The 71,344-nt window shown below is 45.2% G+C and overlaps 2 long non-coding RNA genes across 3 annotated transcripts; one reads left to right on the top strand and one right to left on the bottom strand.

The window, feature by feature from the left end:
* Positions 1–32,309: 32,309 nt before the first annotated feature.
* Positions 32,310–36,730, bottom strand: LOC109547401 (uncharacterized). Its single transcript, XR_002173177.3, has 3 exons — positions 36,336–36,730; positions 35,411–35,554; positions 32,310–34,985 (listed from the first exon to the last, which is right to left on the bottom strand). It is a non-coding gene; the product is annotated as an uncharacterized lncRNA (long non-coding RNA).
* A 191-nt stretch (positions 36,731–36,921) lies between these two features.
* LOC141279736 (uncharacterized) lies at positions 36,922–54,892 on the top strand. 2 transcript variants are annotated; one of them, XR_012334470.1, is made up of 3 exons: positions 36,922–37,130; positions 48,639–48,766; positions 49,637–54,892. It is a non-coding gene; the product is annotated as an uncharacterized lncRNA (long non-coding RNA). The 2 variants fall into 2 exon arrangements; XR_012334468.1 differs by having other exon boundaries at positions 36,927–37,130; positions 48,639–48,712.
* The last annotated feature ends 16,452 nt before the right edge of the window (positions 54,893–71,344 follow it).

The following is a 71,344-nucleotide window of genomic DNA, read 5'->3' as shown; positions in this document are numbered from 1 at the left end:
GCTCATTTCCGCCTCAGCTTTTGCTGAGTCGTTCCCTCTTCCTAAAACTCTCCTTCTCCAGATCTTTGCATTAAGGTCTCTGTTCATGTCACCTTCTTTCCTGATCAGCTTATCTAAAAGCACCCCCTCCCTATACCTGGGTTTTGTTTTTCTTCCTAGCACATTCACCTGCTGCCATTACATTATATATACCACACAACATGACAGTACATGCATGTTCCCTGAGGCCCGGAGGGCAAGAACTCCATGTGCCTTGTTCACCACTGTATCGCCGTTGGATGGCACATAGCAGGAGCTCAACACGTATTTGCTGAGTGAATAAATAGATTAGATTAGATCTGAAGATGGTTAATGAGAGAGACTATCAAGGGAGATCCGAGCCATTAGGAAATTAAAAGAACAGAAATAGACAACTTGCTAGAAGTTATGGGTCCATGAAGAAGCCCTTCATTAATACCGATTCAGCTAAGCCTCTATTTTGCAGCATCAAATGGTACCTGACACATCAAAGACCCTCAGTCTAAAGTGAATGAAAGAATACCTTGTACGCTTTTCTAGTTACTGTGCATTGAGAAATGAATAAAATGATGTCCTCAATGAAGAATTTCCTTTCTTTAGTGATTTCACTAATTCATACCAATTTTACCACTGTTTTGTAAATACTAGTGGGGCTTTGCTGGATTTAATCATCTGTACCACAGATTTTTCAAAAGTTATTTTCTTAATGGTTGACTTGGGGGTTACAATTATCATCTTAACTTATAACAATCTAGTTTGAATTAATAACAACTTAATATTAAAAGTATATAAAAATTTACTCCTATATAGCTCCATTCTCTTCCACGTCCTTTGCTGTTATCATGCAAATCACATCTTTATACATGGTATGCCTGTAGACACAAATTTATAGTTATTGTTTTATGCAGTTGTCTTTTATGTCAAATAGGAAAAAATAGTTAAAAACAAAAAACACAATTATACTGTCTTTTATATTTATTATGTAGTTATGTTTTAGTTCTTTGAACATATTTAAAATAGCTGACTTAAAGCCTTTGTCCAGTAAGTCCAGCATCTGGGCTTCCTCAGGGACAGTCTCTATTGACTATTTTTTCCCCCTAAGTATGGCCATATTTTCTTGTTTCTTTGCATGTTTCATAATTTTTATGTTGAAAATTGGACATTAAAAAATATAATGTGATAACTAGAAATCATTCTCTCCCCTCTCAGCATTTATTGTTGTTGCTGATTTGTTTAGTGACTTTTCTGAAATAATTCTGTAGTTTAATTCTGTATACTTTGTCTTGTGTGGCTACTAAAGTTTCTGGTCATTTAACTTCATGGTCAGTTAATGATTGAACAGAAACATGATTAAATCCTTGGGACCGGTATGTCTCACAGTCTTTGCTGAGGAGCTCTGTGTGAGTCTCTGGGGCACACCTTCAACATTCAAACAGGAAGATTCCAACTCTGTCTTAGCCTTCACTTCCTGCTTGTGCAGAGCCTCAAGGTCAGCCTGGGCCTTCTTGGGTCTTTTCTGAGCATGTGCACAGCCTGGGGCATGCTTGTAACATTCTAGGTTCCCAGGAACATGCCAGAGCTTTTCAAACATGTCATTCCCCAGATTTTTCTTTTAAGCTATTTGGTTAGTCTACTGTTTGACCCAAATGTTATTTGCCACCTGAGACAGCTATAATGTTTTCAACTAATGCCTCTGGGGAAAGGCTTTTCATAATGAATAAGCTCCAAGTCAATTTAAATAAAGACAGCTTTGTGAGTGGGGTCTTCCAAGAACCTCCAGATAGATCAAATAATAACAGTTCTCCGGGAATAGGGCTTTGAAGGCATTCCAGCCCCATTCTGCACCCTCCAGTCGTTGCCACTGTGCTTGTGGGCTGTTGATTATCAAGCTACTGTTGGGCTGGGGAGGGGAAACAGAGCAAGTTAAAATGTTACAAAGTTTGCTGCTCTTTCTGAGATTCAGCCTTTTTCTTGAATAAACTCTTCTCAGATTGCCACAAGTCTTTGATTAATTTCCAGAGTTCTGAAAAAAGTTGATTCTGACAATTTTTTGCCAGTGTTCTCATTGCTTTTATAGAAAAGATTATTACAGGGGTCTTTTCTCTGCCATTTTTGCTGACATCTCCTACAGATTCTTCCAATGGAATCCATCCTTTTCTTGACATAAACTATTATTTTCTAAACATTGACGATCTAAAGCCCCAAATAGTTTAGATTTGTTCTAAGTTTTCAAGAAATGAGTTTTCTGAGACAAATATTTGTTCTTGTAAAACTACCAAGGAGACAAGGCAATTAAAGTATGTTCAAACAGATAAGCCACAGAAAAAAGGTAAATTGTTCATGGCTTTCTACTGATGAATCATTACTTATGTCTTTTTACTTGTTTGTTTCAGCATGGACCTGATTAACTTGAAAATACCTACTTAAGGCTCAGTTGCATGTGTCAGTTCCCCATCTCCTCCATGGGCCTAGGCAAGCCTGGAGCAGAAGGAGACTGAGATAGAATTTGTCCACAGAAGTCCCTCACTGTTGTTCATCTTTGTTGTATTAGTTTGCTCGGGCTGCCATAACAAACTGCCACAGACTAGGTGGCTTAAACAACAGAAATTTGTTTTCTCACAGCTCTGGAAGTTTGAAGTCCAAGATCAAGGTGCCAGCAGGTCTGGTTTCTCCTGAGGCCTCTCTCCTTGCCTTAGAGATGGCCACCTTCTTGCTGTGTCCTCACATGGCCTTTCATTTGTGCACACATGTTCCAGTTGTGTCTTCCTCTTCCTATAAGGACACCATTCCTGTTTGATTAGGGCCCCATACTGATGACCTCATTTAACCTTAATTATCTCTCTAAAGGCCTTGTCTCCAAATACAGTCACATTGAGGATTAGGGCTTCAACATATGAATTTGGGAGGGACACAGTTTAGTCCACAACAAGGGTCCAACACTCCATAAACATTTTCACTGATTATGTGCATCTTCTTTTGTCCCTTGCCCTTTATACTTCTGTACCATCCTTTACCCCTCGGTAAGCACTTCACAAACTTGGCACTATGGCTTCTGGTCTATTGGGAGAGCAGCAGCATGTGAAGCTGCCAGACTAATTTTTTTTTTTTTTTTGCGGTACGCGGGCCTCTCACTGCTGTGGCCTCCCCCGTTGCGGAGCACAGGCTCCAGATGCGCAGGCTCAGTGGCCATGGTTCACGTGCCCACCGGAGCATGAACCTGGGTCCCCTGCATCGGCAGGCGGACTCTCAACCACTGCGCCACCAGGGAAGCCCCCAGACTAATCTTAATGCCAGAGTTCAGATCCCCACTCTGGTACCAACCAGCTGTGTGACCAAGTGAGTTAAGTCACCAATTTTCTCCAGCTTTTTCATTCTTGGGTGCTTTGGTCCAATTCTCTTTCCCTTCTCTCTATCGTCTATGCCCTGGATTTGCCACCAACCCCTACTACTGAAAAATTCTTGTTTCAGCATCTGTGTGGCATGTCTAGGGGTCAATATATCCTTGTAAATGAACTGGTTAAATAGCTCTGAGTGGTCTCCACCTCTGCCCAGGTGATATATGTATCTCTTTGGATGCTGTCCTTGCTATGGCTGCTCAGGCAAGATGGTATTAACATTGTTGAGTAATTTAGTCCAAGAAAGTAGGGGAGATGCAGCACAGGAGAGGGCTAATGGGGAGGCAGCTGAGATTAGACCAGAAGCTGGGAGTCCCCTCACCTGTATTTACTCAACCAACTTTCACTAAGAATCTGCCTGCTCCCAGTACTGTGCAAAGTGATGGGTCAGAGCTCACACCAGGGGCTTTTCTGACCATAGGATTGAACTTGATGTGAACTATAGTGTTGTAGAAAAAAAGATGGCCTGGGTTTAAATCTTGGATTTGTTGGCTATTTCTTTCTGACAATGGGCAAGCCACTTAGCTTCTCAGAGTATCAGTAATTCCATTTTCTAAAGAAGAGATGGGGGGCTTCCCTGGTGGCGCAGTGGTTGAGAGCCCACCTGCCAATGCAGGGCACACGGGTTCGTGCCCCGGTCCGGGATGATCCCACATGCCGCGGAGCGGCTGCGCCCGTAAGCCATGGCCACTGAGCCTGCACGTCCGGATCCTGTGCTCCGCAACGAGAGAGGCCACAACAGTGAGAGGCCCGCGTACCGGGAAAAAAAAAAGAAATGGGATCAGCTGTTCTACATGGTTACTTCTACTACTTTGGCTCTCACCTTCTAGAATTCTGTTTCACTGGGAGTGGAGTGTGGATCCTGCCTAAGGAAAAGTTTATTTTTGAGCTTGATTTTACCTCAAGGCTGCTCTACCTGGCAAGATGGGAGGAGAGAGTTATATAAATGTGGGAAAACTTTGCAGGAGAAAATTAATCCTATAGTTCACTCAGAAAACTTGCAAATAAACCTTTAAAGGAACAAAATCTTTGCATTCTTATACTGTCATTTGATGGTGTTATTCATGAATACCTCACAAATGGTAGGAAAGAACTCACTTTAGCAGTTTAAACAAAGAGGGGTCCATCGTGAATTATGTTCTAATGAGATTGACTAGGTATTCATAGTAAATGCAGTCTTAAGAGGCAAAACAATCATTTGCCCAGTGTCACAGATGCAATAGTCCATGTTTATATGTTTTGATGTTGGAACCAGTTTTGTTAATTTCTCTATTCCTAGCACCTAGCGGCACAAAGTAGACATTCAATGGACATAATAGTCCTTGTTCTCCAAATGGAATTCCCTTCATGTCACCTGCTTAAAAAAGAGAGACAAAACAACCAAATTTTAATACTGACATTGTTCCCTAAGTTGTTAGAGAACTAGGTTTCATTATTTTCAATAAATTCAGTGGAAGTTGTCCTCACCTTCAGAGTTAGCAATTTAAGCTTCTGACTTTCCCGGGCATGGTGGTGCCTCTGTGTTCAGTCCAGTTTGGCCTCAATGTCAGTCTTCATGGGCAGTTTACATGTAGAAGGGCAGTGGACATAGCAGAGGTGGAGGTGCAAGCTGCAGGCCAGGGTGGGATTCAAGTTCCAGCTCTGTCACGCATGACCTCGTAACTTCTGCAAGGTGCTAACCTCTCTAAGCTCAGTTTCCTCATCTGTAAAATAGGGAAGATACTATTATCTACCTCATAGAGTCATTGTGAAGATTAATTTGAAAATGCATTAAAGTACACAGTGACTGGCACAGAAAGTTAAAAGCACAGAAGATGTTGGCTTAAAGAACTGACAGTCATGGGCAGGAAGGAGAACTCTCTATTTCTTTTATGTTTTCAGGGTCCACACAGCACATTATAAATTATTGTTATAGTTTTATAATTCTTTTCAATATTATAACTATTCTAAATCTTATCATCAAACAACCTAAGTGTCCATTGATGAATGAATGGATAAAGAAGTAGTGGCACGTATATATACACAATGGAATATTATTCAGCCATAAAAAAATTAGGAAATCCTACCATCTGCAACAACATGGATAGACCTTGAGGGCATTATGCTAAGTGAAGTAAGTCAGACAGAGAAAGACAAATGCTATGTGATCTCAAACTCACAGAACCATGGAAAAAGAGATCAGACTCTTGTGGTTACCAGAGGCAGAGGGTGGAGGGAGGGGGAATTGGAAGAAGGTGGTGGCAAGGTGCAAACTCCAGTTACAGAATAACTAAGTACTAGGGATGTAATGTACAACATGATGACTATAGCTAACACTGCTGTATGATATATAGCAAAGTTAAGAGAGTAAATCCTAAGAGTTCTCATCACAAGGAGAAACTTTTTTTTCCTTTTTTCTTTTCTTCTTTCTTTTCTTTTTATTGTATCTACATGAGAAGATACTGTTAGCAGAATCTATTGTGGTAATCATTTCACAATATATGTGAATCTAACTGTCATGCCAGATGCCTTAAACTTATACAGTGATGTACGCCAATGATTTCTCAGTAAAACTGGGAAAAAAAACCTTATCATCATATTTTTGTACTTTAAGCCCCTCCATGGACTTTATCAGGAGACTGAAGCTCCTGAACCACGGAATAGGTACCCGCTCAACCTGAGAAGTCATTAATTTGTCTTTCAGATGTCCTTTTAGAAACCACCAATGCATCACTGGAGTGCTTACGAAGTTTGGAAAAAAACCAAGTATAAAAGGTGTATGGGGTTCGAGGAAGATCCCACATGCTGTGGAGCACCTAAGCCAGTGTGCCACAACTACTGAGCCTGCTCTCTAGAGCCCACGAGCCACAACTACTGAAGCCCGTGCACCTAGAGCCCATGCTCCGCAACAAGAGAAGCCACCGCAATGAGAAGCCCGTGCACCGCCACAACTAGAGAAAGCCCTCATGGAGCAACGAAGACCCAACACAGCCAAAAAAAAAAAAAAAAAAAGGTGTATGCAGTAAAGAGAGGCAGGAAAAAGAAAAAATACAATTAAAGCCTTAATTCTTTAAGAAGTCATCTCATACATCTGTGCTTATAAACCGTAACATATTCTTTGTGAAATAATGCTTAAAATCTTTGAGGATATACATATAATTTCTTCAAAGCCTTGCCAAGAAATGAAACATAAATAAGTTCTTGATACTAATATAAATATTTTAAAAGTCTTTCCAGTGAACCTAAACACTACACTTCCTTGTATTTTCCCAGTCTCCCTCCTTCAAGTGAGCACTCTTGTTTTCTTTAGATCCCAAAGGCACTTTGAATTTACATACTGGTGATCAGAGAGTAAAATTTTAAGAGTTTCCTCACTAAAGCATTTAGGAATATATTAAATCGTTGTGCCCAGACAGAAACTGTGTGGAAATAAGCTAGCTTGACCTCAAGTTACTGGAAACGTGGTGAGCAGAGAACAGCAAGTTCCCAAAAGAGATCTCCAGCAGGGTGACTGTTGTGTTCTTGAAGAAGGGAGAAAGATATGAGCTGTATGCTAGGGAAGGTTTTGGCCATAGTTATATTGAAAATAGAAAGGTAAATCTGTCTCATTAAGCCTCATTGTTTGTTGAATCAAATACGCATCTCATGATCTCACTTTCTCTTGAGAGTTTTGGAGCGGCAGCGGGGAGGTGGCAGGATATCCTCACTTGTTGACACACTGGAGACTGAAGTTACAGTAACCTGGGGTGGAGTGAAGCATCCCAGCTTCTCTGAGATGTTTGCAGAGGATTTTCCAGGGACCAGAGGGCTTCTCTGAAGTTTACACACATGTGCAACTTCCTATGTCCACTCCTACAGACCCAAGGTTTCCCCTCATTTTCTGGGATTCCAAATCTCATCCTCCTTGTAACAGTTATGTTCTCAGAAGCATGACTCACTTTTTTCTCCTGGGTCTGGCAGTTGGAACGGGGAAGCAGAACAGAACAAAGCTAGAGAGCTAAGCAAGTGAAGTGGCCCCTCTATTTTCTTTGTCTATGTTGGCATAAAAATCTTGACTTGGGACTTCCCTGGTGGTGCAGTGGTTAAGAATCCACCTGCCAATGCAGGGGACATGGGTCTGAGCCCTGGTCCGGGAAGATCCCACATGCCGCAGAGTAACTAAGCCCGTGCACAACAACTGTGCTCTAGAGTCCATGAGCCACAACTAATGAGCCCACACACCGCAACTACTGAAGCCCGCATGCCTAGAGCCCGTGCTCCACAACAAGAGAAGCCGCCACAATGAGAAGCCCACGCACCACAATGAAGAGTAGCCCCCGCTCACCGCAACTAGAGAAAGCCAGTGAGCAGCAAAGAAGACCCAAGGCAGCCAAAAGTAAAATAAATTAAAAATGACTATCTTTAAAAAAAAAAGCTTGACTTGTCTCTCTCAAATACATGATTTTTTTTTTTAAAACTTTCCCAAACCAAACAATAACCATTGGTTCACAGTGTATGGCCCAAACACCCATCAGTAATAGAATGAATTATCTGGGGCATGTTCCCCACAGTGGAGAGTGCATTACAGGGCTTGGAAGGAACAGCCCTCACTGGTGCATCAATATGGTGACTCTCAAACATGAGGGTGAGTGAAGGCAGACAGATACTAAAGGGGTCATTTTATGTGCTTCCTTTTACAGAAAACATAGAAACAGGCAAAATAATCAGTTTGGGATTGCCCTTTGGGAAAGAAGTCTAAGTGGGTCTTCCGGGCAGTTGGTGATAATCTGGTTTTCTTTGTTCTGAGCGCCAGTTACACAGCCGTGTTCTTTGTAAAAAGTCGTCCACCTGTACACTGATAATATGCACACTTTCTGTACGTTTCATTTAATTAAGAAGCAAGCTCTTTTTTAAAAATGGGATATATGGAAAGTGTATCTCAATTCACTGGCCAGATTCTTTTCTGCATTCAGTCCCCCCACTTATGCTTTTGCCCTTTCTGCATTTACAATTTATATGGAGGGAAAACCCTTTAAGACTTTTCAAAATTTTCCATGATGGCTTCTCTGGCAAACACAATCAGGTGGTTGTGGTTCTTGGAATCCTAATGATTTACAGCTCTTTTTTTCTTTAATAAATTTATTTATTTATTTATTTATGGCTATGTTGGTTCTTTTTTGCTGCACGAGGGCTTTCTCTAGTTGTGGCAAGAGGGGGTTACTCTTCCTTGCGGTGTGCGGGCTTCTCATTGTGGTGGCTTCTCTTGTTGCGGAGCACAGGCTCTAGGCACGCGGGCTTCAGTAACTGTGGCATGTGGGCTCAGTAGTTGTGGCTCATGGGCTCTAGAGTGCAGGTTCAGTAGTTGCGGCACACCGGCTTAGTTGCTCCGTGGTATATGGGATCTTCCTGGGCCAGCGCTCAAACCCGTGTGTCTTACATTGGCAGGCAGATTCTTAATCACTGTGCCACAAGGGAAGTCCTGGTATCTTTTGTTATAATATTTGATTTTTGTCCTCAGCTCTTGAAATAGCTTCAGAGTAAAAACATGAAACGAATATCTTGTGTTATTCATAACAAACTACTTTCAACCACTTCTGAGTTTATGTTAATGGGATGAATTTCGGAAAGCCCCTAGATAAACACAAGACGGGGAGCTGGCTGTTAAGGGAACCAACCACACTATTAGAGGGTTGGAATTTTCAGTTCCTCCCCTCCCACTTCCAGGGAGGGGAAAGGGACTGGAGGTTAATTAATTGCCAATGGCTAATAATTTAATCATTTGTGCCTTGGAATGAAGCCTCCATAAAAACCCAAGAGGCATGGTTTGGAAAAATTCCTGTTTGTGGACGCCTGGAGGTGCTGGGAGGATGGTGCACCTGGAGAGGGCATGGAAGCTCCGTGCCCCCTTCCCACACACCTTGTCCTATACATCTCTTCCATCTGGTTGTTCCGGAGTTGTATCCTTTTATAATACATTGTTAATATAGTAAGTAAATTGTTTTCCTGAGTTTCGTGAGCAGCTCTAGCAAATGATTGAACCCAAAGAGGGGGCAATGGGAACCTCCAATCTATAGCCAGTGGTCAGAAGCACAGTGTGAGGTAATAGAAAAAATATATATTGGTTTCTGTCCTGGGTTCCTGGCACAGAGCTCTTAAAACCTTTTTAATTTCCTCAGTGAGAAAAGCATTAGGAACATCTTTTGATCTAATATTTGGTCTTTGACCCCAGTTCCTGACACGGAGCTCCTAAATCCCTTGGAATTTCCTGGGTGATGGGAGCATCTTTTTTCTAATGAAGTCACTCTTGGTGGGCTCCTGGATGGGGGATGGTGACCAGAAAGACCAAGCCATGTGTTAGAAGCTTTGGAATTTTCAGGTCCACCCCTTCATTCTCCAGAGAAGGGAGAGAAACTGGAAATAGAGTTATCAGTCATGCTTATGTGATGACGCTTCCATAAACATCCCAAATGTATGGGGGCTCAGAGAGCTTCTGGGGTGAACACACGGAGATGCTGGGGAGGGGGACACCCAGAGGAGGCACGGAAGCTCCACACCCTTTCCCACATCCCTTGCTCTACGCATCTCTTCCGTCTGGATATTCATCTGTGCCCTTTATAATATCCTTTCCTAATAAATGGGTCAACAGTAAGTGAACTGTTTCCCTGAGTTCTCTGAGCCACTCTAGCAAATTAAGTGAACCCCAGTAGGGGGTCATGGGAACCTCTGGTTTATAGCCTATTGTTCACAAGCACAGGTAACAATCCGGACTTGCGATTGGTATTTGAAGTGGGGGACTGAGTCCTTAACCTGTGGGATCTGACGCTATCTCCAGGGAGAGAGTGTCAGAACTGAGTAAATTGTAGGACACCCAGCTGGTGTCTGAGAATTTCTTGGTGTGGGAAAAAACCTACACACCAAGGGAAGGGAAGTGACCAGAAGGGAAGTGTTCTGAGTGTCAGAAGTGAAGTATTGACAGCAGAATGTGGAGAGGAGAAACACAGGAGGTTTTTCTCCTTTATGAAGCACAAGGTTTTTCTCCTTTCTTTGCGGGGACCAGGCTGAGAAGGGTGAGAGCATAACTCCTACAAGGAGGCTAGGACTTACAGCCCCCAAAGGTGATTTTTCTAAAAGAACAAACTGTCATAGTCAGACCTTCCTTTAAGAATGGATGAAGTCATCTGACGAGGGTGTGTGGCATGTGGGAGTGAGAGGAGGGGCAGGGTGGGGAGAGCCCCGGCTGTCTGGCACAGCACATGGTGCTCTCCTTTGGCCGGACCCTTAGCTTTGACAGTTTCTCTCCCTTGATCCTGACCCAGAGGTCTTCTTATTTCTCCAAAATTCCTTGGATCCAAAGTAGAGCTAGAAAGCTCCTTCCAGCAGGACCAGGGCTCCTACGTCAAAAGCTGAGACCCTCTAAGCCTTTTAGTTCTGTGCAACTGCCCAAGCTAGCGCCTCACTTAGATTTGGTCCTTCCCAAAGACGGTCAGTTCACTGAACACTGAAAGCATTTCAGTTTGTCCATGTCTGTACCCTTGGATGTGAAACAGATTTCATGCAAAATCAAATAATTTCTTAGGATGCTTGCCTACCATCCAATACAGACTGCCAAAAACTGGTGCTGTCTTATTCAGCCAGGGCCAAAGGGCTGTTCACATTAAACGCTAGACAATTGGGGGCTTCTGCTAAAGGGTCCACCTTAGCCATACCTGATACACAGGATTCTCTTTCTCTTGCCCCTCCCCAAGGCTCTCCTCCAGCCACAGGAAATGGCCCAGGACAGGCTGTTGACTCAGGGTCATGTATAGTCTGTCCAGCAAACTCTGACATGACCTAGTTCAAGATGATGGGCTCACCCAGGAGTTTCAACTAAAAATATCGAGAGGCTAATTTAGCACCAGGAGTGGAACCCAGAAGGGGCACATTCAGAAGCAGATGAAGCTTGGACCACGCAGGGCCCATGGTCTTAGAATCCAAAGTTAAGGTGGTAGGAGGGGGAGGTAAAACCCAAAGCATGAAGCCAGGAGCAAAAATAAGACTGAACAGAGGGAAAGAACATGGTAAAAGGTAGAAGAGCAGAAGAAGAGTAGCTGAGAACATTCCCTGCATATTCTGTTTCTTTTCCAAGGTTACTGTGCACTTCTTATAATAAACATGTCTTCTTTTGATTTGACCTGGATAAATATTTATTTCTTGCACTCCAAACTGGAAGAGTCAGAGCAGATGCCTGACTCCCTCCTCCACCCTTCCTTCTTTCCAGTGATTGGCATGGTGTTGGGGGTGAGGTGGGGAGGAAGATCTCACATTATTCTTGTAATGGATTCTCAGTGCTAATAGGGTTTGCTAACTCATCAGTGACCGTACAAACCTTCCAGGCCTCACGCTGATTCATCTCTAAATTACGGGACTGAATAATAATTCACTCCCCTCATCTCCAGTTCCCTTAGGAGTTTGTACACAGGGTTCTCCTTCCGGATGAGAAACAACTGAGGGGAATAGAGGTTGTTGCATCCCATGATTGATTTTTTTTTTTTTTTTTTTCCCGGTACGCGGGCCCCTCACTGTTGTGGCCTCTCCCGTTGCGGAGCACAGGCTCCGGACCCGTAGGCTCAGCGGCCATGGCTCACGGGTCTAGCCGCTCCGCGGCATGTGGGATCTTCCCACGCCGGGGCACAAACCCGTGTCACCTGCATCGGCAGGCGGACGCTCAAAAACTGCACCACCAGGGAAGCCCACATGATTTTTTTTAAATTTTATTTATATTTTTATACAGCAGGTTCTTATTAGTCATCAATTTTATACACATCAGTGTGTACATGTCAATTCCAATCACCCAATTCGTCACCCCCCCACCCCCCCCACCGCTTTCCCCCCTTGGTGTCCATACGTTTGTTCTCTACATCTGTGTCTCTATTTCTGCCCTGCAAACCGGTTCATCTATACCATTTTTCTAGATTCCACATATATATGTTAATATACAATATTTGTTTTTCTCTCTCTGACTTACTTCACTCTGTATGACAGTCTCTAGATCAATCCACGTCTCAACAAATGACCCAATTCTGTTCCTTTTTATCGCTGAGTAATATTCCATTGTATATATGTACCACAACTTCTTTATCCATTCATCTGTCGATGGGCATTTTGGTTGCTTCCATGACGTGGCTGTTGTAAATAGTGCTGCAATGGACATTGGGGTGCATGTGTCTTTTTGAATTATGGTTTTCTCTGGGTATATGCCCAGTAGTGGGATTGCTGGGTCATATGGGAGTTCTATTTTTAGTTTTTTAAGGAACCTCCATACTGTTCTCCATAGTGGCTGTATCAATATACATTCCCACCAACAGTGCAAGAGGGTTCCCTTTTCTCCACACCCTCCCCAGGATTTGTTGTTTGTAGATTTTCTGATGACCTCCATTCTAATTGGTGTGAGGTGATACCTCATCGTAGTTTTGATTTGCATTGCTCTAATAATTAGTGATGTTGAGCAGCTTTTCATGTGCTTCTTGGCCATCTGTATGTCTTCTTTGGAGAAATGTCTGTTTAGGTCTTCTGCTCATTTTTGGATTGGGATTTTTTCTTTTTTTTTTTTATTGAGCTGCATGAGCTGTTTATATATTTTAGAGATTAATTCTTTGTCTGTTGATTCATTTGCAAATATTTTCTCCCATTCTGAGGGTTGTCTTTTCATCTTGTTCATAGTTTCCTTTGCTTTGCAAAAGCTTTTAAGTTTCATTAGGTCCCATTTCTTTATTTTTGCTTTTATTTCCATTACTCTAGGAGGTGGATCAAAAAAGATCTTGCTGTGATTTATGTCAAAGAGTGTTCTTCCTATGTTTTCCTCTAAGAGTTTTATAGTGTCTGGTCTTACATTTAGGTCTCGAATCCATTTTGAGTTTATTTTTGTGTATGGTGTTAGAGAGTGTTCTAAATTCATTCTTTTACATGTGGCTGTCCAGTTTTCCCAGCACCACTTATTGAAGAGACTGTCTTTTCTCTATTGTATATTGTTGCCTCCTTTGTCATAGATTAGTTGACCGTAGATGAGTGGGGTTATCTCTGGGAGTTCTATCCTATTCCACTGATCTATATTTCTGGTTTTGTGCCAGTACCATATTGTCTTGATCACTGTAGCTTTGTAGTAAAGTCTGAAGTCAGGGAGTCTGATTCCTCCAGCTCCATTTTTTTCCCTCAAGACTGCATTGGCTATTTGGGGTCTTTTGTGTCTCCATACAAATTTTAAGATGTTTTGTTCTAGTTCTGTAAAAAATGCCATTGGTAGTTTGGTAGGGATTGCATTGAATCTCTAGATTGCTTTGGGTAGTAGAGTCATTTTCACAATATTGATTCTTACAATCCAAAAGCATGGTATAGCTCTCCATCTGTTTGTATCATCTTTAATTTCTTTCATCAGTGTCTTATAGTTTTCTGCATATAGGTCTTTTGTCTCCCTAGGTAGATTTATTCCTAGGTATTTTATTCTTTTTGTTGCAATGGTAAATGAGAGTGTTTCCTTAATTTCTCTTTCAGATTTTTCATCATTAGTGCATAGGAATGCAAGAGATTTCTGTGCATTACTTTTGTATCCTGCAACTGTACCAAATTCATTGATTAGCTCTAGTAGTTTTCAGGTGGCATCTTTAGGATTCTCTGTGTATAGTATCATGTCATCTGCAAACAGTGACAGTTTTACTTCTTCTTTTCCCATTTGTATTCCTTTTATTTCTTTTTTTTCTCTGATTGTCATGGCTAGGACTTCAGCCACTATGTTGAATAATAGTGGTGAGCGTGGACATCCCTGTCTTGTTCCTGATCTTAGAGGAAATACTTTCAGTTTTTCACCATTGAGAACAATGTTGGCTGTGGGTTTGTCTTATATGGCATTTATTATGTTGAGGTAGGTTCCCTCTATGCCCACTTTCTGGAGGGTTTTTGTCATAAATGGGTGTTGAATTTTGTCAAAAGCTTTCTCTGCACCTATTGAGATGATCATATGATTTTTATTCTTCAATTTATTAATATGGTGTATCACATTGATTGATTTGCGTATATTGAAGAATCCTTGCATTCCTGGGATAAATCCCACTTGATCATGGTGTATGATTCTTTTAATGTGTTGTTGGATTCTGTTTGCTAGTATTTTGTTGAGGATTTTTGCATCTATATTCATGAGGGATATTGGTCTTTAATATTACTTTTTCGTAGTATCTTTGTCTGGTTTTGGTATCAGGGTGATGGAGGCCTCAGAGAATGAGTTTGGGAGTGTTTCTTCCTCTGCAATTTTTTGGAAGAGTTTGAGAAGGATGGGTGTTAGCTCGTCTCTAAATGTTTGATAGAATTCACCTGTGAAGCCATCTGGCCCTGGACATTTCTTTCTTGGAAGATTTTTAATCACAGTTTCAATATCATTACTTGTGATTGGTCTGTTCATATTTTCTATTTCTTCCTGGTTCAGTCTTGGATGGTTATACTTTTCTAAGAATTTGTCCATTTCTTCCAGGTTGTCCATTTTATTGGCATAGAGTTACTTGTAGTAGTCTCTTAGGATGCTTTGTATTTCTTTGGTGTCTGTTGTAACTTCTCCTTTTTCATTTCTAATTTTATTGTTTTGAGTCCTCTCCCTCTTTTTCTTGATGAGTCTGGCTAATGGTTTATCAATTTTGCTTATCTTCTCAAAGAACCAGCTTTTAGTTTTATTGATTTTTGCTATTGTTTTCTTTGTTTCTATTTCATTCATTTCTGCACTGATCTTTATGATTTCTTTCCTTCTACTAACTTTGGGTTTTGTTTGTTCTTCTCACTCTAGTTCCTTTTGGTGTAATCTTAGATTGTTTATTTGAGGTTTTTCTTGTTTCTTGAGGTAGGATTGTATTGCTATAAACTTCACTCTTAGAACTGCTTTTACTGCATCCCATAGGTTTTGGATCGTCCTGTTTTCATTGCCATTTGTCTCTAGGTATTTTTTGATTTCCTCTTTGATTTCTTCAGTGATCCCTTGGTTATTTAGTAATGTATTGTTTAGCCTCCATGTGTTTGTATTTTTAAGTTTTTTCCCTGTAATTGATTTCTAATCTCATAGCATTGTGGTCGGAAAAGATGCTTGATATGATTTCAATTTTCTTAAATTTACCAAGGCTTGATTTGTGACCCAAGATGTGATCTATCCTGGAGAATGTTCTGTGTGCACTTGAGAAGAGAGTGTAATCTGCTGTTTTTGAATGGAATATCCTGTAAATATCAATTAAATATATCTGTTCTATTGTGTCATTTAAAGCTTGTGTTTCTTATTAATTTTCTCTTTGGATGATCTGTCTATTGGTGTAAGTGAGGTGTTAAAGTCCCCCTCTATTATTGTGTTACTGTTGATTTCCTTTTTTATAGCTGTTATCAGTTGCCTTATGTATTGAGGTGCTCCTGTGTTGGGTGCATATATATTTATAATTGTTATAGCTTCTTCCTGGATTGATCCCTTGATCATTATGTAGTTGCCTTCCTTGTATCTTGTAACATTATTTTAAAGTCTATTTTATCTGATATGAGTATTGCTACTCCAGCTTTCTTTTGATTTCCATTTACATGGTATATCTTTTTCCATCCCCTCACTTTCAGTCTGCATGTGTCCCTAGGTCTGAAGTGGGTCTCTTGTAGACAGCGTATTTATGGGTCTTGTTTTTGTATCCATTCAGCAATCTTGTGTCTTTTTGTTGGAGCATTTAACCCATTCATGTTTAAGATAATTATCGATATGTATGTTCCTATTACCATTTTCTTAACTGTTATGGGGTTGTTTTCGTAGGTCCTTTTCTTCTCTTGTGTTTCCCACTTAGAGAAGTTCCTTTAGCATTTGTTGTAGAGTTGGTTTGGTGGTGTTGAAATCTCTTAGCTTTTGCTTGTCTGTAAAGCTTTTGATTTCTCCATTGAATGTGAATGAGATCCTAGCCGGGTAGAGTAATCTTTGTTGTAGGTTCTTCCCTTTCATCACTTTAAATATATCATGCCACTTCCTTTTGGCTTGTAGAGTTTCTGCTGAGAAATCAGCTGTTAAACTTATGGGAGTTCCCTTGTATGTTGTTTGTCATTTTTCCCTTGTTTTGTTAATAATTATTCAATTATTATTGAATAATTTTTCTTTGTTTTTAATTTTTGTCAGTTTGATTGGCATGTTTCTCCTTGGGTTTATCCTGTCTGGGACTCTCTGCACTTCCTGGACTTGGGTGGCTATTTCCTTTCCCATGTTAAGGAAGTTTTCGACTATAATCTCTTCAAATATTTTCTCAGGTCCTTTCTCTCTTCTCCTTCTGGGACACCTATAATGCGAATGTTGTTGCGTTTAATGTTGTCGCAGAGTTCTCTTAAGTCGTCTTCATTTCTTTTCATTCTTTTTTCTTTATTCTGTTCCATGGCAGTGAATTCCACCATCTGTCTTCCAGGTCACTTATCCGCCCTTCTGCATCAGTTAATCTGCTGTTGATTCCTTCTAGTGTATTTTTCATTTCAGTCATTGTATCATTCATCTCTGTTTGTTTGTTCTTTAATTCTTCTAAGTCTTTGTTAATCATTTCTTGCACCTTCTCCATCTTTGCTGCCATTTTCCTTCGAGGTCCTGGATCATCTTCACTATCATTATTCTGAATGCTTTTTCTGGAAGTTTGCCTATCTCCACTTCATTTAGTTGTTTTTCTGGGGTTTCATCTTGTTCCTTCACCTGGTACATAACACTCTGCCTTTTCATCTTGTCTATCTTCCTGTGAATATGTTTTTTTTCCCACAAGCTGCAAGATTGTAGTTCTTCTTGCTTCTTCTCTCTGCCCTCTGGTGGATGAGGCTATCTAAGAGGCTTGTGCAAGTTTCCTGATGGGAGGGACTGGTGGTGGGTAGAGCCGGCTGTTGCTCTGGTGGGCAGAGCTCAGTAAAACTTTAACCCACTTGTCTGCTGATGCGTGTGGCTCAGTTCCCTCCCTGTTGGTTGTTTGGCCTGAGACAACCCAACACTGGAGCCTACCCAGCTCTTTGGTGGGGCTAATGGCGGACTCCAGGAGGGCTCATGCCAAGGAGTACTTCCCAGAACTTCTGCTGCCAGTGTCCTTGTCCCCACGGTGAACCACAGCCACCCCTGCCTCTTCAGGAGACCCTCCAACACTAGCAGGTAGGTCTGGTTTAGTCTCCTATGGGGTCACTGCTCCTTCCCCTGGGTCCCGATGCACACACTGCTTTGTGTGTGCCCTCCAAGAGTGGAGTCTCTGTTTCCCCCAGTCTTGTCGAAGTCCTGCAATCAAATTCCACTAGTCTTCATGTCTGATTCTCTAGGAATTCCTCCCCCATTGCCAGACCCGCAGGTTGGGAAGCCTGACATGGGCTCAGAACCTTCACTCCAGTGGGTGGACTTCTGTGGTATAAGTGTTCTCCAGTTTGTAAGTCACCCACCCAGCAGTTATGGGATTTTATTTTATTGTGATTGTACCCCTCCTAGTATCTCATTGTGGTTTCTCCTTTGTCTTTGTATGTGGGGTATCTTTTTTGGTGAGTTCCAGTGTCTTCCTGTCGATGATTGTTCAGCAGTTAGTTGTGACTCTGGTGCTCTCGCAAGAGGGAGTGAGCGCACGTCCTTCTAGTCCACCATCTTGAACCCCAGCCGATTTTTTTCTCCTTGGGATTTTTAAGAAAGAAGAGGAGGAAATTCCTCAAGAAGGCATCTTGGATTTCTAGACTATAGGAGAAGGAAACTAGAAAAGGCTCATCACCCCACGACACAGACTAGTCTTTGATTTTGTATATCAGGCTGTTGGACATTATTAAAAAAATTTTAAAAGGCTCAGGTAGCAGCTGTGAACTTTAGGGCAGTTTCAGCTCACCTGGTGCCTACAGATCAGACTGATATCCATCAGGGACAGTCCCAGCTGAATGGGTATAAATTCCGCCCTGAGCAGGGAGAGCAGAGTGCCACACCTGCTGAGGGCAGGGCTGCCAGGACCTGTGCTACCGGGACATGTCCCAGTGGGCTTGGCATCCTTCTATCTTCAAGGCAGGGTTTTACTGTGCAGTTGAATGCTTTCTGGTTTTTTTTTTTTCCACTTAGAAGTTCACTGAAAATTGATTTCTTTAGTTGCCCTTAAGAAGAGTCCTCTAATTGTAAACTCACATTGTGAGATGAATTTAAAACAAGCCAGGCTGCTCTGATTAGCTCTGCTTCTTTCATTGCTTTCCTCCTTGAAAAGCATTTGAAGTAACTGACCGAGGAAATCATGTTTTCTTAAAACGCTGCAGCTCATTTCTTTTAATCTTATGGAAAATCAGACTGTTATGGCCTTACTGCTTAGTGCTTTCAACCCTCAGAAGCAACTGCAGGACTAAACGGTGTGTTCCCTCCCCAGAGTGAATTGGACAGGACAGCTCTGGGAGGCAGCTCAATGGGAACAGTCCAGAAATTCCTAACTCACAAGCCAGGGCAGGTGCCTGCAGGCAATCTGACTCATCTCCCTCAGACACACTTCTGAGGGGCTCAGGAGCCGGTCACGTCGGGGGGCAGCACAATGGCTGGGACTTAGGAAGACTTAAAAAGAGAAAAAGGGGACTTCCCTGGTGGCTCAGTGGTTAAGAATCCACCTGCCAATGCAGGGGACACGGGTTCGAGCCCTGTTCCGGGAAGATCCCACGTGCCGCGGAGCAACTAAGCCTGTGCGCCACAACTACTGAAGCCCACATGCCTAGGGCCCGTGCTCCGCAACAAGAGAAGCCACCGAAATGAGAAGCCCGAGCACCGCAATGAAGAGTAGCCCCCGATCGCTGCAACTAGAGAAAGCCCACGCACAGCAACAAAGACAAAATGCAGCCAAAAATAAGTTAATTAATAAACTAATTTTAAAAGGAAAAAGAGAAAAAGGACTCCTGTACTCTCTGCCAAGTATGAAACAAAGGCCCATTTCTGCAGCTTCTCTTTGGTCATCCTGCCTCTGTTCTGGAATAATTTGCTCCATGAATAGGGTGGGCAGGAGTCCCAAGCTGCAGCTCCCATCCCATTCCCCCCTCCCCCCACCACCACCTCTCATAGCTCTTCTTTCATCCCAGTGGTAATTCCCATCAGAGGAATGTTCCTAGTTTACCTCAGAACAAAACCCCCTTCAGGAAAAAGTGTCCAAATAAATCCTCACAAATGAAAGCTCTGACCGGCACTGAGGCGTTCAGCACTCCTTCCCTGGTGGGAACAGGGGGCCTTGGCTCGACGGTCCCCTGGATGAATTAGGGCTGTTGCTAAACAACCATCCCTAACCCCAGCCGAGGGCCCTCAAGAGGAGAAAGATCAAGGCTGCTCATTTCCCCGTCTCTGCTCATTACCAGTCCCGGCCTTGCCTGAGCAGACGGCTTACGTAACGATGTCCTCGGGCTTGCTCTGGCCCTAATGGTGTCTTGGTGACAGAGCGGCCAAGATCAGCGGTGGCCTCAAAGCATGCTGGGGGCACCTGCTGCAGGCCTCGTGAGCTGCCCAGGGCAGCAGAGCAGTACCAGGGGCCCACCGCACACAGCACAGCTTTAGATACGGTACTGCCTTTAAGCCACCGATCCCCGGGAAGAGGGTGTTAGCTCTGCTTTACAGATGATGGACCCCAAGAGGTGAACCGACTGAGCTAAGATCACACAGAGAACGAGCTGCTCAGTCAGGGGTGCAGGGCCCATTCCTCAGCGTCCATTGCAGCTGCTGGACTTTGGCAGCACTGTGGGGCAGGAAGTGTGGCAGCCACTACACAGGTACCGGTGTTCATTAACAGACGAAATATTTGCAGATTGAAAACTCCTGTTGAGTTACTCACCAGCCGATCATGATTTGATTTCTTTCTGGCCGCAGGAGTTTACTGTTTATCCACATAGATACGCTCATCTAGTGTTCATGGGACCGCTTCACACAGAGGTCTTCATGGTGGGTGAGGAGACAATTACCCTCTCACCTCCCCTCAACACACCCTCCACAGTCCACCATGCAACAATAACCCATGTGCACTGTAGTTCAAATTTACGCCCCTCTTCTTTTTATTTTTTTTTGCGGTACGCGGGCCTCTTACCGTCGCGGCCTCCCCCGCCGCGGAGCACAGGCTCCGGACGCGCAGGCCCAGCGGCCACGGCTCACGGGCCCAGCCGCTCCGCGGCACGCGAGACCCTCCCAGACCAGGGCACGAACCCGCGTCCCCCACATCGGCAGGTGGACTCCCAACCACTGCGCCACCAGGGAAGCCCTTACGCCCCTCTTTGTCTGCCTGAAAGCACTTATCATCATCTGAGACTCTTCTCAGTGAAGCTTTCACGATTCTTCCAGGCAGTCTGTTCCTCCCCGCCCTGCTCTCAGAGCCCTCTGGGTGCTGTGGTGGGCACTGCAATACACCACCCTGATCCTCCTAGTCCCTGGACTTGTTGCCCCGGCTGCTGGAAGGGCTATCGGCAGACAGCCATCAGCAGTCCAGCTCCCCAGGGCTTGCCCCAGCTGCCCAAGTCATGCCCCGTTCTGGCGGCACACAGCCAGTGGTGGATCAGTGCAGAGCGTGAAGTGATCTCAGCCTAACTCTGAAGGGCCTTTCTAGAGCTCCCTGTGGGTCACTGACACTGTCATCAGGCCTACATTGCAGCTGGACCTCTCCCTCTGCTCATCCTTCTTCCTCCTCTGCCCTTTCACAGATGTTGATTCCAAGGGCACCCTTCGTGCTCAGCTCCATCTCAGAGTCTGCTTCCCTGGGGTTGGGGTGGGGGACAACTGCCACATTCTCCCTTAGACTTTCTCTGTACATGACTATCTTGCTCTTTCTTTAAAAATATTTTTTATGTTCTCATTCATATTATATTGTGCTGGAAGACAAACAATAAACAAAATAGGTAGTATATTAGACTATGATGAATGCTACAAATAAAGGAGCAAAGTTAGGAGATGATACAGAAATTAAAATTTTAAATAGGGTAGGAGAGTATATTAATTAGCTCAGGCTGCCATAACAGAACACCAGAGACTGGGTGGCTTAACAACAGAAATGCATTTTCTCACAGTTCTGGAGCCAGAAGTCTGAGGTCGGGGTACCAGCACAGTCAGGTTTTGGTGAGGACTCTCTTCCTGGCTTACAGATGGCTGCCTTCTTTCTGTGCCCTCACACGGTGGCAAGAGAGCTCTGATGTCTCCACCTCTATAAGGGCACCAGTTCTGTCAAATCAGGGCTCTACTCTTATGATCTCACTTAACCTTAATCACCTCCTTAAAGGCCTTATCTGCAATGTAGTCACATAAGCATTTAGGGCTTCAGCATACGATTTTTGAGGGGGCACCATTCAGTCCATAGCAGTGATTTAGGGAAGACCTCCCTGAAAAGATAGCATTTAAGGGCATGTCTGAAGTATGTAGCAGAATGAAGCAGGGGATGATGTGGGAAAGGATAATTCAAGGAAGAAGAAAGTGTAAGAGCAAAGGTCCTGAAGCAGGAGCATCCTGGGCAACTGTAATGGATGAGAGGCAATAGGGAGGTCAGATTATATTCAGCTGTTAGGCCATTAGAAAGAAGCTGGTTTTTATTGTAAGTGAGATGGAAAGACATGGTAGCAAATACATAACAAGATGTGACTAAGTTTTAATGAGATCCCCCTGATTACTATTCTGAGAATGTACTGAAGGGGAAAAGTTGAGAAGTAGGAAAACTAGATAGAAAGCCGGTAAAATAATCCAGAGATTACAGTGACTTGCCCTTTAGATCTGAGCTTCTCAAAGGCAGGAGCTGAACCTTATTTATTTCCACCAACAGTGCCTAACCCAGGCCCTGGCATACAGTAGGTGCTTAGGAGATGTTTGTGGAATGAATGAATGTCACATAAAAGCCATTGTGAGTTGAGAGGAATTGAGAGACTGGGTGCCTATGGATGGGACATCTCCGTCGGTGTCTTCTATCTCACTGCCTTCCTTGAAGAGTATGCACTTCTGTTATCCCCTCAAGCAAATCTATTGTTCAAACTGGGACTTGACTGGACTCCTTCTTCTTCCCCCAAACTCTATCTATAATCTTTCTGGACTGAAATCTGGGCTTTGGGATGTGGTCTGTCAGGGGCTATTGAAGGAAGGGAAGAAGCCAGGACCAGAAGCAGTGTCAGCAGCCCAGACAATGTATGTCTAGAGGCTGGTTATTCCAGAAAAACCCTGTGCTCGGTAGCACCCTCCATTTGTAGATACTTTGCTCCTAGTTGATTTCTATTTATTTTAATCTTTGTAATTTTTAAAAACACCCTGTTTCAGGTGTGATGAATGTGTTGCTCACACCTGGCCAGGTAAGTCCCCGGGTGCCCCGTGGTGGCAGCCACAGTGCTGGTCCAGATGGAAGAATGTCCGGTAGGGTTGGGGCAGAGTTAGCAATCAACGCGAGACACTTGGGAAGAACAGCGATTCCTTTCTGGGATCTTTCCTTCAAGGCAGCTCAGATGCAGGCGTTCCCAGCTCCCTTACCCCTGACAGAGTAAGGAGGAATGAGCAGTCCTCCAAGGGGAAAAGCTCTTGTAAGCTCGACAGGAAGCACCCCAGTGCGCGCTTTGAAGCTCCATGGGTCTCCAGTCATAACCCTTCATGACCTCAGGAATATTACATCCAGGCTTCAGTACTGTTGCCCCAGGTCTACTTCTGAAGCAGCCTGGGCCCAGCCTCAACCAGCTGTAGAGGCTCCTTGCTGGGCCTCCTTGTGGGTTAGAAGGAACTGGCCCAAAGGAAAAATCAACAGAAAGTCACGGGGATCGGCCTCCTCCGATGATCAGCCAGGCACATTACTTACGACATCTCCCTCTCATGTGACACCTGAGGCCTTCCTGAGGGAAGACACGCCTCTGACTTGCTGCAGGGCAGCTGTGTTTGTGTGCGCAGCAACATATCAACAGGAGTTGCCTGTGTGATGCACAGCAGACTCATAAAGTAATCAAAATGCATCTTTATTTGTAGTCTCTCAGAGTTCTTTATGATCTGTTTACTATTGGTAACCCTTCCCTGTCCCTGAAGGAGTACTCCAGCAGGCCCCAAGAATGTGTTGCTTATTTTTAGGTAAGGGACAATCTGAGAGTCATTTTAGGCAGTAAGTATCGACGTGATTCAGCAACGAGCATGTCAGTCCAGGAGAGCAATCAAAACTCTGAATGTGATAAGATGCCAAACCCTGTCTCCTTCCCCAGCGGGCCCCTGTGGGCTGGCCGCCAGCTGTGGGGAACTGAGTGCTGGTCTGCGGACTTCTCCTCTCTCTCACGGCCCTAAGAATTAGGAATATATTTTATTTTAAACATATTTACTCCAGAAAATATGTTTATTTCTTTGGCACTCACTGAAAATATGGTGCATGGACATGAAAAAGAGTAAAATGTTGCACTGACCATATGAAAGCAGTAATTCACATCAATATGCAATTCATTGCCAACAATTTGAGAACTTTGGAGGCTTACTGGGAAAAAGAAGACTTTATTTTTGTTTTAACGGAATAAAATACTTTAGGCTTGTGGGAAGTTTGAAAATTTTCTCGTTGTTTAGTGGCAACTTTGAATAGATTTTTTTTTTTTAATTATTGTGCTGGAACTTAGGTTTGGAAGATTAGTAGGTATATATGGTAACACCTCATTTATCTGGGACCATCAGGGGATGAGGCATTTCAGAGAAATCAAATATTGAAGTATTTAAGTCCTATCCTTTGAGAAACTCAAGGCCTGTGTTAAACATTTTTTTTTTTTTTTTTTTTTTTTTTTTTTTTTTTTGCGGTACGCGGGCCTCTCACTCTTGTGGCCTCTCCCATTGCGGAGCACAGGCTCCGGACGCGCAGGCTCAGCGGCCATGGCTCACGGGCCCAGCCGCTCCGCGGCATGTGGGATCTTCCCGGACCGGGGCACGAACCCGCGTCCCCTGCATCGGCAGGCGGACTCTCAACCACTGCGCCACCAGGGAAGCCCGTGATAAACATTATTGGTGGAAGATTCTCCCCAATCCCTTGTGTACTCATTGCTTTCTCAAATAAGAGTGCAACGGAAATTGGGTCCCGTTTGCCCTGCTGACTTAAGAGCATCATTATGAAAACCAACTATGGAGGCATTCTGAATTTGCCCTCTTAGGCTACCAGAGTGTGTTGGCATTTGCCCCTGCCTTCAGTGGGCTAGTGGCTGTGATCCAGTAATGCCCCTGTGTCATTGTCTGGACAAGAGCCTGAGGATGTTTTGTAAACTCTAAAGTGTGGCACCCTGTCTAGCGTTGGCAGTAGGGGTCTCCACCCCGAGAGAGCCAGGTTTGCTTAGACTTGCTTTCATTATTCCTGCTTGCTTGTAATATGATGTCAAAAGTGATTGCAATTCAAACTGCAATCTTCATCTTGATATATGTTCTCGGACAAGTTATCAACTCCTATATGCCTTAGTTTTCCCACTAAAAAAATGGTAGTAAGAATACCTAGGGTTAAGGATTGACGCATGTCATAAGCCATAAGGTGCTATGTCATGTGGGACTTCCCTGGTGGTCCAGTGGTTAAAACTCTGTGTTTTCACTGCAGGGCCGAGGGTTTGATCCCTGGTCAGGGAACTAAGATCCCGCATGTCACACGGCCGTCATGTCAGCTCATTTAACTAAAAAACACCTGCTCAGGCTCAACTCCAGCCCTAGACAAATCTTTAATCAGAAGTACGTTCTGGATCATGTGGAGAGGAGCTGTTTACAGGAAGGGATAACTCTGGTAGACACAGCAGCAGGGTTCGAAGGGGAAGGGGTCTCCCCAAAACTGCCTCCTGTGGAGCTTCATGTGGTAGGTGAGAATTGCGGCTCAACGGCATAGGCAAATTTCTTTTCTCTTCATCAGGTCACAAAGAGGGGAATGAGCACCCAGGGTATTTCTCTGAAGTGACCCTGGTTTACCATTTCCATTCTCCTTGACATTTTTCGGGGGTTAAATGCCTCTGGTCAGGGATGTGTTATTATTTCCGCATTACTATCCCTTTAAGAGCTCCCGGCACCTCTGAAAAACAGCCCATGGGCTGCTTCAGCACTAAGTGGATCTGAGCTGTAATAGGGTGACCTCTGACCCTAATCCTAACACACACACCCCGGATTTATGGGCTCCCACTGGTACACAGAAGGAGGGGTGGAGAGACCAGTCAGGGTCACCAGATGGCCTAGGGAGCTGTCAGATTGGGGCTTGTTACATTAACTGGGACCCAGCTCAAAGCCCAAACCTCATCAGATTCCCCCATTTTGCACAACCCTGCAATAGTAGCCACATCCTCATTGCATAAGTTCAGGTTTAACCACAGACCAACCAATCAACCTGTGCCTTGCTATGCAAGAAGGCAAGGAGAGGCCCAACCCACTGAAGAATGCTTTCTTTTAATAAGCAGGGGGCTTCCCTAGTGACGCATTGGTTGAGAGTCTGCCTGCCGATGCAGGGGACACGGGTTTGTGCCCCTGTCCGGGAAGATCCCACATGCCGCGGAGCGGCTGGGCCCATGGGCCATGGCCGCTGAGCCTGCGCGTCCGGAGTCTGTGCTCCGCAACGGGAGAGGCCACAACAGTGAGAGGCCCGCGTACCGCAAAAAAAAAAAAAAAAAAAAGCAGGGAGGATTTTTTGTCAGGGGGTGGTGTCAGGGGCTCCTGGGATTCCAGATTAGGACCCTGAAAGATTTTGTCAGGTCACTGTTCTCATATGTGATTAAAATGATCAAGGGATTAAAATGCTGTTGTAATGCTATTATAAAATGATACTTTAGTTTGGACACATCTTTAGAAAAACTCAGGCTCCTTCTCCATAAAAGTTGACAAAACAATTTATGGAGGAAACTCACAGGCATCCAGAGAATTGAATCAATACACGTAAACCATGGAAGAAATTCTAAACGCTGAGTTGAGGGAAGGGTAGATGTTAGAAGGAAATCTTTTGTCTTGAAGTTCTAGTAAAAGTAAACACAATAAATTAAATAGCCTGCAAGTTTCATGAAGCTGAACCATAAAACAATAAACACAAAATTCTGCGGTTTGGGCTACATAAAGATAAGCAATTGGGAATCTGTTTTTTTAATAACACGCTCTTTCCTGTTATAAAGAGTTTACCAAGGAATTGATGCAAATGTATTTCTGCCCACTATTCTTATATTCCCCTTTTCACTAAAATTACCTACTTCACAGAATATGAGAATTGAATGAGATACTGTGGGTCACTAAGTTTGATGCACAAGAAAAACTAAATAAAGAGTTAAATTGGAATCCGAATAGGACTTTTCTGCTCCCCTCCTTCTTCCTTCTCCTTTTGTTGGTTCTTATTGAGAACTGTGTGCCCTGGGCAGATGCTGAGGTGGCCCTGCTCTCCAGGGACTTTTTTTATTCATTTACCCAACCTATATTTATTGAGCTCCTACTATGTGCCAGGCTCTCTTCAAGGCTCTGGAGACTCATAAATCTATGGTATCATTTCAATTACTGTTAAATGCTATGAAGAAAGACAAAGGCGGGTAATGAGATAGAGAACAGCAGGTGGGAGTCAGGGACGATTTTATGTGGAAAAATTAGGGAAACATCTCTGGAGAAGGTGGCATTTGAGCAGAGGCCTGAATGAGGTAAGGAGTAAACCCAGGGGAGGATCTGGGCAAAGTATGTGGCAGAGACAGAAGAAACAGCACGTGCAAAGGCCCAGAGGTGGGAAACAACTAGACATGATCTTAGGAAAACAAAGGCCAGGGTGTCTGGAGCTGAGTTTTTCAGCATCCTCCCCACAGTATGTTTCCCACCTAAAATGATAAGGGTATGTAGTATATATTTTATAGAGTGATTACAAAGTTGAAATGAGATAGCATGTATAAATCCCCCAGCTTAGTGCCTAGTACATTTTAAATTCTAATAAATGTAAGCTATCATCATTATCACTTGGGCTGCTCAGTGTTCCTGCTTAACCAATGCACAAACCTAGGACTTCACGGGAGAGAACTCGGTGGCCGTGGAGTAGGAACCCTAAGTAGCTGTGGGTAGCTGCTCTGCCCCCTCAGGCCTTAGGTCCCAGTCACTTTTGTGGTCTGGTTACTCATGCGCCATGAGGTAATCTCCCCATTTTTTTTTTTTTTTTGTTCTTGGATATGTGAGCCATATAATTCCTTCTTCAGAAGTTGTGAAGATGAGACTCCAGCCAATAACCCGACATGAAAAGAGGCCATTTTTTCATCCTCAGGCTTGGTGATGATTCTTGCCGTGAGCCAGTCATTATGGAAATGACTCAGCCTTTCTCTCCTGTGTTAATAAGACCTTACCGTCTTTGGTCTTGACTCAAACTGGCGGGGAACGATGTGGGGATCACTGAAGCTGTGCCCATGTGTCACTGTGTCACTGTGTCACTGTTTACTTGACTACCCAGATACCATGCAAACAGGGGCCATTCCAGCTCTTTGTCTTCTTTCCAAGTTAGCTACAGTCCTCGCCCAACTCACACAATGGGCGCCCGTTACACCCGTCCTCACCTGCCAGGAAGCTGAGGCCACAGTTCTCTTTTCTCTCTAAGGGCTAATTGGGCAGTGAAAGATGGTTAGTGGGCTGAACTCAAAATAAGGCATCTGAGCTCTCTTTGCATCCCTAACATCAACAATGCCTAGTGTCTTCTTGTGGGGGGCCCACTGTGAGAACTGATCCAGGCCCAGATCTCAAATGAAACCTTCTATTAGGGTTATGAGGCGGCCCTCTGGTCTTTTTTTCAGTTGAAATTATCCTGACAGTTTTGAAGCAAACCAGAGTCCATTCATGTGTTTGACAGATGTTATGCCTTACCGTTCCAGTGCCCGGCAGTGCTAGGCATCAAGGGCGGGGAGACAAAAGGCAGTCTCTAATGCCAGGGACTTCGGGATCTAGTGTAAGGAGACTGATGAGAAAATAAATAGTTGTAGATCATCGTGATTGGTATTGTAACGGATCCCTGGGTGCTACAGAGGCATGTGGTGTGTACCTGACCCACTCTGGTGGTCAAGAAAGAATTCCTAAAGGACAGCATGCTTACATGACTCTGGAAGGGTGCACGGGCGCCATATAATCAGAGAAGGGCCAGGAAGGAGGCAGAGGGATGTTACTAGAGAGAGAGAAAACAGCCTGAAAAGCACACGTGACAAAGCGAGCTAGCTGTGACCACTAACATCCATTTTCTCCTTCTTTCTGGACCCACAGCTGGATTATATTTCCCAGCCACCCTTGCAGGTAAGTGCGGCCACATGACTGAGTTCTAGCCAGTGGCAGATGTGCGGAGGTGATGGGCGAGCCTGGCCCAGAAGATCGTCTCCTGTGTGCCTTCCCACTTCAGCTAATTGGGAGCAAGGGAGAATCAGGTCACAAAGGGCCTGTGTGATGCTTGAAGCAACTCCAAAGTGAAAGGGCAGGTGATAAGCACAGGGAAGCAATCACATTTAGTTTTTAGAATAATGGAGGTGGGATGATATTATTGGCAGTGATCTAATTAGTGATTAGATATTAGTTGAATTTTACCTGAGCCCTGTGCTTCCGGAAAACAGCAATGCTTAAGAAACCCCCCACCCTTTGGCTTTTCAAAATCCCCCATCTTTTGTGTCCCAGAGGCTAAACCTCAAAGGATCACCACCCTCACATATTTTGAGATGAGACACATCTCCATCCTCCCTCAAGGCTCCTGTAAGACTCAGGATGATTCCCTGTTTACCTGCCTATATGAAACCCTAGGCCCCTTCCTTTTCTTTGAGACATTCCTCCTTAATGAACGTTCTCCCCACTGCAATAACCTGAATAAAAGCATTTCCTTCATGATCTGGGGAGTTTTGTCTTTCACATTAACGCGCTAGCACTAGACTAGGAGTCAGAAGCTTCTGAGTGAAACTAGCTTCTATTTGAGAGTAGACCATCACCTGCTTTATTTTTCTTCAACAACTCTTATTATATACTAGTTTATTTGTCATCAGTCATCGATGGGAATATAAACTCCTTGAGGAAAGAGCTTGTCTTCTTGATCACTGTATCCTCAAGGGTCTACAACAGATCCTGGCACACAGTAGGTGCTCAAGAATGAGGACAAGTTATGGCATGGCAACCCCCAGCCCTCCTGAGCTGTCTGCCATGCTCCCCCGGCTCCTCTGTCTTTCTCTCTCTCCTTTGTCTTTCTCCCCGCTTCTCTGTGTCTCTCTGTGTCCTCTGATCCCCTCCCTCCTCTTTCTCTTTTGGGGATCTCTTTCCTAATCTCTCCCTTCCTCTTGCTTTCCCTGTCTCTTCCGTGGGCCTTGGGCCTGACAGGTCCCTACCTTCTGCCTGGATATTTATTGGGGAGGATGCAGGGTCCAGGGAGAGCGCTCCAGCTGCAGAAGGAGGGCTGAGCCAACCATGTCTGTGGGTCTGCTGGATGGCTACAGGTCTAACTTTGGACATGCATTTAGTCAAGCGCTCCTTGAAAGTTCAAGATTCACTTGGAATTGGTCAAGTTGGCATTTTGGAAACAATCAATTAGACACTAAGCCTTGATCCAAGCAGGGTGCCGACAGCTGAGATGGAAAACACCCAGACCAGAACCCTGCCCTCCAGGAGCTCCTGGTCTCATTAGCCAAGGGGGTGAGGTCCATACATGGTCTTCAAGGAAATAGTAGGGGAACAGACAGAATGAGGGGTGCAGGCAGTGCCAGCCCTTGAGCTCTGGAAGGGATCAGGCGCTGCTAACTTCGGGGCATGGGATCTGTGTGTGAATGGCGGCAGCCAGACAGGAGATCAGGGCTCCAGCTGCGGAAGGGAAAAGCAGCCCATCTGTGCCTGCGAGGCTCCCAGGGCCACCTGGGCCCGAGCTTAGCTGAGGAGCCTCTTCTCCTGTCAATCCCCTGCCCTGACTCCCTCCCTGCCCCCACCAAGACCCAGTAAAACCCAAATCAAAGCCTGCAGGTCTCCCCAGAGCACAGACGGACGTGGTCAGCTGGACAGTGGGACGTGGCTACATAAAGGATCATAAAGACAGTGTCAGGCACTGCGCTAAGTACCTCAGTGAAGAGACAGTGCCTCAGCAGTCCGGCACAAGCCTTCCTGCTAGTTTCTGAATAAATATCAGCTGAATTGATTTAGATGCTAGGATGTGGCCCCAAAATCTTGATGAATAAAACCTGCAGCCCCTTCCTCTCTGGCTCAGGAAATCGTTCACATTAGCGTGCCAGGCTCTGGGGGCTGAGTGGGAGGCGGGAACCAGCTGGGGCTTGAAGGGAAATAAGGGGGTTCATTTGTGCTCGGTGTGGACACTCCAGGCAGTTGGTAAACCATCCAGCATGAAACCTGTTCATTCTGCACGCAACATGGGATTCCTTTTGTGACTCTTTTATAAACAGGATGGGCCAGAATCTTTCTGGGAAATGCCTGTGGGATTCACGTGGTCTTCTAAGGTGGGTCCTTGTAGTTCTGCTAACTCTGGGGAAGCAGAGAAGGGAGAGACTCTTTTCCTGAGCCCTGGCATTTATAAGTGTGGTTTGGGGGAAGAAAAAAAGGAGAGTGGCTGTAATGAGTAAAGTGAGAAAATGTTTCCCCAAAAGGGTGATTCTTGGCGCAAAAAGGGAATTGAGGGCTGAAGGGGTTGGCAGAAAGGGATGCGTGGGTGTCTGCTGGAGCACCTCCCGAGTTCCTTCAGGAAGAAAGCTCCCACTTCATAGCATTTTTTTTTTTTTTTTTGGCCGTGCAGCATGTAGGATCCTAGTTCCGCAACCAGGCATAGAACCACATGCCCTGGAAGCACAGAGTCTTAACCACTGGACCACCAGGGAAGTCTCATCCCGTGTCATAGTCTTAATGACTTCCGTCCCCTCTCCCCAACAACCTGGCACAAAATACTCACCTAAGTGGTACTTCGTTCAGATCATCATACCAAACCAAAGTCTAGGTCATTGAGTCATCCCTTCCTTATCAGTGACGGTCTCCCTACTCACAGTTCACTCTTGCTGCTGACTCACAGGTGTCTCTGAAGCTGCGGTCTTTGCACCTTGGGAAGATAATTTTGTAAAACCATGTCTGCTCCCTGGCCTGAGCATTCTGAGTCATAACAGCATCTGGAACCAAAGCTCAAGGCCCAGGTTGATTAGGGCAAAGTCTCCAACTCCTTCTTCCGGATCTCCCTCCCCCATCAATCAGGACATTTAGAAAATGTGTGACAAAAGATTAACCCTACTTCTGTCTCTATAAAGATATAGCATTTTCCAGGTTCCATATTTCAATATTAAGCTATCTTAAGCTATTAAAATTTCAGCAGCAATACAGCAGCACCACGAGTCCAGGAGGCAGGGGAGAGAGAAGGAATAACTATTTCTAATATTTAGGGACTCTCTGAAGTGTGCCAGGCACCATGTGGGCCTTGCACACACTTTAATGCCCACAGGAATGGGGTGTTAAGTAGTGTGATTAGCCTCATCTCACAGATGAAGAAAGTGGGGCCCAGAAAGGCTAAGTGCCACGTGCAAGTTCACACTTTTCCTTCCTCAGCTTCCTCACCTCTCTCAGCTTGCACAGAACTGAAGCAGGTGAGGGCCTTGCTCTGCGTTAGGCTTTGGCTCAAGGGAACGTTGTGACTGGTTTGACCCTCTATCCAGACCACTGACACTCTCTCCATATCAGCAATACGCCTGTTTCACTTTCTTTTTATTCATGTGTTCACTTCAGTAGCACTTTTAATTTCCTTCAAGAAGTTTTCCTTTGCCTTCACAACTTGACTAAGTGTTTGGTGCAAGAGGCCTAGACTTTGGCCAGTTTTCCTTGGACATTCCTTCCTCATTAAGCTGAATCATTTCTATCTTTTGATTGGAAGTGAGAGGCGACTCTTCCTTTCACTTGAACACTTAGAGGCCATGGTAGGTTATTAATTGGCCTAAACTCAATACTGTTGTGTCTCAAGGAATAAGGGAGGCCCGAGGTGAGCGGGGGAGAGGGATGGAGAGTGGCAGGTCAGTAGAGCAGTGGGAACACACACCACATTTATGGGTTAAGTTCATCGTCTTATACGGGCATTTAAAACATTCACAATTGTAACGTCAAAGATCACTGATCACAGGTCACCATAACAAATACAGTAATAAGGAAAAAGTTTGAAATACTGAATTACCAGACTGTAACACAGAGACACGAAGTGAACAAATGCTATTGGAAAAATGGCTCCCAGAAACTTGCTCGGTGCAGGGTTGCTACAAACCTTCAGTTTGTAAAAAAAACACAAGATCTGTAAAGTGCAAAAAAGCTAAGTATGGTAAAAGGAGGTCTGCCTGTGAAGCTTTTGTGGGAGAGAGAAAGGGAGGGAGAGAGGAGAGGTCAAAGCAGTAAAAACCTTTTCTACAATTACTTGTTTATTAACCCCCCAAATACAGTTATGGTTTCAGAGAAAAACAGGAGCACAGGAAAAGAGAGAGAGAAAAAAATGTGATGTGTATGGAATTAATTAATGGACTAGCTTTAAGAAGCAAGAATTTGAAAGCCTTTGGATTTAGATGCTAGAATTTGTAGCAGATTTCCTTGCCCACCAAGAAGGCTTGTTAATCCAGATTCTTTAGGGATCAAGGGGATTTCTTACATTCCTCTGGGGGCAGTGGAGTGGCTCTAGCCTGCCTCAGCCCCACTTAAGGGCAGAGCCTCCAAAGCCCCCCTGACTGAACTGCGGATAACAAAGCCACCTCTGGATCAGCACAGAGACCAGGGTTTGCCTCGTTCAGAGAGCGGGTGGGGATCTGCTCATGAGGCAGTGCGGTTTACGGTTAATGCCTGAAGAAATGCATGAGCGCTGAACTTGGTTTTCACTTTTAAAAAAATCCGCTGACAGTTGTATTTCCTGTTAGAAAGCCTTGTGGAAGGGTGAGTCTAAGGGTTCTGGAGAATGAATGACAAGCATATGAGTGGCTTCGTAGGGACACAGGTGGGGATGTGATGCACATAGATTGGGCGTTAGAGAGGCAAAGAGCTCTTGGGTGGAAACTCACCTGCCATTCACTGAGCCCCTCCCCTCCCTGGTCCCTCTCAGGTCTCCTCTCTGCTGAAAGCGTTACTAATGCTGGCCCGTGCTGATAATAATGATGAGAGTATATTACCAGCAACTACAGTAATTACTGTAGGGGAGGAAACACGTTGCCTTCTTCCCTTCTGCGTTCTTCGGCTGGTCTAATTATGAACTTGCCATGAGACACATTAATAGGAGAAAAAACAAACAAAATGTTAATAGCATGTATACCTCCTGTATCCATGGGAGAGACCCAGGAAAACTAACTCCCTGAAATGGTGGAAACCCTCATCTTCAATACCATCTTCAGCTGAAGACAAAAGAAGATGTGAAAGGAGGAGGGAGTTATGAGAGGGTATCAGGAAAAGCACAGTGATAAGAGTAAGCTTATTAGGCAGATTGAAGCCCTTTGCCTTCTCCACTGATAAGAGTTTCTAGAGATTGAGTCCTCCCCCTCTTCCTGATACAGCAAGGGAGACACCCTTACAAATACAGATTTCCCTCACACACGTAAGCATCTTTTACAAGGCGTTACTTCTGCTTGGTTTTCAGAGCTACTCCTGTGTCTGTTGTTTTTCAAAAATAACCAGCCTATACCAAAGGGGAAAGGGTGGAGGGAGGGATAAATTAGGCTGACATATACACACTACTATATATAAAATAGATAACCAACAAGGACCTACTGTATAGCACAGGGAACTCTACTCAATATTTTGTAATAACCTATAAGGGAAAGGAAACTGAAAAAGTATATGAATATATATTATATATGAATCGTTTTGCTGTACACCTGAAACTAACACAACATTGTAAATCAACTATACTTCGATATAGAAAAAAAGAAAAAATTAAAAAATAAAAACAACCAGCCTAAAATAATCATTATACCAAAGAGACCTATTTGGGGGTGGTAAATTCTGCTCCCTTACAGTACCAGTTATTTAATACCTACCAAGTGTTAGGCACTGTGCTGGGAACTTGACCTATAATACCTATTTCTTAATAACAATCCGATCCTGGAAGTAGTCCAACAAGCTTTACCTATATTATCTCTAATTCTCATAACAAGCAAAATTGGTTTCATTTCCCTCGTTTCACAGATGAGGAAATAAGGAGGTGGCTGTGTGTGCAGGGCCACACAGCCTGCTGCAGACAGGGCCCCGACCCCCTTGAGGGCAAGGGTCCTGATGTAGTCACCTTTTGTACCCCTCATGACACCGCCCCTCAGCTCACTGTCTGTAGAAGGTTCTCAGCAAATACTAACTCATTCAATGATTTAAATCAATATTTGCCTACACACCCAGGGGCAGTACTGTGGAATGTGCCTTTGGGTGTACATCTTGGTGATGGCAAAACGGGAATTCTGACATGGTCTCTGAAGAGCCCTGGGCCCCAGCGCCCAGCTGCCCGGCGCTGCCAGCAGCCGGCCGCCTCCCTCTGACCTCACTCTTCCACATCTTAGAGGATGCCAGGATTTTGAGCTAGAACTGGCCTCACAGACTGGCCCAACCCTCTTCATTTTATAGGTGTTCCCATCTATAAATTGAGATCAAAATCCGTGCCAAGTTTCATGAATTCACTGCTCGTCCTTTCCCGGAGGAAATCTTCTTACACAATAGGAGATCAAAGTAGATCAACGCATTCTTGGGCACATGTATGAAAGGCCCTGTGGGAGACAACAAAGACCTGTGAAAATTAGCCTCTGTTCTCAAGGGATGTAGAGTTTTGTTGTAGAAAAACACAATAGCCAGTGATATTAAATACTTCCCAGGGGCCACGTCCCGTGGGGACTGTGTTCCCCCTGGAGTATATCATCTGTAACATTTAAAGCCATCAGAACCGTTTCCCAGCAAACTTTTAATTCCTAAGCAGAAGGGCCTGGAAAAATTCCCGTCTAGCCTTCCCTCCCCCGCCCCTTTTACTCTGATGCTTCTTTTTCCAAGAATACAAGGGCACACTACCTGTGTGAGTTGGCCAGGCCACTCTGCAACTAGAGAATCTGGGGGCTGGCTGGGTCCCAGCAATGGCACTCCCAGGCCTGCATGTCCTCCGCATTTCTCCACATTTCTCGGGAAGGTTAGGTGAGCTTACCTGGCATGACTCAGGCCAAAGAAATGAAAAGCCCAGACACAGTGGTTCATCAATTCCTCCAAAGTTTACTAGCCAGGCAACGTATACAGACACTGACATCTTAAGGCAGTAACTGGGAGTCCCTGGAGACCAACGATCTAATACCTGTGGGTGACAAATATGACTTGATGATCTGGTCTTCATTGCAAGTACCAGGGGCTTTTTTCTCTTCTTCTTCTTTTTCCTTCTTTGACTTGTTAGGGAATTTTTCAGTAAGGTTATAGAAAAGCTTATTCCCAAGCTCAGATCTAATCAGGATTTTTCAACATCCTCCCAGTTCCCTGTGTCATAATAAATTATGTGTCATAAATAAATGCTATGACCAAATATTATTACATCGTGGGAGCAGTGTCCAGAGTGAGCCTTGCAGAAGCAGCACTTAAAGGAGCCCTGGACATCCTGGTCACAGTTTTGGGGACAGGGCAATATTCAGTTCAGGGCTTGGCCTTCTGCCCTGGAAGGAGGCCAGGCTCCAAGCTTCTTTCTCCTGAAGATGACCCCACAGTCCTCACACAAGGAGCCCTACATCCACTCATGAGCCTGCATGCTGACTGCTCCAGTAATAGAGCAAAATGGGATGTCAGGATGCTTAAACTATCGTTCATTGGTGGCTTTAGATGGACAGAAAGTCCAAGAGCCACTCTCTCGCCCAGGCGTCGTTGGAGAGCCCTTTCCAACCTCCCTGGGGTGAGCTCTGCTGAGTTTAGCGTGTACTGAGAAGCTACTAAGTGCTGCGCCTGTACCAGGCACCTTAGGAAAAGGAAGACGGTGTCACAGTTTGTATCCTTGATGGCCTCAAACGACAGGCAACCCTCCAGCTGCTGAGGCGGATGTAATTATTAACCAAAAACAGGATGAGAGCCCACTGCTCGAATAAAGTACTCACCAAGGTCTGCTCTTCTCTTGGATTTGGGCTCGATGGGGTCCTAAAGGAGGCACTTTTCCTCTGATGTTCTCTCTTTCTAACACTTCCTACCCACCGTGGATTTAAGTGGCTGATGAGAGAAGGAAGCAAATTCAAAGTGCATGGGATGGCAGGTTACTGTGTAGACAGATGCTCCCATTCCCACTGGGGACCTCTAGGAGATGGTGTAGACCTTGCCTGGCCTTGACCCCCCAGCCTGGGTGAGGAAGCTGGGGGACGAGTTGGCCAATTCCCTCTGTCGCCGGTGGAGAGAACCGACCTCCGGCAAGTCTGCCCAGCCTGTAGGCCAGCAAGTTTCCACAGACAGAGAAATCCCTCAGCCAGAGTCCCAGAATGTGTAGGCCTGAGGAAGCGGGAGTGGGAGTGGAGCTGGGCGAGGCCTCACAGCATCTGCCTCGTTCCCACAGGCCCGGGCCTGGAGCAGCGCTGCACGCCAAGAGGAGAGCCAGCAGGCGCGTGGGAAAGGTGAAATGAATACTCAGCCCAACCCTGGGAGAGAAATGCGGCCCCATGGGTGTGGGCCTCTCACCTCCACCAGGGGGTAGGGAATCGGGGACGGAGGTGTTGTTTCATACCACTCTCTCTCCAGAGGTTTCTTTATGAAAACACAGAAGGGCTCAGGGAAACAGGTTTGAATTAAACTTACACATGGGTCCTTCACAGCCTGAGGACAGGCTCAGAGTGTCCTGTCTCACACCATCTTCCAGTGTGACGAGCAGATGCTGGGTAGGAATGTCTCGTGCTTTCCATCCTCACGTAAGTGTTCTCTGAGACCAGGGTCCGATCTTGGGCCTCCTGGAACCTGCTCCATATTCCAAGCATCAGGGAGGGGTCAGTGTTCACGTCTATCTGGCAGGTGGAAGTTTCTGTGACTTAGAAACGGGTCTGTGAGAGGCTGTAATGAGCCAGCTTCCTGGGCACGGTGATGAGCCTTTCTGCTCATCCCACGCCACCCAGGCTCGACAGGGGCTGGAAAACCCTGGGACCGTGCTGGGGCCGAGACGTGGCCCACATTCATGTTGGAAGTGACGCTGCCTGGATTCTGGGTGCCAAGGAGTTTGTTAGTACTTATGAGTTGCTCATCAGAATTGGGGGAGGTCAGCCCAGACTCTGGCGGGAAGGGAGGGCTGGGGAAGGAGGCTGAGTGTGTGTTTGTCTGAACATCTGGGCACATGGTCAGCAGCCCTCCAGGTGGTGGAGTCTGTGATGCCGCTCTGGGGAGGCACGGCCGGGGGGCTGCCAGGTGGCAGGGGGACCTAGGAGGAGCTGGCAGCCACTCCCTCCCCTCTTTCCCCAGGTTCTGCGTGCAGCAAAGAGAGCTGTCCAGTGTAAACCCCCTTCGTCCTCACACTAGAGCAGGCTGAAGCTCCCCGAAGCATCCTGTCAGCTCTCTCAGTTTTCAACTGCATCACAGAGGCACGGTTTAATCAGGAGAGAGTAGAGGCAAGGGAAAGTACATCTTCCTTCCTGACCGAGCGCTCGCTCTGTGGTTGGGCGCCCAGCACAGTAACTGCTCTGTCCAGGGGTCTCCACAGGTAGGGGATCGTCTGGGGACACAGAGACACCTGGGACTGGGAGACGGGCGCTGGGAGAGAGCCCTGTACGGGCGGGTAAGAGGCAGGTACGAGTCGGTACACGTTCCTGTTAATGTGTTTTCATCTACACTGACAGTGCTGACTGGTGAGGCACAGGTGGAAGCCCCAGGGTGGCTCCTCTCTCAAAGCCAGTTCCTTAGCAGCTGGAAGCCCAGAGGAGGTAATGGCTGTGTCCTGGGGAGTGCCTAAAGCTCAAAGGTTTGGCTTTTCTCCACCAGCTGCTATTTTATTGTATTTAGAACAACTCTTCAGTCCTTTCCTATTTCTACTCGGATAGGGCTGGGCTTTTTCCATCTTTATACACCCGAAACCTAATTCTTACAGACCTTTCTCACAGAGAATTTTATTTCAAGTCGTCTATCTTGCTAGTTAGAGTGGTTGTTAAAACTGACCAAGAAGACTGCTAGAAAAGGCATCGCCAGAAGATGAGAGTTTTGAAAAGCAGCTGGAGTGGAAAGTTGAACGAAAAAGGAGGCCCACATTGCAGTTTGGCAACAGGAGCCGTAGGGACCTCATTCTAAGGAGGGGCCAGACCACTCACTCAGGCTTCATAAGAGGCTTCAGAACCGGCCCTGCTGGCTTCCCAACCTTCACCTGGCTCCCCCCGCAACATAAGCAGGGAACCAGGGAAGGGAAGACAGAAAGGACAAGTTTTCACCAGTGCAGTGTTCACAGGGAGAGGTTACTTCCTCCCCAAAGCGACGTGGAGAGTTGGATGTGCTGGAAGACCGAGGGGGCCATGTGAGTGGGACAGAATGTGGTGAAACTGGGAAAGTTCTTGGGGGGCCCAGCATGTGTGCCTGGAGGTTTCTGAAGGCAGAGGCCTGAAGGATTAGCATGGGTAGAGGTGGGAGGGGGCTTTCTGGTAGCTGCTTGGCAATGAGTCAATGAACCAGCGGGCCAAGAGAGGCAATACCCACCCGGAGAGGAGGGTAAAGACACAGACCAATGATGGCCAAAAGGAGATACAGATGTCCTAAGGTGGGCTCAGTTCAGGGGTGTGACTGGACAGGGCCCAGAGAAAACCTTGCCCCCATTTATGTGGAGACCAGCACACCAGCGCAAATTTCCAGTATCATGTGCACCCCGACCGAGCCAAGACAAGACTAACACCACCCTCCCAGCACAGTTAGATGACCAGTCATGTTACATCGCCCTGATTCTCCCCCATCTTCTTCCCTGTCCACCCCCACCCCCAACCTAGAGCAAATTGACCCTGAAAGGGAAGGTGAAGAAAGAGAGGGCAGACTACACACACCATCCTACTTCAAGTCCTGAGCTGGAGCCTGACTATCCCATTGAGACAGGAAAGGGGAGATTTGAATTGACTCTGACTGGGCTGGACGCTGAGTGTGACCAGTGAGTTATGGAATCTCCTTAAGACATCAGTACAGGATGGGCAGAGGTGGTGACTGGGGAAAAGAATACCTTCTCACACTTGTTCCCCACTTAGCTGAGATGCCTCAAGCTGTTTTTGCAGCCATGAATTCTAGGAACTTTAAGAACATACTTTCTTCTTGAAACACAAGATCCCGAGAAAGCTAGAAAATGGAGCAAGAGTGGTTTCCGTGTTTGAGGCAGAGATCTGAAAACTCTGAAACATCCCTCAATGCCTGGAGAGCTATTTCTTGAAGATGTGTCACTACACAGTGTATTAGTTTCCTACGGCTGCTGTAACAAATCACCACAGACTTAGAGGCTAATACAACACAACTTTATCACCTTACAGTTCTGTAGGTAAGAGGTCCAACATGGGTCTCCTTGGGCTGGAATCAAGGTTTCGGCAGGGGTACACTGAGTGCCCACAACGCACCGCTTCAACCTCCTCTCTTGCCTCCCTCCTCCACTTTTGAGGACATTGTTATCATATCGGGCTCACCTGGATAATCCAGGATTATCTCCTGATCTTAAAGGCATTTGGTTAGCAACCATAGTCATTTCATCTGTAATCCTGATTCCCCTTTGCCATGCAACCTAACGCAGTCACAGGTTCTGGGGATCAGGACGTGGACAGCTTTGGTGGCCTGTATTCCCCTCCCACATGTAGCTTACACATTATTGAATTCAATTTAATTAAACAAAAATGCATGTAATCCTCACAATACACAAGCCAAGATTCAATCACATTCCATCACCTGCCTCACAGGGGTTCTGTGAACTAGAGAGGCAGTAGCCAAGAGATGGCCGGACTTTCATCATGTCTGGAGGGTCACACCAAAGCCGTCCCATCCCAGTGAGACCCCAAGCAGGGGCAACAGCAGGAACACGTGCCCTGCACGCACCCCGGCGGTAAGGGGCTCGGCACCCCTTGCTGCACTCGCTGCTCTACTGACACCTGGACTTACCCTTTCCACTGATAAGCATCTTCTGTTGCAAGGTTCTGGACTGCAAAATCCCAGGCATCCTTCACCAGTTTCAGGAGCTGCAAGATGCTGCTGACTTAGGGAAGAAGAAAGGTGGTGAAGGGCGCTGTCACCGGCACTCCTGAGTGCCGAGGCTTACCTTTCTCTTAGGGCGGAATGTTCTGGCTAAAACCTGCATTTGCACAGGTGCTACAGACAGTGTTGGAGAAAGAGTTGGAGTCAACTCCTCCTGATGTTCAGGGAGGGCTTAGGGTGGAAGGCTCTCCAGAGCCCAGCACTATGAACTCCGCCTGCTGGGATGGGGAAGGGTGCGAAATCCTTACGACTTTCCATATGTTTCAACACCGGTGTCTGTTCCCCTCCCCTCCCTGCTCAGGCTCCACTAGCCATTCTTGTCTGGCCTCCAAATACAGAAATGGGAATCCACCCCAAGCCAGGACCAGGTTCCCGAGACTTACAGGTGTCCTGGGCTGGGGGAGGTGTGAAGAGCAGGCTTCTGTAAAGCTTCACTCCCTCACACGTCGATCTATCAGTCAGGCACTCTAAGGTCAGGGGGCCCTTCTCTTATGAATGGGCCCAGCAGCTTAGGTTGGCCCTTCTGGTCCAGCGCAGCCCCTGGACATCAGAACTTTCCCGCTAATGCTTTTTCCCCTGTCCTGTCATCAGGCACTTTGAGGACACGAGCCCAGGTTCAGACCACCCTCATCTATGGAGTCTGTCCGCTGAGCCATCCATTAGTGACCCCCCTCCGCCTGGAGCAGTGCCCACCATCCCCAGGTCTTTTACACAAAAGTTCTTGTTCTTTTTCTTTTCTTGCACAATAAGCCTTAGCAGCTTGTTGGAAAGGACACAATGTTCCGTTAAGCCCTTAGGAACATAAGGACTTATTTACTCTCCTGGAGAGTAAGAAGGGCCCAGTCCTCCGTTAGAAATACAAAACCATCGGGACCGTGACCCAGCCTTCCCCCAGGAGCATTCATTCATTTAAGATGAGGTCATCTTCTCCAAAAAATGGACCAAAGGTTTTCCTCCTGAAGCACAGAAATCCACTCTCTAAGCACATTTTCTGTAATGAGTATTATTACTATCATCCTGGAAAAAATAATCACCTGTATTTGTAAATGCTTGAATAGCAAGGCTGTGTGGATAGCAGTCAAATGCAACTGTGTTTCCGACTAGAGAGACCCGTTTCTCTCATTTGGATGTGGAACCATAGCCCTACGTGACGATTTTGTCACAATTGTTTTAGAGATGAGTATACGTGGACGTTTCCCACCCCAGAAAGAACTCTGCACTAGGTCAGAAGACCCGGTTGCTAGCCTGGTTCTTTCACTGACTTGACCTTGAGCCTCAGTTCCTTCTGTCAGGAGGGAGAACAGCATGATCCCGCCCGCCTGCCTGCTAGGGGCACAGCGAACCCCTGATGAGGCCAGTGGCACAAGCACGCTGGAGGCTACACAGTGCCCTGCATCACGCGTTGGCATTAGTGGCCCTGGAGAGAAGTGGCGGAGCAGCCCTGAGGTTTTGGCGATCCCGCCAGGCTAAGTTAACAGAGAGCATCCTGCCCAGATCCACAGAGAATAGGACAGCAGCCACAACGGCAGGGTGAGTCAGGGAGAAGCAGGGGCTGGGAGGGGGCGCCGAGCAGGAGGCCAGACTTGCTGTGACTTCCTTTCTGGCGACAGTGAGAGAGCTGCCCAACCTGGCAGCCAGGCAGGCAGGATCCGCTGCAGGGGTACATTTCCAGCAGAGGAGTCATTTAGGAAATGTCTCTACAGGGACTCCCAGCTCTCAGCCTGCCCGTTGGGCCCAAGGGCGGGGCTCCAGGGCCGCATGCCCGGGGACAGCCACAGAAGCTGTCACACCCCTGCTCGCCAAGACTCCCCCTCTAATCCTGCTCCTCCTCGAAGATGGAACCTGTGCACAATTTTTCCCTATTCAGTAAGAATTACCGGCACCTGGGCTGCATGTGACTGACTTCCTAGAGAACTACTTTCACTACATCATGCTTTACTGTGTGACATCATACACTCACACTGAAGGTGTGAACAGAAACCATTTCGGCCCACACAGTTTTGTTTTTTTTTATATTTTGCGGTACGCGGGCCTCTCACTGTTGTGGCCTCTTCCGTTGCGGAGCACAGCCTCCGGACGTGCAGGCTCAGTGGCCGTGGCTCACGGGCCCAGCCGCTCCATGGCATGTGGGATCTTCCCGGACCGGGGCACAAACCCATGTCCCCTGCATCGGCAGGCGGACTCCCAACCACTACGCCACCAGGGAAGCCCACACAGTTTTACTGCAACATTAGCAGGGAATTCCCATCCCACAAAACACTCACTCAGGAGGATTAATGTTGCAAATCACTCTGCTTACCTCAGGAACTTCCCCCTCAAAACCATTAAACAAACACATGACTTTTCAATAACAAGACTCTGGAACTCTCACTTCAAAACCCTCGCCTTTCCGTGTTCGCTAATCTTTATTACATTGAGATCCTTAGTTCTAATCAGGCTCCTGCACGGAAAGACTTGCTTTAAACTAGACCTCAGACCCACCAAACTTCTCACCTTTGAGATGCTACTGAGACTCTGTCAAGTTTGTGGTAAGCAGGCAACTCAGTTTTGCCTTTTCCAAAGGTAGTTTTGGCTGCATTTTTGGAGAGCCAGAGTTTAACAAAGGATACGCTGAGAAATATCACCTGTTTTCTGAGTCTACTAGGATATTCGTGCCCTCACCAGAAAGGCTTCTTTTCCTTTACATCTTTTTTCTCTTCACATTTACCTAATTCGTGGCATTTTGTGTATTCCTGTACACCATCCCCAGGGTGTGGAAGGAGGAAGGTATTGTAGCTGATGCTGTCAGTGTCCCACCTGGATCCCCAGGGACCACAGGTCCTGCCAAACACCAATTGCTAGAATCTGCATTTGTGCCTGAGGGTTCTCCCCCCTCCCAATTTAGATCTGGGGAGGGCTGCATAATCCGTGCTTCCTTCAGCAGCCAGGGATGCTAAGAAGTAACACATCTCCAGCGTGAGCGCTCAACCAGGGTCTCTGAATTTAGCACATGAATATCCCAGCTCCCTGGCCCTTGGGTGGAATACGTTTTCAGGCATGTGTTTTACACCTTGTCTCAGAGTTTCCCCTCAGGATTAAGCTTTAGTGGCTCACTGTGGTAGCTGACTACTTGGCTTCCTTTCCTTCCCTGGATCTCTTTCCCACTTCCCTTTGAGTGCTACCTCTACGTCCCAAATAAACTATTTCCACTTGAATCTTTGCCTCAGGGTCTTCTTCTGGGAGAACCCAAACTAAAACAGGTATCAATAAACACAAAGGAATATAAACCAGTAAAATGTCTTACACATTACAATATTCAAATAAATGTTTATTACATTAAAGAGACAACATTGCAAAGTATATTCGCAGTGCTTAGCTCAGAGCTGGGCACATAGTACGTATTCAACAAATGCTTGGAGAGGAAGAAAAAGAGCCTAGTCAAGCATAGGCTAGATGATCACCTGGTGGGAATATTATAGAGGCGGTTGAAGAATCAATAGCTAAGTAGACAAGACAACCTTTAAGGATCCATGCAGGTTTATTTCTGTGGCTGTGACTGTTGCCACAGTGGTGGTGGGAGCCTTCTGGGTGCTAAGAATGGGGGCTAGCCCGGGTTTCTCCATTAGCCTCTCATTTCCCTATTGAATTTCTTTGGTCCCATAAAATTTAAACAGCTTTATTGAGATATAATTTATATTTTATAATATTCACCCCTTTAAAGTGTAAAATTCAGTAGTTTTTAGTGTATTCACAAAGTTGTACGACTATTACCATGATTCATTTCCAGAATCTTTTCTTCACCACTCCCCTGCAAAAACGTGTACCCGTTACCAGTCACCCCCATTCCTCACTTCCCCAGCCCCTGGCAAACACTATTCTCTTTTCTGTTTCTGTAGATTTGTCTATTCTGTACAGTAATTATAAATGAAATCATATAATATGTGCTCTTTTGTGACTGGCTTCTTTCACTTGCCATAATGTTTTCAAGGTTCATCTATGTTGTAGCATGAATCAATATTTCACCTTTTTTATTGCCAAATAGTATTCCATTGCATGGATGTACCATATTTGGCTTATCCATTCATCAGTTGATTGAAATTTGGGCTATTTCTACTTTCTGGCTATAATAGTGCTCTGAACATTCCTGTGTAAGAGTTTGTGTGATCAAATATTTTCATATATATACACCTAGGAGTGGAATTGCTGGGTCATATGGTAACTCTGTGTTGAACTTTCTGAGGAACTGCTAAACTGTTTTTCAAAGGAACTGCACTATTTTACATTCCCACCACCAATGAAGGAGGGTTCCAATCTCCCTCGTCCTCATTATTCTTGTTATTGTCATTTTTATTATTGTCATCCTAATGTGCATGAAGTGGCATCTTATTATAGTTTTGATTATATTTCCCTAATGACTAATGATGTTGAAGATCTTTTCATGTGCGTATTGAACATTTATGTATCGTCTTATGAGACATGTCTATTCAAATCCTTGGCCTATTTTTAAATTGTGGTTTTATATGTTCTGGATATTAGACCCTTATCAGATATATGATTTGCAAATATTTTCTCCCATTCTTTGGCTTGTCTTTTTACTTTATTCATAGTGTCTTTGAAGCATAAAAGTTTTCAATTTTGATGAAGTCCGACTTGTCGATTTTTTGCCTTTGGTTGCTTGTGTTATTGGTGTCACATATAAGAAACCATTACCCAATCCAGGGTCATGAAAATTTACACCTATGTTTCCTTCTAAGAGTTTTATAATGTTAGTTCTTATATTTAGGTTTTTGGTCATTTTGAGTTAATTTTTGTACATGGTATGAGCTACGAGTCCAATTTCATTCTCTTGCATGTGGATATACACTTGTCCTAGTACCATTTGTTAAAAGACTATTCTTTAACATTCCCATTTATCATTGCAACAAGAAGAAAAAAATACCTAGGAATAAACCTACCTAGGGAGACAAAAGACCTGTATGCAGAAAACTATAAGACACTGATGAAAGAAATTAAAGATGACACAAACAGATGGAGAGATATACCATGTTCTTGGATTGGAAGAATCAATATTGTGAAAATGACTATACTACCCAAAGCAATCTACAGATTCAATACAATCCCTATCAAATTACCAATGGCATTTTTTAGAGAACGAGAACAAAAAATCTTAAAATTTGTATGGAGACACAAAAGACCCCGAATAGCCAAAGCACTCTTGAGGGAAAAAAATGGAGCTGGAGGAATCAGACTCCCTGACTTCAGACTATACTACAAAGCGGCAGTAATCAAGACAATATGGTACTGGCACAAAAACAGAAACATAGATCAATGGAACAGGATAGAAAGCCCAGAGATAAACCCACTCACCTATGGTCAACTAATCTATGAAAAAGGAGGCAAGGATATACAAGGGAGAAAGGACAGTCTCTTCAATAAGTGGTGCTGGGAAAACTGGACAGCTACATGTAAAAGAATGAAATTAGAACACTCTCTAACACCATATACAAAAATAAACTCAAAATGGATTACAGACCTAACTGTAAGACCAGACACTATAAAACTCTTAGAGGAAAACATAGGAAGAACACTCTTTGACATAAATCACAGCAAGATCTTTTTTGATCCACCTCCTAGAGTAATGGAAATAAAAACAAAAATCAAGAAATGGGACCTAATGAAACTTCAAAGCTTTTGCAAAGCAAAGGAAACTACGAACAAGATGAAAAGACAACCTTCAGAATGGGAGAAAATATTTGCACATGAATCAACGGACAAAGGATTAAACTCCAAAATATATAAACAGCTCATGCAGCTCAATAAAAAAAAAAAAGAAAAAAACCCAATCCAAAAATGGGCAGAAGACCTAAATAGACAGTTCTCCAAAGAAGACATACAGATGGCCAAGAAGCACATGAAAACTTGCTCAGCATCACTAATTATTAGAGCAATGCAAATCAAAACTACGATGAGGTATCACCTCACACCAGTTAGAATGGGCATCATCAGAAAATCTACAAACAACAAATGCTGCAGAGGGTGTGGAGGAAAGGGAACCCTCTTTCACTATTGTTGGGAATGTATATTGATACTGCCACTATGGAGAACAGTATGGAGGTTCCTTAAAAAACTAAAAATAGAACTACCATATGACCCAGCAATCCCACTACTGGGCATATACCCTGAGAAAACCATAAATCAAAAAGACACATGCACCCCAATGTTCATTGCAGCACTATTTACAATAGCCAGGTCATGGAAGCAACCTAAATGCCCATTGACAGACGAATGGATATAGAAGAAGTGGCACATTTATACAATGGAATATTTCTCAGCCATAAAAAGGAACGAAATTGGGTCATTTGTAGAGACGTGGATGGATCTAGAGACTGTCATACAGAGTGAAGTAAGTCAGAAAGAGAAAAATATCGTATATTAAGGCATGTATGTGGAACGTAGAAAAATGGTACAGATGAACCGGTTTGCAGGGCAGAAATAGAGACACAGATGTAGAGAACAAACGTATGGACACAAAGCGGGGAAAGCAGTGGGGGGTGGGGATGGTGGTGTGATGAATTGGGCGATTGGGATTGACATGTATACACTGATGTGTATAAAATTGATGACTAACAAGGACCTGCTGTATAAACAAATAAATAAAATAAAATTCTAAAATTAAAAAAAAAAAGACTACTCTTTCCCCTATTGAATTGTCTTGACATCCTTGTCCAAATCAATTGGCCGTAAATGTAAGAGTTTACTTCTATACCTTCAATTCTATTCCACGAATCTATATGTCTATCCTTATTCTAGTACTACACTGTCTTTATTACTGTAGCTTTGCAGTTTTGAAATCACGAAGTATGTCTTCTAACTTTGCCCTTCTTTTTCAAGATTGTTTTGGGTATCCTGGGTCCCTTGCATTTCCATATTAGTTTTAGTATGTTCATCAATTTCTGTAAAAAAAAAGCCAGGTGGGTTGTTGCTAGGGATTGTGTTGGATCTGTAAATCAATTTGGGAAGTGTGACCATCTTAACAGTATTAATCCAGTTCACAAACATGGGATGTCTTTCCATGTATTTAGATCTTCAATTTTCTTCAACAATGTTTTAAAATTGTCAGTCTTGCACTTCTTTTGCTAACTTGTTCCTGAGTATTTTATTCTTTTTGATGTTATTATAACTAGAATTGTTTCTTAATTTCATTTTTGATTTTTCACTGTTAGTGTATAAAAATGCAATGGATTTTTTATGATCCCACAAAATTTTAAAGTCTGTGTTTTTCCCTACAAAATCAGGAATCGTCATTTTCAATAAATATCTTCTGCATCCTAAGGCATGAGATTCTTTGAGGCCTGTTACAGAGCACTCAAATCTTGCTGCTGTTTCTGAGACAAAACAGGCGAAAAAAACATCTGGTGTTGGGAAGTGAAGCGTGTATGGTTTCCTTAGCATAGATAAGGCAGGTTTATAGGGAGTCACGAACTTTAAAAAATGAGAAGTCTTTGAGCATCAAACATAGATCTGAGGGTGCTACAAATAGGTTATAAAATGAAATATTAAGATCCAAGAGCTGGTGGTATAATAAGGGCAAAAGAAATGCATGTTAAAAAGAACAACACATAAAAACCCTCTCGGAGAAAATGAGTATATGCATTCTAGTACCAGCTTTGGTCATTGGCTATGAAATTTAGAGCTTGGAGGCATCGTAGAATCATCCAGTCTGCTCCTCTGAATTTACAGATGAGAAAACTGGGTCTAGAAAAGTGTAGTGTGGGGTAGTATAAGGGAGGAAAAAGCCAAGGGTTTGGAAACAAATGACCAAAGTCATCACTCCTAGGAGACCTTAGGAGGGGTTACTTAGCCTCTGTCAACTTCAGTTCTTTCTCTGTAAAAGGGGAAAAACGCCTGCATTTTAGGGTGGTTTTAAGGACAGTTATTCAATGAGTTATAGTCTTTCCCAGCACCATGTGCCAGGCTCTGTGCTTGGTGCCGAGGACAGAGTGGAGAACAAGAGACACAGCCCGTGACCACCAGAAGAGTAGATTTAGGGTGAAGATGAAACGAGATAACAGGGCACAAGGCTCAGCATTGTGTTTCTCTGTCTCATTCCAAGTTCCAGTTAAATTTCCCAAGGGCAGGGGGCTTAGTGTCTTCATTTTTGAGTCCTGAGTGCCGAGTACAGTACCTGACACACTGAAGGTGCTCGGTAAGTGTTTATTGAACTAAATAATTTTTTTTCTTCTTACCCCTAGGAAAAGGAGAACTTTAGACACAAAAGGGGAGAACAACGTTTGCCAGGCGAGAAGGCAGAGCATTTCAGGAGGAGGTAACGACCAACATGGAGCTTGGCGTAAGACCAGGTCCTGGGCCAAAAGAAAAGGCAAATATTATCAGTTGAGCCAGGGATTATTTTATTTTATTTTTAAAAGAAAGCTTTTCTCTTGATAAGTTAAAATGAAAACAAACAACAACAAAAAAAAACCTCTGTGGTCCCTTTTCCCTTCTAGTGACATCCACATACAAATGTCTTTTCTCACCAAATAAATCAGTTATTCTTAGCCAGCAAGGCTAAGTTTTAAAATAGAAGTAAATGCAATTTGTGTCAATATTACTCTGAGCGAAAACTAAAAGCATTTCTGTGCATACCATTAGAAGTTTAAGCCCACCCAAACTGGGATGGTAAGAACGATGAGGGCAATATACTGTAATTACAGGGAGAAGGGAATAACTTCAGGCTCTGGATCAGGAATTCAGGCCCGTGGGCATCACTGTAGATTTCTACATTGGGAGGACCCCTCGTTCTTCCTTCTGGGTCCACAATAGCTTGAGGCATGCAGTCCTGCTGGGAGGGGAGATAGGGAGCAGGAACCAGGCAGAGACCACCAGAGCAGCTGATTCCCGTGAGCCGTGTGTCAGGCATTAGATAGAGCCAGCCAGCTCCCTGGTCTCTCCTTGCCTCACTAAACCAGCCCTCTTCAGACCTTATGATAGAAAGCAAAAGAGTTGGTGTTGAAAAACATACCCAGATGGAAAGCTAAAGGGCTGGATTCGGAGTCCAGTTCTGCTTCTCACTGGGGTACAGTCTTGATGGGGGCACCTCAACTCTCTGAATTTCAGTTCCCTCATTTGTAAAATGAGAAGCCGGCCCTAGATCAGGCATGGTAAATACCCAAGAGGCGCGCTCCTTTACCGCATCTCATCCACGCCAGACATTGCTAATCGATCACCCATCACTTCCTTTCCCACCCAGCTGCCTGAGACTCCTTCACAGACATGCTACAGGGAGCCAACACCAAGCATTGGAACAAGTGCAGGTTACAACCTACTTTCCGTCCTCCACCAGACAGTTGGGTAAGGCCTTTCTACCCTGACATTATGTGATTCTAAATCACTTTCTGTAGGCTTGCTCAGACTTCCTATTAAACTTGTCATAAGGGAGAAACTGATGATTCCGTGAAGTCAAGAAACAGCCCATGGTGGCTCTACACAAATGCGAGTGTTGTGAATACTAGCATTTCTGTGAGTCCTCCCGACAAAGCTATCACACAGTCAGGGCTTTCGAACTGCTGAGGGAACTCCCTGCTGAGCTTGGTCCAAGATGGTCCCTGGGGATGGATTAGGGCAGACAGGGAGAAGGAATTTTGAAAGGTTTTTTTTCTGAAATATAAACTTCTATTTCTATGCCAGGATTAATTCCATTCCATACAAGAATGGCTAGGGCAGTGTTGCTAGGAAATTAGCAGCTGTTTGTCTGGATGATTTTGGACAGGAATGTGTCACTTGTGCAATGCAAACAGGGAAGGGCTTTGAAGTGTGAGAAACTGGTCTCTGTCCAGTGCTGTTTAAGGAAACACAGCGCAGGACATTTTAGACAGAGCCAAGGTGGAGAATCTTTCCCAATGTGATCTAATTCCCTGGGGCAATGAGCACTGCCCCAGAGTCTCCTTCCATGTGCCCATCTGGTCGGTACTCATCCTCACAACTGCTGCCTAGCTTTCGATCCTGAGCCCGTCTGCTGGGCACCTGGGGCCAGAGTGACCACTGAGCTGGAAGATGACGCCTCTTTAGAAATGAGCCCTGGAAGGCTAACTCACCCCCAAAGAATCCAGCCTTTGGAACTGTAAAGTGGAGCCCTCAAGAATACCCCGACCCTCTGACGATTCCACTATCTAAAGACAGGCAAAGCTAATCTATTTTATTAGAGATCAAACTAGTACTGACCTTTAGGGAAGAGGGAAGGAGGAGTGATTGAGAAGTATCTTAAGGAAGCCTTCTGAGGTTCTGGTTATATTGTATATGTTGGGCACACTTACATTTTCATCTTGCAATAACTCACTGAATTGTACACTCATGACTTTTCTATGTGTATGCTACACTTCAATAACTTTTAAGTATCTAAAAAAAAAAAGAGAGAGAGAGAGAGAATACCCTGACCCATCTCTAGCCTCACCTCACTCCTGCCACTCTGCATTCTCCTCCCCTGGTTTATTTTTGTCTATAACATTCACCTCTAGTTAACATCCATTTTGTTTTCATGATTTATCATTTAGAATCTCTCTCTCCTTTCTAGCATGGAAGCTCCATGAGGGCATGGGTTTTTGTCTGTTTTGTTCACAGCTATCTCTTCAGTACGTAGAACAGTCTCTGGAACATAAGAGGCACCCAGTAAATATTTGTTAAATGACCAAATGCACTCATCTATTCAATATTTTATTCAACCAGAAAACTGGATTTGTTTCATCTAAGAAAATTTTTATAGAATACCTTCTGAATGCCTGGAATTATTCCCTGGTTTGGGGTTGGGGTCTGGGAAAAGTTTGAGGAGAAAAACAAGACAATGCAAGTGCTCTCTTCATTGTTTATGTATGTCTCAAATCACCCTTTTGAGGTAAGTAGCCTTATCTTGGTTTTTCAGAGGAAGAAATGGAGGTTCATAGAAAGTAATTTTCCCAAACCACATAGCCACTAAGTGGTAAAGGCTGGACCTTTTAAAAAATATACAAATGCCACCTACAGCAGCTGTCACTGGCCCTCCTTTCTTCTCTTATTGTCTCTCCAGTTAGCTGCTTTCCAGAGTGGCAAAGATGTTCTAACACTCAGGTTTTGACACAACTCCCTCAGAGAACAGAATTTTGTGTAAACAACTGCAAACTTCTTTTTTTAAAAATCTGCCTTGGTTTGAGATTTCTACTACTATAAGCTCTAAAAAGCAGAGTGATGCATCATGACACTCACAGGATGACAGAATGTGCCTGGAGAGGGGACATTTAAGTTTAGAACCGAATTTCCCAAGCAAGGACAAAGGTTCTGGAACCTCCCAGAATATTCTCGGTAGGAGTCCCACTGGATTTGCCATCTCATTTTTAGGGAATTCTTGGTTTGCACCATAAGTGAAAATCGAATCCATTTCCCGTCAAGTTTAGGCTTAGAGATTCTTACTGATATACTCCCCTTTCCAGGCCCCCAGGAATTTAGCCTTCTAATCCCCAGACTGCAGACTGGGAACACTTAGAAATTCTTATGATTGAGAAACTGAGGACTCTACATAAACCCCTCAGCAGTCAGGAAACATCCTGTGGGTGGGTTAGATCATGAGATCTCTCTGAAGGAAGTTTAACTCCTAGTTCCAAGAAAATGCCTGTTTATTTTTTCATATTACGGGGTCACTGGATGTCCGGGGTGTCAACTGAAAAATAATGTCCGACCTAAAAGTTGACAATTATGTTCTATCTGGGGCATTACTGAGAACTATAGCCCGGGATGGCAGCCTCTCAGATAGCCCTGAGGGACTGTTCCAAAGAGGTAAGGGAGGAGCCAGGATATATAGGAGTTTTTGCTAGAAACAAAAACAAAAACAAACAAACAAACAAACAAAATCCCTGTGTAGTCGAACATCAAAAGATTACTGCTGGGCTTCCCTGGTGGCGCAGTGGTTGAGAGTCTGCCTGCTGATGCAGGCGTCACGGGTTCGTGCCCCGGTCCGGGAAGATCCCAAATGCCGCGGAGCGGCTGGGCCCGTGAGCCATGGCCGCTGAGCCTGCGTATCCGGAGCCTGTGCTCCGCAACGGGAGAGGCCACAACAGTGAGAGGCCCGCGTACCGCAAAAAAAAAAAAAAAAGATTACTGCTAATCACAAAAAACCCCAGACATCTCAAGTTAATGATTTTAGTGCTTTTCTGTGTATGAGAAGATACAAAAGTCTGGGCTCATTGAAATTATTCCTTCCATATGCATCTTAACTAGGGCCAGTATCCAGTTTTTCTCCATCTGAAATTCCCCTCAGAATGCACTATTGGGTCAGCTGCAGTGGCTGATGCCTTTATGGCCGCAACAACCTTTGTTTACTGAAATGGCAGGTGACATTTGTCCACAGGGACAGTGGTGCCACTCATCATGTACAGGAGGGTAAGGCAGGCCAGTGGGTTTCACTGCAAGTAAATATCTTTCTAGAAAGTATTTAAATAATAAAATTTCTTCCAATAGAGTTTCTCCTATACCTTATTTATGTTAGTTTATTTTCTTTAGCTACTCAGTTTGTGAAATATCAATCATTTTAAAACTTTTTTTGCTGTTAATTTCCTTTGCTATGCTCTCAGGCAAAAACCACATCTGTTGCAGAAAGAGCCTAGATTTTGCTCATACTCTGATAAAATATGCCCCTCTTTAGGCTTGATAGGAAGGAGTCAACAGCACTGTTGTAAATGCCATCATGTCCTGATAGCCCCAGCCTGGGGACCCAAAACCTGGCAGGACCAGAAAGTGACAGATGAAAAGGTGCTCAACATCATTAGGAAAATACAAATCAACACCACAATGAGATACCACTTCACACACACTAGGATGGCTAAAATAAAAGAGACATTATACAGAAAAGTGTTGGTGAAGATGTGGAGAAATTGAAACTCTCACACATTGCTAGTGGGAGTGTAAAATGGTGAAGTTGCTTCGGAAAACAGTTCTTAAAAAAATCTGACATTGAGTTACCATATGGACCAGGCAACTCTACTCCTAGGTATATACTCGAGAGAAATGAAAGCATCAGTCTACACAAATATGTGTACACAAATTTCATTGCGGCATGGTTCATAATAGCCAGAAAAGTGAAACAACCTAAATGCCTATCGACTGATGAACGGGTAAACTCAATGTGATATACCCATACAATAGACGGTTACTTAGCTAGGAAAAAACCCACAAAACTACTGATACATGCTACAAAATGGATGAGCCTTGAAAGCAGGCTAAATGAAAGAAGCCTATAGGCCATATATTGTGAGATTCCATCTACATGAAATGTCCAGAAGAGGCAAATCCATAGAAACAAAAAGGAGATTAGTGGTTGCCAGGGGCTGGGAGGAGAAGAGACTGGGGAGTGACTGTAATGGGTATATTTTTCTTTCTCGGTGGATAGTGATGAAAATATTCTGGAATTAGGTAGTGGAGACGATTGCACAACTTTGCCAATATACTAAACAACGCTGAATTGCACACTTTAAAATGTTGAATTTTATGGTATGTCAATTATATCTCAATCAAATAATCTGGTGGTGGGAGATATATCAAAAGAAAGTAATAGGGAAAAATCAATAGTACTGTTAAATTACTCTCTTTGTGTCCATTGCAAGAGCTCAGTGGATTCTTTTCTAAACACAGCACACTGAAGAGTATGAAATTATGAATCAGGGAAGAGTACATTATTCTTTACTCCCATTTTTCTCTCTCCCTGTTCCTGGATGCCCATGTTTGTCTTATAGTCCAGGGTTTCTCAAAGTGTCACTTGGTTCCCGTTGCATCAAAAATCTCTTGTAGTGCTTGTGAAAAATTCACAAAAATTCAGTGGGGTTCACTGAAACAGAAACTCTATGTGTATGACTCTGGACTTGGCATTTTTAACAAGTCATCTAGCTATAAAAACAATACTATTATTAATAATAGCTTTTACCTATAGAATACTATGTGCAGGCACTATTCCAAGTACTTGACATTAATTAACTCATTTATTCCTCAGTACAATCTATGATTGGGTACTCTTATTACCCCCCATCTTACAGATGAATAAACTGAGGTACAAAGAGATGAAGAAACTTTCCCAAAGGCACATAACTAGTAAGTAATAGAGTCTGGAGTCAAATGCAGGCAGTCTGGCTTCAGATTTCAAGCTCTTAATCACTTCACAATACTGTCTGCTATGGTTAGAATGTTTGTGTCCCCCCAAATTCATATGTTGAAATCCTAACCCCCAAATGTGATGGTATTAGGAGGTGGGGCCTTTGGGAGGTGCTTAGGTCATGAGGGTGGAGCCTCATGACTGGGATTAGTGCCTTTATAAAAGAGGTTCCAGAGGGATCCCTAGCCCCTTCTACCATGTGAAGACAGAGAGAAGGTACCAGCTATGAACCAGGAAGAGAGCGCTCAACAGAACATGACCATGCTGACACCTTGATCTTGGACTTCCCTTCCCAGCCTCCAGAACCATGAGAAATAAATTTATGGTGTTTATAAGCTACCAGCTATGTGGTATTTTGTTATTGCAGCCCAAGTGAACTAAGATAGCACCTCTTCTCCCCACTGATTGTTATGCTTAAATTTGAGACTCATCGTTACAGTTATTATTTAATATATATCACTTTCATCTGCAAAGTAAATATCTATATTTCTACCTTTGACGTGAACATTTACAAAAATAAATTTTCTTAAAGGGAATGCCAAACTGGGTTGTGAGATTGTAAATTTGGAAACGGGGACATGAGAGGCTATAGTCTTGGACAAGGGGCCATGCCCACCCCTCCTGCCCCCTCATTAGTTAACTCCAGTGAAGCCAACTGCCTAGAGAAGAGGCCTGGCTCCTGCAGAAGAAACCTGGCCTGGATTCCATTCCCGAAGCCTGAGCCAACCTTCCCGCACGATGTTTCTGACTCAGAGACAAGGAGAGGAGACTTGCCTGAGGGTGACACATTGCTCTTGTCACAGAGCTGGGTCAGGCCTGTTTGGAAGCCCTGGCCGGCTTCGTGCTGCCTACTGATGGCCCTGACCACTTCAGGCTGGAACTGGGTCCGCAGCTTCTGACTGGCCAGAGTTACCCACCATGTGCCCAAGGGCCACGGCTGTTTCCACAGCATGTGGGACGTTCTGTGACAGCTCTCTCGGGGGCCTGCGGTGTGGGATAGTGGAAAAAGCACAGGTACAGGGTCTGGATCTGCCCCTGGGGTGGGCACATTGGTCCTGCAGACTCTGACATAGATCCTTCACCTATGAAGAGAGATCATCGTTCCCAGATGACTGGTCACAATGACATCGGTGACACTGCTTCCTAAGGTATTATGTTAGCATCATCACTGACGCTAATCGCCAATCTTTAACTCCCAGCCTGGCCTCCCTCATCCAAAAAGGGTTGGCGTTCACTCATTCAACAAATATTAACTGAATGAATGTGTGACTTCCTTTGTAGACAACATGCAGAATTGCAAAGCGGCTAACAGGCATCTCAAATTTAACGTCATCTCACAGTCAGAGTCATAGTGGAACTCTTCATTTCTCCCCCCAGCCTGGCCCTCTTCCAGTTTGCCCCATCTTGTAACCTGTGCCAACATCCATTCAGTTGCTCAAGCCAAAACCTAGGAGTCATCCCTGACTTTCCTCCTCCTTCATGCCGTCCGTCAGCCATGCCTTCAAACGACACCAGAGCCCCTCCCCCACTTGTACCATTTCTGTCTTCATTCCCTGTGACACGCCCCATCGCCCCGCCCCCGGCCATGCCAGTCTCCCTGCTTCTCTACAGGCCGTGCTGCACTCAGTAGTCAGGATGAACCACAGGCCACCACCACTTGCCTGCTGGGAAATAAAACCCAATGTTCTTGCCAGGCCAGCGAGACTCAACCTGGACCGCCCAGCCCCTTGCCCACCTCTCTGACCTTGTCCCCTACACGGCTCCCCCCTTTCACTGCATCCCCGCCACACCAGCTCTCTACTTTCTGTCATCCCAAGGTAGCCTAGCTCGTTCCCATCTCAGGTCCTGACACTGGCTGCTCCCTCGGCCTGGAACTCTCCTTCCTCCTCCAAACATGGAGTGCCTCCTTCTCATCACCTTGGTTTCAGTTCAAATAACATGTCCTCAGTGAAACCACCGTTCCTGTCCTGAATTACCTTCTCCTCCTTTATCCATTCTAGTTTCTTCACAGCCCCTGCTGCAATTTGAATTTATCTGGTGTGTTTACTTCCATGTCAAGTTGTGTCATTTTCCTCAACGGTGACAGAAGCTTCTCGGGGCCAGAGGCTGGCTGGTTATCCCCAGCTCCTAAAGCCCACACATAACGGGCTCTCAATAAGGATTTCTTAAGTGGATGACGTGATGTCACTGCTACAGCACTGGTTTCAATGTATTTGACTTGTTCTAAGAAGAATATAGGAGGTTTATAGAACTGAAAATAACAAGATTTGTTAAATACAGCCTAGGAAATTAGGTTTAAAAAAGGAGGGTGGGACGCTTTGGTGAATTCTTAGCTTTGCAGTGCCCCAGGGCTCTGTTCCTGGCTGCCCCTGCTCTACCTGCATTCACCCCAGTGGGCGTCTCCTCCAGTGTCCTGGCTCCAAACACCGTCAGATTGTTTACATCCAGCCAGAACTCAAGCTCGCTCATCCTCACTTGGTGTCTAACCAGCCCCTCAATCCTGGCATGTCCAAAACTGCTGCCCCATGTTCTACTACCTGGGAGGGCATGGAGCTCAAGGCAGCTCCAGCCTTCCAACAACTTCAGAGTCACCCTTAACTCCTCCCTTTCTTTCATACTTTCATTGCATCTGTCAACAAGTCCTATTAGCTCTACCTACAAAATATATCCAGAATACAACCCTTTCTCATCTGCTCCTACTACCAAGCTGGCTCAAGGCACCATCACCTCTGAATCCTTGTAATTGTCTCCTAATTGGTCTCCTGATTCTACTCTTGTCTCCTTTGTCTGATCTCATTAGTCAGAGTGACTTTTGTTTAACTGTTGTCTCTCCTCTGCTCAAAACCATCACACGGCTTTTCACCTGATGCAGTGTAAGGTCCAAGTACATCACAGCCTTCCAAAGCCCAACATGGTCCTGCTTCCGGATCTGTCTGACGACGTCACTACCGCACTCACTGGCCCCACTGCAGCCACACCAGCCTTCTTGCCATTTCTTCAATATGCCAGGCACACTCCTGCCTCGGGGATTTTGCACTTACTATTCCTTCCGTGTGGAACGTTCTTCCCCCAGGGATCCACACAGCACACTCCCTTGTCTCCTCAGGCTTTGCTCAAGTGGCATTTTCTCAGAAAATCCCTCCCAGATCCCTACTCTATGTAACATTCACCTCCTCCCACTCTCTTCGCCTTCCCTGATTTATTTTCTACTTCTTTATCACCATCTAATATAATATTACATATATGTAACGCAGATATAACATCACATGTGTGCCCATATGTAATTTGTTTATCATGTATTCCCCTCACTGGAATGTAAGCTTCCTGGGGGTAGGAACTTTTGTCTGTTTTATTCAGGGTGGTATCTAGAAGAGTGCTTTTGGCATATAGAGAAATTTGCAGGTAATCTAGGAGATGGGGCTTTCCTGGAATATTGCGGAGGCTGTACCAATACAGCTTTGGAGGTTCCACTGTGGTCCATGCGAATGGCGCTCCTTGGAGTCATGCAGTGTACAGCCTGCACAACCGTATGAGGCATCCCTGTTTATGAGGCTGCTTATGTGTAGAGCCATAGGTTTTAGCCAGCAGCCAAAGCAGAGGAAGGTTTGCCATGTTTATGAAGGTTCCAGTGCCAGAAAAGGACACATAACATCTCACTCACTGCAGAAATAGACTAAAGGAGCAGCAGTGGGCAGGACCAAGATGCTCAGTAAGAAAGAACTTGAAGTTTGATCTAGCACAGAGAACAGCCACAGAGAATGTTAGTCTGAAAATGTTTAAAGCAGGTGAAACAAAATATATCCTCCCTCGCCAACCCATACCCACTGTGAAATATCTCAACAGGTCTCCCACTGACCAGCTCACTTGAGCAGTGTGGTTTTCCCTTCAATGCACAAACTGTAAAATCAACACCATGGTGGATGAGTGAATTACACTGCTATTTGAGATTGGGATTAGCCATAAACTAGCTAAATAGGGGCAGTTACCACAACTAACCACGGCAGCAAGTTTTTCCACTACGAAATCTGATTCTATAAACTTAACGCAGAATAGAAATATTTGCTCCACTGGGCAGCCCAGTCAGCTCTTGCACCCAAGGCTCTTAACTTGCACAGGACAGGAGAATCCACATTTCTGTGTCCATGTGTAAGAAGCACATTTCTTGAATTTTTGTGGTGAGTCAAGGATTTTTATGAGAGTTAATTTTCACACAACCCCCAATACACATTTTTTCTTTCATTTATTGGAAGATATGAAGAAACTGCATGGTAATTAAGCTGAAAAATATGTAGCGGTGATGACTAAGCAAACACCTCAGCTTTCATGATTGTGGCTGGCTGAAGTTTCCAGTAATGCATGCACTTGGGGCAAACCCTCCCGGAGAGCCTACCATGTGCCAACTCCATGGGAATAAATGTCAAGAACACATGACCCTTGACCTCAAGGGGCTCCCAACCTGGTGGGGGAGTCACAGCTTTCTCACCTGCAAAGTTATCCAGCCCTGCAAGGCAGTGTGTGCAGTGTCCACTGAGGAGAACTGACCGTGTGTGATCCCTGTGGACAAGAGGGATCCGGGGCCTCCAAGAAAGGTGGGCTCTGAGCTGGTCTTAAAGAAGAGCAGGATGTGGAAAATTAAGGTTTCACAGAGCAGAGCTGCTCACTAGCCTCCTACCTCTAGCTTATGACCTCTGTTAATAAGAGAGAAATTAAATTTGAACAGATTTGGGCCACTGTATTTTGGGGTCTCTTTGTTACAGCAGCTTAGCCAATAAGCCTAACCGATACAACTGTGGAACAGTTCTTGAGCTTACCTCCTCTGAACACATCCAGCCCAGTATGACTCCATCAGCAAGAAGGAACGAAGGGAGCCAACAGCTCCTTGGCTACGTCAATTCTAACCTCCCACTGACCTGGCCAAGCAGGAGCTTTCACTTTGTTCTAGCAATAAAGAAGCAGAGATGCAAAGGTTTTCCAAGGTCACACACAGCTAGGAGGCAGCAAAGACCAAGAACCCAGATAGTTCTGACGCTCTCTAGGACTCAAGCATAATCAACTGTAGGCAGGAAGAACCTCAAAGGACTGTATTGGGTATGCCCCAAGTATATATTCACTCAAGAGGGCAACATACAGAATCCCCGACATTCTACTGAATCCAAAGAGTTTAGCAGTCTTTGAGCACTAGAAAAGAACTTGGAAAATTTCCAGTTTAACCACTCATTTTACAGATGAAGAAACTGAGGCCTGGAGGGGTTAAGTGGTTTGTCCAAAATTCCATGTGCCTACACAGTTCATGGCCCTATTCAGCACAGCATACCGTGAACCTTATGTCCATGGCTTCAGGGACAAAAGGCAAATCAGGGCATGTGTTTTCTTGAAGACCTTCTTCGAGTCTCTCCGGGCTCAAGAAGCAGACAATGATGGAAGGTGCCCTGCATGGATGGGGGAGGACACAGGCAAAAAAGGGCCTCGGTTACTGTGGTCCAGAGCTGATGCTTGACTGAATTCTAAAGTAGGTCAACCTTGTTCTTATCCCTAAGTTTCCCTTTCTGGGCCCTTTGCTCTCCTCCAGGTACTGACAGGTGACAGTTTGGTAGTCATGTAAGCTGTATCCTGGGGTATGTATGTTCATTCAGGCTCTCTCTCCAGCCATCAGTGAAAAACTTTGTCTTCGTCAGAGAGATTTCAGGCCCAGCCATCAAGCAGGCACGGGGCGTTGTGAGAGGAGGAGGGAGGAGGGCTGCTGGGAAAATCTGATATGCATAACAGGGAGGCCATCTCTGCAAGCAGCCTTGGACCCTGAGGATTGTGTCCAAGCTGGTCTGTGTGCTGGGGCTCAGCACCGCCTTTCAGAAAACATGTTCCGGTGATGAAATAAGAGCTCTCATATCTGTTTAGGGAGCTCGGTGCATTTCCGAAAAGCTCCTGACTTGAGCAGGCTGAGTCAGGAGTGGGCATGTGTGTTAGGTAAACCCAGAGTTATTGATTTCTCAAGACTTTGTAAACTGATCCTGTGTGGGAGTATTTCCCTTTCCTTATATAGATCATTAGGGAAGACTGGACACACATCATGAATTCATTTCCTAACCAAACAAATTTCTGCCCACGCAGACAGCTCAACTCATTTTAGTACAGGCAACATCTAACAAATAAAATATTTTCTTCATCTTCGAGACTGATTTGTCATTGGAACATAGGTGAGGGTCTACATGGGTCCTTTAAGTGTCCCTGTCTGGGCTGCTGTAATCCAACAAGGTACTTTTAAAAGGCACCACATTAGGGCTTCCCTGGTGGCGCAGTGGTTGAGAGTCCGCCTGCCGATGCAGGGGACACAGGTTCGTGCCCCGGTCCAGGAAGATCCCACATGCCGCGGAGCGGTTGGGCCCGTGAGCCATGGCCGCTGAGCCTGCACGTCCGGAGCCTGTGCTCCGCAACAGGAGAGGCCACGACAGTGAGAGGTCCGCGTACAACCAAAAAAAAAAAAAAAAAAAAAAAGCATCACATTAAAAAAAAAAAAGGCACCACATACACAGGAAAGCCTTTAAACCCAGGTGTTCCCATTAGCTGTTTGCACTACCCCAGGGATGAAGATTGTGGATCATGTTATTATTCCCACTTGCCAGATGTGGAAACTGAGGCCCAGAATGATGAAGAACTGGTCCAAATTCACACAGCAAGAAACAAACCATCCCTTTCCATTGCCTTTTCCCACTTTCATACAGGACGTGTTTTCTTGGGAGATAAGCCTGAAATGTCACAGGTTAAAAGAGAGAATGGAGAAACCATCAAGGACCCATAGATAGTGCATTCATTTAAAAACTATTACTGAGTGCCAGCTGTGAGTCAGGCACCGTTCTCAGTTATGGGGATGCAGTAGTGAATAAAGCAGAGAGGAATCCCACGGCTATTCTAGTCTTGTTCTTTGACTCTTATCCCTTTCTGGGTAATAACACCTGGCATTTACTTAGAGCTTAACAGTTTACAATGTGCTTTCCTGTACCGGCTCCTAAGACCTTCACAGCCATCGTCAGAGAGGCTAGGTGTGTTACCTGCAGGCACATGCAAAGCTGGGATTCTGATCCAGCTCTTCTGACAGCAGTGCAGCAGTGCCCTTGCAGGTCTTCTGCACTTTCTTCTTAAACAACTAGACAAGGGTCACAGCCGCTAGAGGGGCACCAAGGAGGCTCCGAGCTACTCCACCCCGTCCCCTGCACAGTATGAGTGGTGGGGAAGAGAGTCCCCCCAGCAATGTGTCAGTTCACAGCTTGCAAAGCCAAAGGACCTGACCATAGATGGAGAAAGGATACAGGAGTTCATGCCCTTGTGACCTGTACATCACGTGGGGAAAGACCGGAGAGGGGCTGACTGGGAGGAGGGGCCACAGGAGATGGAGATGGGGGCTTTGCAGTATTAGGCTGGGGCATGTACATGTCCACAATTCATATTAATTTGCCCAAAAAAGCAGCACTTGACCTCCTGTGAGCGGTGAGCTTTCAGGGAGGCAGTGTCCCTCTAGACCCAGGGTGGGCTTAGCCTGAAGGAGGCAGGAAGTGGGAATTGAGAGGCACACCCTTTTTTAGGGGCCTCCTTACTGTTTTCCATAGTGGCTGCACCAATTTACATTGCCACCAAAAGTGCATGAGGGTTCCCCTTTCTGCACATCCTTACCAACACTTGTTATCTCTTGTCTTTTTGATGATAGCCATTCCAACCGGTGTCAGGTGATATTGCCTTGTGGTTTTTGCATTTCCCTGATGATCAGCAATGTTGAGAATCTTTCCATGTGTCTGTCGGCCATCTGTACTCTTCTTTGGAAAAATGTCTGTTCAGGTCCTCTGCCCACTTTTTAATTGGGTTGATTGTGTTTCTGATGTTGAGTTGTATGAGTTTTTTGCATAGTTTGAACATTAACCCCTTATCAGATGTATCATTTGCAAATATCTTCTCCCATTCAGTAGGCTGCCTTTCCGTTTTGTTGGTAGTTTCCTTTGCTGTGCAAATGCTTTTTAGTTTGATCTAGTCCCATTTGTTTATTTTTGCTTCCTGTTTCCCTTGCCTGAGGAAACATATCCAAAAAAATATGAAGAAGACAAATGTCAAAGAGCTTACTGCCTATGTTTTCTTCTAGGAGCTTTATGGTTTCAGGTCTTACATTTAAGTCTTTAATCCATTTGGAGTTTATTTTTATGTTTGGTGGTACACGAACTTTTAAAGGCAATATTGCCAATTTTCTGTCCAGAAAAGTTGCACCAAATTTACCTTCCATAAGCAGGAGTTAAAAGTAAAGATTTGGGGACCTTTGTAACTTTCCCATGCCTGTTATTCTTATTTGCTCCTATGGTGATTAACAATAAAACCCATAAAAAGACAAGGAGGTCCGTGAAGGATGTCAGGGAACCACAAAGAGGACATTGAGAAGTTGGTCCATGTTCCCAGGCTGTGGAAAGGAACAACAGGAAATTGGATAGACGATAAAAGCTTTAAAAACACCCTGAGGGATGGAAGAAAGGCAAATGTTGGGGGGACCCATGGAGGTACCCCCCAGTGCGTGTTTTGACTCCTGAACTAAACAGAAGGCTCCCGGGGCAGGTCAGTAGCTCTGCTTCCTTTGCACTGATATCTTAGCACACAGTGGGGCTCACTCACGTGGGACAGGAGGAGCATCTGGAGAGCGGATTTTAAAAATGGACACCTGCAAGAGGAAGGGAGAGTGGAACTGTTGGGCCTGGTCAGCTCCAGGGGCAGCTAGAAGAAGTGTCGGGTGGAGGAATCCTAGATGCCTGCAGATAACCAGCCAGCCCTCAGCAACCTTGGGATCATTCTCAACGAAGTACATAGAAAGGTGATGATCCAGACCTTCTGGAGCGTGTCACCTAATCCGCTTTCCATCAAGCCATCAACCAGCTTTCGCTGAGCAGCCGTTGAACACAGCCCAGCACTAATGCAGGGTCACAGATGAAGTGGAAGCAGTACACCTGCCTGTGAGGAACTTGCGGTCTTGGTGGGGAGGCAAGACCAACGTGACCAGGAAAGCACCACAATCCACTCCAAAGACCGTGGCAAGCGAGCGTCAGACTGTGCACTGGGAGCGAGGGGGTGCAGTGGGCGTCCCGAGGACAGAGGAGGGGTCGGCAGGACGGAGGGCTTCAGAGAGGAGGTGAGGCTCGAGCTTCGGCAATCCCAGGGTAGCCACCTTATGTCCTTGCTCCTGTGATCCTTCTGAGAGGAGGAAAAGCATCATCTGGCACTTTCTGGATCCCCTGTTCCTCCCAGCCGCCGCCTGCTCCAGCATCAAGGTTCAAGGGCTACCGTGAAGGGAAAGGGAAGAAAGGAACTGACAGCAGTGGGAGAGTCAAAACACACTCCAGCCCCTCCCACCGGCCACCGTTGGAGTCTGGGCCCCAGCTGCAAAACAGGCTCTGCAGGCTGACTTGCCTTTAGGGGAAGGGGAGGCTTCCAAGTATGTCTTTTTAGAGTCCCTAGGATCAGGCAACAAAACAAAACAAACAAAAAAGAACCCCAACAAGGCTACAGTGTCTATCAACGTCCCATAGTTGGACAGCTGAGGCGCTGGCATATTTACCCTGTTTAATCACCGCCCCAACCCTCCGAGGAAAAAAGCTGATTTCAGCCCCTTGAGGAGAGAGAGAAAAAAACTAGCGGTGACCTCTCTGCGGGACTGATGATAACTCGCTCCTTATAAGGAGCCAACATAGAGCCCAGCTCGTCGCTCAGGAATGCGGCCTCTGCGTGTGTTCTTCCTCAAGTTACCTGGCGATGGGGCTCCACACCGGAGCGCAGCATTTCCGGGACAGCAGAACAGGGAGTCTCTCTTCTCACCAAGTCAGGAGAGTACTAATTGCTAGAGATAATCCTAACTATAAAGCTTCTGAGTCAGCGCTGCACTTGGATTTAATGGGGCTAATGAGTTGTTTAAAGAAAAAAAAATTTTTTTTTACTAATTGAGAAACAAACTTCCTAACAGCTATTATAAACACCTGCCTCACAGTGGGTTATTATTTAAGCCCTAGTAAAAGAAGGGTCAAAATCTGCATAGCTCAAAGTACACATTCCTCCAGGAGCTAACAGAGTAATCAAAACATCATTTTTTTTTTTTTTTTTTTTGCAGTACGCGGGCCTCCCACTGTTGTGGCCTCTCCCGTTGCGGAGCACAGACTCCGGACGCGCAGGCTCAGCGGCCATGGCTCACGGGCCCAGCTGCTCCGCGGCATGTGGGAGCTTCCCGGACCGGGGCACGAACCTGTGTCTCCTGCATCGGCGGGCGGACTCTCAACCACTGCGCCACCAGGGAAGCCCAGACCATCGTAATTTTAGCTATTCTTTACTTGCAATGTCTCCTCTACGTCAAATGCTTCATTTATGATCTGTTAGTTCCTATAGTAATCCAGGATGTTGAAGCTGGAGAAGAGGTTACGTCACTCGCCTGAGTTCACACAGCTAGCAGGTGGAAGCAGGGAGATTTGAACCCGAATCTTGCTGACTCCAGAACCCACGGAGTTCTTTCAACGGGAGTCATAAACGTCTAATGCCCATGGAAGACCAGGGCCCTCTGGGCTTTGAAGTGTGAAGGAGTTTGGTCACTCCAACTTGTCCTGTTCCTCGTGAGGATTTCCCAGACCTTCAAGGAATACTTGAATGTTGTGTTGCTTTTCGTTCCCATCCTGTTTCACTCAGAAAAACAAGGAACCTAAGTCAAATCCCTGGATGCTGTTTCTGCTCGACACTGGAAGAGCCAGGCCAGCAGGGTGGTGCAGGCCTTTGTGTGAGATGCTCCCAGGCTGGGCCTCCTTCTCCCCAGCCTCTGGCTGCCCTCCCCACGCACCCAGGCTCTGTCTCTCTGGCTCCCAGAGCTAATCAGCTGGCCAAATTCATCCCATATTTAGGGAGGCCGCCCAGACATTCTGACTCCCCACCCCTATTATTCATTCAAACAAATGTTTCATACCCATTATATATCCAAGCACAGCCCTAAGGTCTTGGGGGATAAGACAGAGATGTCCCTGCCCTCTGGGAGCTGGCATTCAGGAATGTGGAGTCAATAACCAAGTAGTTACTCAATGACTTGCTTACCTCCAATTCTGCAAAGATTGCAAAGTTGCTGAGACAGGGCGTACCTGGGTCGGGGTTGGGGGTCCTGACCGGAAATGGGGAATCAGAAAATGCTTCCCCCAGGAAGAAGACAAGACGGCTGGATGCAGAGAAAGGGCCAGAGGTACAGTATGAGGCCAGAGAGGTGAACAAGGTCCCATCTTGAGGGCCCTTTTTAGATCTGGACTATCTTCGGAATGATGAGACTCCTTTGTAGGGCGTAGGTGATGTGTCTATAAGTCAGGGAAGAAGGGAATGACACCTATGCCCACAAATTTTATAAATCAAGTTGAGAACTAACAACTGCCTTTTTGGCTCTTGGTTTTTCTAAAACAGTAAATTTGTCGTAAGTCAAAGACTGTCAATTAAAGGACTCGTGGCAAGTGTTTCTTCTTGACAATATGATGATTTAAGCCCAAGCAATCCTCTCAAGAGGATGTATTCATCCACCTCTGCCAGCAGTCTGAATCTGGAAGGGTCATCCTGCATAGCTGCATTTGGAGGTAGGCCCCTCAAGGCCTATTCAGAGGGGTGGATTTGGGGGCAGGGGGTTGGGGGAGAGAGACAAGGCAAAGAGTAGATTGGTTCTGGGATCTCAAGGATGATCCCCTCCATCAAGGCTGTCCATGTGGGGTTGCTCTCCTGGGTTCTGGGAAAGCACTGAGGGACCCCCCAGACAGCATTCTCAAAGTCTGCCCTGATGTCCACACTGAAGACCGAGGTCTTTGGTCCTTAAGCCTTTTTCCATGTGTGCAATGAAGCCTTGCCCCAGAGGATCCACTGAGGTTTCTTCTCACCCTCATAATCTGTGATCTAATCACTTAATAGAGACATGTCTTCCCCAGCTGCCTCCCTAGGACAGTGTTTCATGGGGGACAACTCTGAGAGCTAGCTGGGACCCAGAGAGGGACGGAAGGAAAAGGGGGAGAGGTGGGATATCGACAAGGACTTTTTGATCAATCGATTGGTGGGAAGGCAGCAAGACGGGACGCAACCTATGGCAACAGTACGATTCTACCCAGAGACGGTTCTGCCTTTGAGAGCTTGACTTGTCCACTTGTTCAGAAGTCACGAAGATTTAAACACATGTACATGTGCGCACAGGTGCACATGCACACACACACATTCCATACGTTTCCCCTTTAGGGGAATGTTAACATTCCTTTAAAGTGTTTTTCTTAAAATTATATTTGGAGACCACATTTTTTCAACTTGTGAGAATATATCTCCAAAATCTCAATAAATTGTGATTTGTTTTTAAAAAAAACCTTCTTCATACCATAACCAAATTTACTGTTAGCAATCAAAACACAGCAACTTGTAGCATTAGCAGCCTGGTTGCCATGCGTGTTGTGTCAAAGCCCTTTTCCTAGCATTTTGTACATTACCATACCTCTGCAAATTTTCCACTAACCTTGTCCTCTCTGAAAAGTGGGGAGTTCCGGGGAAGTGTTCTTTATCCAAGTGTACTGTTGGCAGTGTGTAGTGCTACTATCACGCATTGAAAAGAATGTGAGAATAAAGGAGATAATGTCTGAAATGAAAAAAAAGTGGGAATTTCTAAACCATGTAATCAAATGTTGCCAATTCTGCTTGCCAGCTATCATGATTGATAACAAATTATCAAAAGGCCATAATTATGTGCGGCCTGGGCAATCGCCACATCCAAGAAAAACACGTCTCCAGATATCTCCAGCTCTGTGGCTTCCAGTCCAAAGCTTTGTAGAATCTCTGCCTCATGATGGGGCCCTGTTGCCAAAGGAGTAGGAGGAAACGTTTCCTTGTCTGGTAGAGTGGCTTGTGCCCTGGCTGGAACATTAGGAAACTGTTCTAGTCCAGCCAACTCTGCTCATTAATAGCTGTGTGCTTTGGCCCAGTCTCCTAACCCTTTGGAGTTGCTATTTCTTATCTCTAAAATGACAGCAACAACTCAACAACCTTTGACTGAGGACAGACTGTATGTTGGGCTGGACGGTACGTGTTAAGATATAGCTATCCGATATTAAAAAAACAAACAACCCAATCCAAAAATGGGCAGGAGACCTAAATAGACATTTCCCCAAAGAAGATATACAGATTGCCAACAAACACATGAAAAGATGCTCAACATCACTAATCATTGGAGAAATGCAAATCAAAACTACAATGAGGTATCACCTCACACCGGTCAGAATGGCCATCATCAAAAAATCTACAAACAATAAATGCTGGAGAAGGTGTGGAGAAAAGGGAACCCTCTTGCACTGTTGGTGGGAATGTAAATTGATACAGCCACTATGGAGAACAACATGGAGGTTCCTTAAAAAACTAAAAATAGAACTCCCATACGACCCAGCAATCCCACTACTGGGCATATACCCTGAGGAAACCATAAGTCAAAAACAGTCATGTACTACAATGTTCATTGCAGCTCTATTTACAATAGCCAGGACAGGGAAGCAACCTAAGTGTCCATTGACAGATGAACGGATAAAGAAGATGTGGCACATATATACAATGGAATATTACTCAGCCATAAAAAGAAATGAAATTGAGTTATTTGTAGTGAGGTGGATGGACCTAGATTCTGTCATACAGAGTGAAGTAAGTCAGAAAGAGAAAAACAAATACCACATGCTAACACATATATATGGAATATAAAAAAAAAAGTTCTGAAGAACCTAGGGGCAGGACAGGAATAAAGACACAGATGTAGAGAATGGACTTGATGACATGGGGAAGGGGAAGGGTAAGCTGGGACAAAGTGAGAGAGTGGCATGAACATATGTACACTACCAAATGTAAAATAGATAGCTAGTGGGAAGCAGCCACATAGCACAGGGAGATCAGCTCGGTGCTTTGTGTCCACCTAGAGGGGTGGGATAGGGAGGGTGGGAGGGAGACGCAAGAGGGCGGAGATATGGGGATATATGTATATGTATAGCTGATTCACTCTGTTAGAAAGCAGAAACTAATACACCATAGTAAAGCAGTTTAGTAAATCTCTAAATCTCTATTGGATACTCCATAGTAAATCTCTATTGGATACTCCAATAGAGATGTTAAAAAAAAAGAAGATATAGCTATCACTTCAAGGAGAGTGAAGTAGTGGACACAAAACACTGGGTGAGTGCTGAGGGTGAGGTAACTCTGAATATTGGAGTATCCCTATTTACCCAGTGAGCATTAAAGGTAAGACTTGGTTGATGAGAATACAAAAATGTGTCAGAATATAAATGAAATAGACACGTCTGTGTATAACAGTTCATGCGTTGTTTTAATTACATATACATACTTAAAATCACATAATATGTGCTAACTTATAAATAGCGATTAAGAGGTTAATAGTTTAAATCATATATTAAAAAATCACAACAGGGTTATAATGTAGAAATATTGCTTCTACCGACTCACAATGCAGTACTTTTTTTTTTTTTTTTGCGGTACGCGGGCCTCTCACTGCTGTGGCCTCTCCCGTTGCGGAGCACAGGCTCCGGACGCGTAGGCTCAGCGGCCATGGCTCACGGGCCCAGCCGCTCCACGGCATGTGGGATCTTCTCGGACCGGGGCACGAACCCGTGTCCCCTGCATCGGCAGGCGGACTCTCAACCACTGCACCACCAGGGAAGCCCACAACGCAGTACTTTTGATCAAACTCTTCCAACGCACCTTTGACATCAGCATCTTGGTCTTCACTAGTTGTGGAGGGAGAAGGACGACGACAGGCCACATTACTGAGAGGCCAACAAACCCTTACAAACAAGGAAGTCTACTTCAGAATCTGAAGTCGGTTGTTCTGCTCGGATGGAATCCCCTCCACAGCTTCCTTGTGCCTTCAGGAGAGTCTGTTTCACAAGCATTCACACAGGTTGGTAGGAGTAGCTTTCTTAGGGGAAACCAAGGGAAGGGGCTGCGTTCCACAGGGTCACTGTGATGTAAAACCAGGACAGCAGCTACAGAACAGGGAGCGGAGTCAGACATGGAACTAATTCAGGGGAAGCAGGAGCTCAGAGCCAAGGCTGCCCATGAACAAGCCGCCTTTAGAATTTGCAGATATCTTTGGGGGTGACTTGTACTTTCCACCGGTCTTGGAATGGGTATTTGAGCCAAGCTTGATGAGTCTTAAAGGATAAGGTGGGATTCTTTGGGTGTTGTGCACATGGCACATACTGGACAAACTCAACCAGTGTGTCCCAGCATCTTCAGGGCAGCCCTGCTGGAATCTGAGGAGCATCTGCCCCTAAAGCAGTGCACTCTGCACTGTGTAAGCCTGGAGATAACCAGCACCTTGCCCTGTAGCCTGGCTCTCTCCCAGAGCAGTTCCACCACCAGCAGGCAGAATTCTTCGGTACAGTAATCCTTTCTCCTTTGCCCTGGGTCTCCAGTCTTCCTCAGGCTTTGCATCAATCCTGTCTCCCTGAGATGGAGGCAGTCAGATGGTGGGCCTTCCTGCCATCTGCAGGGTGTCCAGACACCTACCCTCTACCTTCAAGACACACAGAAAGAGTCCCCGAGAAGTTTAATTGCAGGTCCCAGAATCAGAGGGACCCTTTTCCTACTAATCACGGCATCCTCCCCCATCCCAATCCTAACTCCCGTTTTCCAGGGACCAGCTGGTCAAAAGAAGACTGTGGGACTTCAGGGTGTTTACCTCTCTCCTCCACCAGAGGCAGTACCTGGCTTCTCTATATCACCCCGATGTGTGATTCTTAAACAGGGTCTCTTCTTTCTCCAGACATTCAGGTGGGATTATAAAATAGAAGTTGCTGTGGTCACGGCCACAGAACCCTCGGCCTTAGACCTGGGCTTTGTCTCTCCTCCAATTTCTCCCCTTTATCTCTGCTTCCCTGGGGAATGTTTAATAGAAAAGAGCCAGGACCCCGCACGCTCAAAGGCTCTGATGTGCCTTGACTCTCAAAGCCTTTGCAGGCTCCCCTCCCTGTCAATTTGCTCTTTTTAGGATCCTACAAGATTTCTGCCTCCTAGGTCTTCTGATCTGCCCCCTCTATTCTTCTGGGGACATGCCCCATTCCCTGGCTTTCCCCACTGGAACCCTTTTTGACAGAACTGTTGGCTTGAGTTGTTGCTAAGCCTCTGGGAACATGAAGACAAACGTAGTGAAAAAACCCTAGGTTTTAACTGCCCGCCCCCCTCCACCATCAACTTAATCTCTACATGCGCAGTGGCTGGAGTGTATGTAAAGTGTCCCCAGAGCCTGGTTTTGGCCTCTGACACAATTTTCTGCCTTTTGGGAAACTCCCCTTTCTCACTACCTCTTTCGACTCTGCAGATTTCACTGTGGTTCTATTCAGGTTCCTACTCTGAACATCCCTAGCTAAGTTGCACTGGGCACATTGTATGTGCCAGGCACCATGCTAAGCACTTTACGTTCATTGTCTCACCTAGGGTAGGAACTATTATTATTGTCTCGCTTTACAGAAGTGGAAACTGAGGCACTTGAGGAGAGCTTAGATAACTTTCCTACATGGCTAGAAAGGGACAGAATCATGATTAAAACACAGCTAAGTCCAGAGCCTATGCTCTTTACGTCTATGCCACACTGCATCTTACTGGGCCTTAGTATGTCTGCCAGCTATTTCCTTTACCAAAGAAAAGAACTACTTACTTCCTGCCCACCAAGTGAGTAGATGGGTATATGTGGCTGACTGTCCTTGGCCTGACACATGTAATGGGTATCAAGAAGCA

This window comes from Tursiops truncatus, chromosome 1 (assembly GCF_011762595.2).
Source record: "Tursiops truncatus isolate mTurTru1 chromosome 1, mTurTru1.mat.Y, whole genome shotgun sequence".
Lineage (NCBI taxonomy): Eukaryota > Metazoa > Chordata > Mammalia > Artiodactyla > Delphinidae > Tursiops > Tursiops truncatus.
This window is presented reverse-complemented; position numbering and strand designations above follow the sequence as displayed.